We start from the raw sequence: 72089 nt of genomic DNA, 5'->3' as shown, positions 1-72089 counted from the left end.
ATCTATGGAATCCCTGAGAGAATTAATAACCAATGAATAGAATATCATCTCTCTCCTATGTTCCAATAAGGAGTTATGGTCATTATATTCTTGGTCCAGTTCCTACTCACAGGAGGTCATAAAAACTCTGTGTCCTGCTAGGCCACGCCCATTGCATTCCTGTGGGAGGGGGGGTGTGCAGTTACCTGATGCCCTCAAATCACTAATAAATAGTCAGCTCTTCTGACTAAACTTTGGATTTACTTTGGAGGACCAATTGGAAGTTATCCCGTTTGTTTCCCCTTGCCTCCAGGACCAGGAATTCTATATCTTTGGAGTTAAGTATAGGTTTTCCATGTTTTCCCTTTTATTTTACAACTGTTTGTAATTGTATTATTGAATGTATGTCTCTTTTTGTAACATCTTTTTATATATTGCACTGTTACCTTTTATAATATTAAAGAGAATTTAATAAGATTTGTGTCTTTGGTGCTCTAAACGAACCTAGCCTGAAAGAGTATAACTGTGAGCCTTAACCCTCTGCATGCTGAAGTACTTGTTGAATCAGTAGGAACTAACTGACTATAGTGAGAGAGTGTTTAATGCATTGGTGTATTGTGAGTTATTACCTGTTAGAGAGAACAGGGGAATAGTCACATTAGGTTTCTATCGCCTGTGAATGATAGATGGTGGCAGCGAATGAGTTTTGCGAGTGTTGGTTGGTGCTTGGGGTGCTTTTGTGTTAAGGTGGCCATAGACTCCAAGATCCGCTCGTTTGGCGACATCGCCAAACGAGCGGATCTTTCCCCGATATGTCACTAAACTGCCTGGCTATATCGGGGGTAATTCGAACGTTCGGCCGTATGGCCGAACGATCGAATTACGATGCGCCAAACGGCTCCGACGGGTCGGTCGGGTAAAAATCCAACCTTCCCGATCGATATCGTGGCCAGATATCGATCGGGAAGACCCGTCGGAAGCCCCCATACACGGGCAGATAAGCTGTCAAATCGGTCCAAACGACCGACATCGGCAGCTTTATCTGCCCGTGTATGGTCACCATTAGTCTAACCTGTGTGCAAGGTGGGTGAGAGACAGAGTGAGTGACCCCTGATAGCCACACCGGTCACGTGCGGTTGGAAATACTGTGTCCGTGACAGGTAGGCAATGCACAGGTAGGAGAGTTCAGAATAAACAGCCAGGCAAGGGTCAGGATACAGAGTTCAGAATAGTCAGGCAAAGCAAGGGTCAATAACCAGAAGATCAACAGGATACACACAGGAAAAGCACCAGGAACAACCTAAATTGAACCTAACAACGGGCAATGTGTTTAATTACAAACATCCCTTTAAATAATGCAAATCTTGCGCCATTGCTGATTCAAAATCAGCAAATACTGCAGTCCTGACCGCTTGAGGATATGGGTATCATATCTTTTGCTGTCACAGACAACTTAAATATTTAGGGAGTGATAGCTTTTCTGATTTCTAGATACATTCTCTACTGAAAACAAAATGTATAGTTATATGTAAAATATATGGCACCATATACCATGGAACACCAATTTCCAGCAAATACTACTTCTCTAGAAAATTTATATAATTTCCAGAGACTGCATGTAATTCATGCAGGATTTGACTCCTTGAAAATGTCAGCTGTGTAACCCAGCATACATGCCTCCATCTTTCTGAAAAAACAGAATTTTTACCATACCAGAGGCAGCATGGCTTTGAGACTTAGGGGCAGATTTATCAAAGGTTGAGGTGAATTTTCGAATGAAAAAAAAAATTGAATTTTAAACTATTTTTGTGTACTTCGACTAGGGAATAGTCCAAATTCGATTTGAATTTGAAAAAAAATTGAATATCGAAATTTATCATGTACTGTCTCTTTAAAAATTTGAATTCAACCATTCGCCATCTAAAACCAGCTGAATTGCTGTTTTAGCCCTCGGGGGACCTCCTATAACCTATTTGGAGTCAAATTTGGAGTCAGTTAGGATCAAATGAACTATTCCTTCGACTCAAACTATTTGAAATCGGCCGAATGCGGACCTATTCGATCGAAAACTGACCTATTTGACCAAAAAAAAATTCGACTCAATTTCGGTTGGTCTTTTTGAATTAGAATTTCGAAGTTTTTTTCAATTCGAAATTCGCCCCTTATGTTCAAGCTATTTATATACAGCAGTGCTGTACAAGTGGCGGCCTGCAGCCCCCCTTGTGTGGCCTTCAGTTAAAATCTAGCTGCTTTGATTGTTTACCTTTGTGTAAAGCTGGCCATAGATGCAAAGATCCGATCGTACGAATCATCGTACGATCGGACTTTCCCATCTCCTGACCCGCCACTAACCATTCAGATCAAAGTCTTACCAGTCAGATTAGTTAAAGAACAGATCAGCAATGTTCTGCCCCTGACAGCAATCATACGATTTCTATGTCCAACCAAAGCTAGTGACAGTCTCCCACTGAAAATCGTACGATCGGCAATACACGCAGAGATATTATCGGCAGCCGACAGAAATTTTCTAACCTGTCCGATCGTCCAAACGACGAAAAATGTCGGGACTCTCCACACACAGTCCGAAAATCGTACGAATCCTCGATTCGTACGATCAGATCTTTGCGTCTATGGCCATTTTAAATTTCAAAAGGTATCAAAACTGAGATCAGCTGGCCCCTGCTTTGTTCACACCTCATATTCAGCCTGTAAAAGCCCTGCATTATTCACATTTGTAATCCCATGTATTGTTCTCAACTGTAAAACCCTGTATTTTCCACACCTGTAAGACCCTGTATTGCTCACACCCAGACTGTCAGTGCCCACATTGTTCACACCTCATTACAGACTGTAGGCGCAACACTGGCGTATGTACTGTTCATTTTAAAGTGGACTTGATAGGCTTCGCTGTCTCCTACCCTGCTCTGCCTGTGACTGCTCTACACTTCCTGTGCATGTCATACTCTGCCTGTGGGAGGTGAACCTGGTGGGGCTGCTGTACTATCCACAGGGGGAGGTGGTGGCATATGTCTTAACATGACATAAACTTTTTCACATATCAGTGATGAGTGATGTCTCTGCAGTGAGCACCAACCATTTGATTTAACCAGCATTAATGTGGATATTATCTTCACATTTCTTATGATAACATGGATGTGGTTTAAAGTGGACCTGTCACCCATACATAAAAAACTGTATAATAAAAGTCTTTTTCAAATTACACATGAAATCCAAATACATTTTTTACTAAAGCTTTCATAGCTGTTGTAAACTTTTTAAAAATCTCAGCTTTCAATCAAATATTGGCTGTCCCTCCTCTATGCCTTAGGCATAGAGACAAAACAAAGCAATTACTTTCACTTTCCATTCAGCACTACTCTCCCCACATGCCCTCTCTCTCTCTCTGCACCATTTAATTGTGTAGCCAGTGCATGGGGATGGATATCAGGTCCCCCATTCTGGGGCACAAACAAGATTCTGAGATGATGCAAAGTTTGTCTTAATAACAGTGTCCACAAAATGGCCCCTGCCTGCTTGCTGTAATTATGAGTTGCAATGAGAATTTTCCAAACACTTTAGGCAAGTGTAGCTGGGAGATCCTCTGCAATTTTATTAAAGTCACGTGATGCAACGTTTCAGGGGCGTGCCCCTTCGTCAGACATACATCAGTTGAAAAAAGACACACATCCATCAAGTTCAACCTCTTTTCTTTTTTTATATCTGCCTAACTGCCAATTGATCCAGAGGAAGGCAAAAAAAACCATCTGAAGCCTCACCAATTTGCCTCAGAGGGGAAAAAAATTCCTTCCTGACTTCAAAATAGCAATCGGACTAGTCCCTGGATCAACTTGTACTGTGAGCTATCTCCCATAACCCTGTATTCCCTCACTTGCTAAAAAGCTATCCAACCCCTTCTTAAAGCTATCTAATGTATCAGCCTGTACAACAGATTCAGGGAGAGAATTCCACATCTTCACAGCTCTCACTGTAAAAAACCCCTTCTGAATATTTAGGTGGAACCTCTTTTCTTCTAATCGGAATGGGTGACCTTGTGTCAGCTGGAAAGACCTGCTGGTAAATAAAGCATTAGAGAGATTATTATATGATCCCCTTATATATTTATACATAGTTATCATATCACCCCTTAAGCACCTATTCTCCAGCAATTTGGCCAGTCTTTCCTCATAGCTAAGATTTTCCATATCTTTCAACAGCTTAGTTGCCCTTCTCTGTACCCTCTCTAATACAATAATGTCCTGTTTGAGTGATGGAGACTAAAACTGAACGGCATATTCTAGATGGGGCCTTACAAGTGCTCTATACAGTGGAAGAATGACCCCCTCCTCCCTTGACTCTATGTCCCTTTTAATACAGGTCAAGACCTTATTTGCCCTTGATGCTGCTGACTGGCATTGCTTGCTACAGCCAAGTTTATCATCTACAAGGACTCCAAGGTCCTTTTCCATAATGGATTTGCCTAGTGCAGTCCCATTAATGGTATAAGTGGCTTGGATATTTTTACATCCCAGGTGCATGACTTTACATTTATCAACATTGAATCTCATTTGCCACTTAGCTGCCCAGATTGCCAGTTTGTCAAGATCGTTTTGCAAGGATGCCACATCCTGGATGGAATTAATTGGGCTGGATAGTTTTGTGTCATCTGCAACCACTGAAATGCGAAATTGAACAGCACCATCGACTCTTGAAGTATTTAAAAAGCCTTTATTTATGCTTTTGTGGGCATAGCGGTGATGCACACAAAAGCATAAATAAAGGCTTTTTAAATACTTCAAGAGTCGATGGTGCTGTTCAATTTCGCATTACACTGTTTGCCAATGGGAAATGGCCATTGCAGAACGTGCACCATCCCCAAAGAGTATCGAGAATCGATGTGCTGACTACTCTTTCGCCACATCTGCAAACACTAATACATTACTAACAACCCCTAAGTCATTAATGAACAAGTTAAATAAAATTGGACCTAATACCGAGCCCTGGGGGACCCCACTAAGAACCTTACTCCAAGTAGAGAATGTACCATTAACAACCATCCTCTGTACCCGATCCTGTAGCCAAGTTTTCTATGTGCGAACTATTTCATTAAGCCCAACAGACCTTAGTTTAGAAAGCAGTCGTTTGTGGGGCACAGTATCAAACGCTTTGGCAAAGCCATGCTGATTGCTGCTCATAATGCCATTCACTAGGACAAAATTTTGAATGTGATCCCTTAACAAGCCTTCAAATAATTTGCCCACCACAGATGTCTAGTTTACTGGCCTATAATTGCCAGGCTGAGATCGTAATCCCTTTTTAAATATTGGAATAACATCAGCTTTTCTCCAATCCATAGGCACCATACCAGAAGAAAGTGAATCTGAGAAAATCAGAAATAGGAGTGTATAAGGTAGTGAAGCCAGTATTGGCAGTTAAGGGCTTAATCTGCAGACCTTTCGGTCTTGAGGCTTGCTACATTTGTATAAGTAAACACTTTCAACATCACTTAGTGGCCTGAGAGTTGTTATGCAAAGGTATTTAGCTTGCTGGATAATTGGATAAGACATTCAGTGAGGCCAGTACTGTGAAAAGGGAGACCTACAAGCAAGATTGGTTCAGTAATCTGAGCAAGCCTAGATACACTACAGGGTCAGCACATCTGGATGGATTTCCAAGAGCTGGAACTGAGGTCTGTTACAAGCAGTTTGTCCAGGTTTTCAACTGTTTCAAGCATCAGTGTGGCAGCTGCTAGAGCACGTGCTAAAGCTGAAGCTGCACGAGCCAGGGCTGCATTTTCAAGGCAGAGATTGCATTAAGAATAGAAAAGGCCCATCTACAAGCCCTGCTGGATGCACTAGAGAAAGAAAGAGAGGCAGAGGCTGCATTGGCTGAAGCAGCAGCAATGGAAGTTGCAGGTGCAAACCTAGACTAGATTGCAGAGATTGAACTTGGGACTCAGTTAATGCCTGTGCAGAGCCTACATAAATGTACCAAAGAGTATAAAGATAAGCATACACAGTCTGACAATAACAAATACTTATCCAGGAAAGTATGCTTAAATAACCCTGCACCTAATACACATTCCTCCAACAAGCAGCAGAAGTAGGCAATCAGGCGTGCAGCCATCCTACAGATACTGCTACACATGATAAAGAAACTTCACCAGAGCATCCTTCTTTTTATAACTCTTTATTTGTGACATTTTTAATATATATTCACAAATGAATAAAACTTAAAAAAATACATTAAAAAAAGTAGATAAAAAGAAAAGGCTGCAGAAAATAATACAAATCATAAGCAAAGGAAATCTGTACAAAGTTTGATCACAGTCATGTCAAGGACTAAAGTCTGAACATTGTTATATGAAGGGCATTAGAATAACTACAGCTATTCAGTAAGAAACTTCTCCCAAAGTGACCATATGGATGTATGAAGATCAAGTTTATCTTCCATAAGGGCTAAGTTATGCATAGATTGGATACATTTAAGTCTATTGACAACGTGTACTATAGAAAGGGAAAGCGCTAACCAATTCAGGGCTATAACACAACATGTAGCAGCTAGTATCTGAGAAACAAGCTTACGTAAATGTGGAGCTAACTTAGGGTAGGGCAGTGATAATAGTGCTGTTTCCATAGATGGTTCAATGGTCACCCCTATAATCTTAGAAGTCATATGATACACCTCCGTCCATAATGCTGACACAATGGGGCAATGCCACCAGTCGTACACCAGTCGTACATCCTCTAAAACATATAGGAGGAAAAGTTGGATTAATAGCATGTTTGCGATGTAAGATACCAATGAAACAACACTTTGGGGCACATTTACTTAGCTCGAGTGAAGGATTAGAATAAAAAATACTTTGAATTTCGAAGTTTTTTTTTGGCTACTTCGACCATCGAATTGGCTACTACGACTTCGAATCGAACGAGAAATTGTTCGACTATTCGACCATTCGATAGTCGATGTACTGTCTCTTTAAAAAAAACTTCGACCACCTACTTTGCCACCTAAAACCTACCGAGCAGCAATGTTAGCCTATGGGGAAGGTCCCCATAGGCTTTCCTAGCTTTTTTTGATCGAAGGAAAATGGTTTGATCGATGAATTAAAATCCTTTGAATCGTTCGATTCGAAGGATTTAATCGTTTTTTCCTACGATCGAACTAACGAATTGCGGTACATCCTTCGACTTCGATATTCGAAGTCAAAGGATTTTACTTCGACGGTCGAACATCAAGGGTTAATTAACCCTCGATATTCGACCAATAGTAAATGTGCCCTTAGGTAAGCAGTTTCTTTAACTCCCACATTAGGGGAAAGTTTTCTAATAGAATTTCATATTTTAGACCAAGTCTCAATCAAAATAGGGGATCCTAAATCTGTCTCCCAGGCTATCATGTACTTATGTGACACTGGAGAAGGATCCTCTATAAGCTGGGAATAAAGTAGTGAAATTACATTCCTGGTTCAGAGTGGATTCCTACAATAATATTCATACATTGAACCTTCCAATTTGGCTCGATATGGAGCTTGGAAATCATGAAATGGGAGAGTTGATTGTATCGAAACTGTTCAGTGTCCGGAAAAGCATATAGATCACGTAATTGGGGGAACGATTTAAAACCTTGTAAGGATAATAGGTCATATAAAATACAAAGTTCATTGGCAGTCCATCTATGAAAGGATGTATGAGAAAGCCCAGGAAGAAAAGCCTGGGTTCCCCATTAATGGTTGCATATAACTGCGAAATTTATGAGGGATAAATGTTTGTTTCAGAGTTTTCCATAACTGTAAATGAAATTTAATTATGGGATTTGTAATTTTATATTTCTGAATCCTCTCTGTATCAGCCCATAACACAGAGGCGACCCTCAATGGGTGAATACTAGAATTCTCAAAGTCGACCCACTTAGAATGACCTGATGGCAAATGCCATTGTGTCAATTGAGCCAGCCATGCGGCTTTGTAGTAGTGTATCAAATGAGGAACTTTTAACCCTCCCTGGTTGTAAGATCTATATATAGTATGTTTTTATTTATTCTATGTGACTTATTATTCCTAATAAAGTTCCAAACTTTTCTCTGAAATCAGGTAGGTAAGGTCTGTGGTATTTGCTGGTATAGGTAAAGCTCGAAAAGCATATAGAAGCTTAGGGAGAAGCATCATCTGACTTGCAGCAATGCACCCTAGCCATGTGATAGAATCTTTGGACCAATTCTCCAGTAACCTATGCAAAGTATTTATGAGCAGGGGCAAATTGTATAAGGTATAAAAGGAATTAGTGATTTTGACCCCAAGGTAGTCTACTGAATGTTTTCTCCAGTGAGAAGGGAAATTCAGTTCCAGGAGTTTTAATTGTTGTTGGGATATTAAGGTGAAGTGCTTCAGTTTTAGAGATACTCACTTAAAGGCCTGAAAGCTTATGAAACTTATCCAGAGTTTTGAATAGATTAGGGAGACTAGTCAAAGGCTTTGTAATAGTGAGGTTGATGTCGTCAGCATACATACTCAATTTGTAAGTTTGGCAAGACTTGACATAGCCTGAGATGTTATTATCTTTTCAAATTAACATGGCCAAGGGCTCAATGGCTAAGGAAAAGAGAAGTGGGGACAAGGGGCATTCTTGGCGAGTACCCCGTGCAATTGGAATAGGTAAAGATTGTCTACCTACGATTTTTTAGTAAGCTGTTGGATGTCTATATAAAACTCAGAGAGCTTCCAAGGAATGTCCTGTGATATTGTATTTCAGGAGTATTTGAAATAGGTATGGCCAGGAAAGGAAATCAAATGCTTTATGTATGTCTAGTAAAAGTGTTAACAATGGAGTTTTCGTAATATTGGCATCTTCAATTATATTGATAAGTCTATCTGTATCTGTTAAGTAATCTGTAGTTTGTCTAACTGGTATAAACCCAGTTTGATCAGGATGGATCAATTGAGGGAGGTAAGTTTTAAGGTGTCCCGCCAATATTTTAAAGAAAATCTGAATATCTACATTGAGAACTGAAATGGGACGATAATTTTGGACATCAGAAAGATCTTTATGAGACTTTGGGAGAAGAGAAAGATTAGCGAATAATATTTCTTGAGGCAGGGAATGACCTAATAGCATCTCATTGAAAAGTGTCAGTAGATGATGTATCAAAAGGCTCTGGAATTTTTTATAGTATGAAGGAGGAAAACCATCTGGGCCTGGAACTGTTCCTTAATAGTCGAATGGCAATTTCAATTTCTTCTATGGTAATAGGAGCATTAAGGGTCGTGTTGTCATCTAGGGATAATTTGGGGAATTTAACTTGTGATAGCAACACATCTTTGTCTAAGTGAGGGTGTTGAGGGCTAAAGGAATAAAGCTTTGTATAAAACTCATGGAACTGAGCAATTATGTCACAGGGAGCATTTAAAACCTTACCATCTGCCGCTTTTATAGACAGTATGAAATGGAAACCTTGAGTCTGTCGATCGGGTTTGACGATCGGGTTTGTCCTTTAAATGAAAAAAGGTATGTTGTGTACATCTAAGAGATTAATCAGCTTTTTGGTATAACAGAGTGGTGAGATTTTAGCGAGCTTGCATTAAAGCTTCTACGGTTTGTGGATTAGGGTTGTTTATGAATCCAATTTTGATTAGTCACTTCTTGTTCCAAATTCAATATTTGGTTACGAAAAACCTTATTTTTATGTGCTGCAATATTATTAATCACTCCACGAATGGTAGCTCCAGTGAGCAGCCCAAAGTGTGCACATAGACAGTGACTCATCTAGATTGTCTATCCAATAATTTTCAATAGCATCTGTGATCTTACTACATAATGGGGCATCTGACAATATAGACTCATTCAAGCGCCACAAATGTTTACCTGGGAGGTGGTCAGGGATATGTAATGAAACAAAAACTGAAGCATGATCTGACCATGCTATAGGCACAATGTTAGCTTCTGTAACATTGGAGATAACTGATTGAGAAACATAAACATAGTCATAGTCAATCCAAGAGTGAGAATTATGTGGTGCTGAATAAAAAGTGAAATATTTTGTTCTAGGCTGTTAAACAGCGCCATACATCAATTAAAAAAAGATCACAGATACTTTGTTTTAGATAGTTAGATGCAGATGTAGAGGTTGAAATAATTGGGCCTTGTCTATCTTGACTGGGATGCATCAAGTTATAGTCTCCTATGAGTATTAATGTCCCCTGTGCATTTTTTGATAGAAGAGAAAAAACCCTTGGAAAAACCAATGGAGGGCGCATAAATATTCATAATTGTGATCGGCTTTCCCAATAAGGTACCCTGCAATAACAAATATCTACTTTCAGGATCAGAAATGATTACTTCAGGAACAAATACAACATGGGGATGGAACGCTACAGCCACCCCCTCGTCTATTTTTCTCATAGGTATTAGCAAAAATTTGCAGATAAGATTTGTGCAAATACGGTGTAGGGCCTCTCGTAGCCCAATGCGTCTCCTGTAGGGCAACTATATCCGCTTGAGATCTTAAATAAAATGAGGCATCTACTTTTCGTTTAGTAGGGGTAGTAGTTATACACAATAATGTAATACAAGTGCTATAGAATATTATCCACTGTAACATAATAAAATTAAATAAGAGATATGGTATGCTTGATAAAAAATGCTTGATAAAAAAAAAAAAAAAACATTATTAGACCAAACTGAGTAACTGGAATCCGACAACATTTCTCTGAGTTATTTTATTGACCATATAACTGAGATATTCAGCCATTGCTTGTCCAAGTTCTTGGGTCCTGTGATCAAACAGTACAGTAGGAATAAAATTAAAAATATCCAAAAACAACCGAAAAAAAAGGACAACAAAAAAACAAAAAAGTAAAAAAATCAAAACAATGATATGAAAAAACTTAAGGAATCGTAACCAAATTACGATTACAATTTCGGTCCACATTTGGACCTTTTTCAAGGATGATGATCCTTGAAAAAGGTCCAAATGTGGACCGAAACATCGGTTTGATACCATGACAATAAAAAATATTACATTTTAAAAGGGAGTGCTGGTCTACTGATAATTTATATATATATATATATATATATAATACACAAAAGCCATGAATATCTTGTAAATTATATCCTTATAAACGGTGAGTTCTGATGTCATCAGTTATAAACGGTGAGTTCTGATGTCATTTCTGTCACATGACTTACTGAAACTTGTGTATTATAATAAATAAAGTACCCCCAGTTGCAAAATATGAGGATATTAGAAGTTACCTCGGAGTTCCATGACCTGTATAAAAACACTCGGCCTTCGGCCTCGTGTTTTTATATGGTCATGAAACTCCTCGGTAACTTATAATATCCTTATATTTTACAAGAGAGGGTACTTTATTCACTATATATATATATATATATATATATATATATATACTTCTTTTTATTGAGTTTAACAGCAATGCATCAATAAAAGAGATATTGAGGGAAAGAGGGATAAAAGAGATCAAAGGGAAAGAGAGAAAAAAGGAAGGAAAAGTAGACAAAGAGAAGGTAAAACAGAGAAGAGAGGAGAGGGGAGGAGTCGAACCTGCAGTATGGTAAAATACTATACATCAATAGATATACTCTAGACTTTAAAAGACATGAGGGCTATTGGTTTCAGAGTTAAGTACCCAGATCATCCAAATGTCTATGAATTTGTCCGTAACATATATATATTTACCCATTTATGATTCTACAGAATAAGTTCTTTCTAATAATGGGTAGTTTTCTAGGGTAAATCTACTGTTAGTGGAATGTTTGGCCTTGAAATCAATAGTATGCAGTTTTGTGGAGCGGTGCTTTGGAAATTTGGTAGTGTACTGCTTGTAGATTTTGATCTATACAAGTGAAAAATCTCCACAAAACTAAATATATTTGGTATTGCCGCGGTCAGGAGACATAGACCTTTCCAAATCGGCTGGGTTCTCGTACATAAAATAAATGATGTTTCTAATATATGTGATTGTTCTTTGTGAAACATGATTTTTTTCATTTTATTAGACACTTAGAAGCCTATTTTTTTTACAGAAGTGAAAAGCTCAGGTTGTCCTCAAAAAAACAATATATTGTTTTACTGGGTAAACTAAAAGACCCCCCCCAGGAAAGCCCCTAAAGTGAAAGAGTACAAAATGTCTAAAAACAATATATTGTTTTACTGGGTAAACTAAAAGACCCCCCCAGGAAAGGCCCTTAAAGTGAAAGAGTACAAAATGTCTAAAAACTGCTTGGCAGTTGTTGTTCGCATTTAGGACAAAACGTCTGGCATGGAAAGGGTTAAAGCCACAACAGCCAGGCTTTCATGTGGGAGGCAACTTGCTAAAGATGCCAATTCTAAGACCATAAAAGCTTCTGCAAGCATACACAATACTTGACCATTCCTTTACCTCCACGGGTCTATCCCTATGGCAGACCTGTCCTGTTTTAACCAAACACCTTGAAACTTACCACAAACACAGTGACTAACCTGAAAGTGGAAATTACACTTAGGGGCCCATTTACTTAGCTCGAATGAAGGAATAGAATAAAAAACTTCGAATTTCGAATGTTTTTTTGGCTACTTCTACCATCGAATTGGCTACTTCGACAACAGCCAGGCTTTCATGTGGGAGGCAACTTGCTAAAGATGCCAATTCTAGGACCATAAAAGCTTCTGCAAGTATACACAATACTTGACCATTCCTTTACCTCCATGGGTCTATCCCTATGGCAGGCCTGTCCTGTTTTAACCAAACACCTTGAAACTTACCACAAACACAGTGACTAACCTGAAAGTGGAAATTGCACTTAGGTGCCAATTTACTTAGCTGGAGTGAAGGAATAGAATAAAAAAACTTCGAATTTCGAATGTTTTTTTTTTGGCTACTTCGACCATCGAATTGGCTACTTCGACCTTCGACTACGACTTTGACTTCGAATCGAACGATTCGAACTAAAAATCGTTCAACTATTCGACCATTCGATAGTCGAAGTACTGTCTCTTTAAAAAAAACTTCGACCCCCTACTTCGCCACCTAAAACCTACCGAAGTGCAATGTTAGCCTATGGGGAAGGTTCCCATAGGCTTTCTAATGTTTTTTGGTCGAAGAAAAATCGTTCGATCGATGGATTAAAATCCAAATCGATCAAACGAATTCCGCTAAATCGAAGTCGAAGGATTTAACTTCGACAGTCGAATATCGGGGGTTAATTAACCCTCGATATTCGACCCTATGTAAATCTGCCCCTTAAAATTTGTATGTGGTAATATATCCTTAAAGAGATAATGACACCAGAAATTGAACCTTTTTTTACATCTACCAAAAAATTTACTTTTAATGCATCTTATAATTTTGCCATAAAGTATTTGCCTAATGCTTTTTCATTACCTACCTGACTCCCTGTGATCGCCTATCAGGGCTGCCATATTTGTGCAGCAGGAGTCCGTTAGCATTAGAAGCTTTAACTGACAGGTTGAGATGGGACAGTCAGGTTGGCAAAACAGTCAGGTTTAGGAACTTCAACTAAGAATTACTTACAAAAACAAACCTCTCTGCAAAAAACATGACCTATAGATAACTTTTAATATACATCCATATTTTAAAAAGTAGTTTTTTAGTGTCAGTATCACTTTAATAGGGAACCAGTTGTCCAGGAAACTTCAATTCCAAGTCACACCCTTACCGAAATTATACATATAAAAGTGTTTATTGGGAATGGAAGGGGGCTGTATGTTGAAACTCGTTCAACTGGAATGGGGCAAGTTGGGGGGTTTATCTCAGCATCTGGTCAGTTGGGAGGTGAGCTGTGGAGGCAAATTCAATAAACAAGAGTATGGATGGAGCACATCAAACGCAGTCTCTGCCGCAAAACATTCTTTATTGCATCACAACATGTTTCGGACCCCAAGGATCCTTGGGGTCCGAAACATGTTGTGATGCAATAAAGAATGTTTTGCGGCAGAGACTGCGTTTGATGTGCTCCATCCATACCCTTGTTTATTGAATTTGCCTTTGGGCTTCCTGGTGTGGCCTGACTGGAGAGTGAGCACGACTGCACAGGTGAAGGTGTTTGAACAAACCCGCTGAGAGTTACAGCTGTGGAGGCAAGTATCACAAACCAGGATAAAAGGAGTGAAGAAAAAAAAAGCAGTCGGAAGCCTGGAGAAGAGAGCAGCCTGGGAGAAGAGACAGAGCATTTAAAATACAATGAACATCTACACTGCTTTAGGTCCACTCTGACGTATGAAATTAGAATGGTGTTCAAGACCCTTCATCTTGCTACACACTAAAGCAGTGTGTGTGCTGGATAGACACGGTCACAGGTCACGGTCTTGTCTATTTGTTTTTCTTCTGCCTATTTTCTCTCTCTCTCCCCCCCCCCCTTTTCCTGTTAGGTGCCCTGGGAGTTGGCACACATGTTCTGGCATAATTTGGTTTATTATGCCAAATTTAAAAATAAAAGTGTTTCCCCTTTTCATAATCCAAGCTGGCTTTTGCTGATACAGTCTGGCCTTAGCCTAAAAGGGTGTCTGTGAAGACCGGTCTCCTGGCAGGGCTTTTCTGCTAACTAGAGTGCAATCTTTCAAGAAGTTCCCCAGGATCCCTGCTACACAGATCATGAAACCCGATTTTCTTCACTTTAAATGACAGCCTTTGTATGTAGAACAGCACCAGACTAGTCTGGTGCTGTTCTACATACAAAGGCTGTCGTGATATCAGTGGAAAGTGACCACTGAGGAACGTGCACCAAGTCTCTACAGGAGAGATAATCGTTGTGCTGACTACTTTTCCAAGATTCACTTTAAATGAGACATATTGGGCCAGATTCAATTCAGTGAGAACATTTTTTATCATGTGCAAACTCATGGACGAGATGCAATTCAATTCAGGAAATCTCACTGTTTATCATTAGGGATGGGCGAATTTTTTCGCCTTGTTTTGCCTCAAAAATGACGCCCATAGACTTGTATGGCATCATGCGTCAAAAAAAAAGAAGCGTCAAAACAATTTTTGCCGCGCAACATTCAGGTGGCTGCAAATTTTTGCAGAAACGAACAGGCCAAATTCGCCCATCCCTATTTATCATATGGAAAAACAAACAAACTGAATTTGGAGAAAAGTTCTTCTCCTCAAATTGTATCTTATCCATGAGTTTTCATGTGATAACACAAAAAAACACCAGCACAACATGGATAATTCTAGCAGGATTTAACCTTGCTCGTTTATTTGCGGATGCAACGTTTCGGGGCGTGATCCCTTTCTCATGCTTGAGAAAGGGGTCACGCCCCGAAACGTTGCATCCGCAAATAAACGAGCAAGGTTAAATCCTGCTAGAATTATCCATGTTGTGCTGGTGTGTCTTGTGTCTACGCTGTTTTTGAGGTCGTCCAATTCCTCTAACATCTAGCACCTGGAATTCGTGTGACTTCGGACGGCCAGGGTGTGCGAGTGTAAGTTCTTCTTTTTTTCATGTGATAAACCATGAGATAACTTTTTCTCACTCAACTGAATCTGGCACATTGTGTGAAAAACAAGAATGTGCCAGTGCATTATATATATATATATATATATATATATATATATATATATATATATATATATATATATATATATATATATATATAATTGCTTGGTGAGGGCAGCACTCCGCCTTTGTAGCATTCCTTGGGTGCACGGTAATATATATTATAAGCAAAAAGAAGACCAGCAACACCGAGATCTCTTGTGATATAGTCAATTTATGTTGTGAAATCACATGCAAGCCGACGTGACGTTTCGGTCCACACAGGGACCTTTATCAAGGATAAAGGTCCCTGTGTGGACCGAAACGTCACGTCGGCTTGCATGTGATTTCACAACATAAATTGTGCTGTCTTTCTACACTTAAAAGACAAGGGACACTCCTTTGAAGACAGCAAGGTCCAAATCTTGGATAAAGAAGACCGCTGGTTTGAACGAGGCGTGAAAGAGGCGATTCATGTCAAGGTGGAGAGACCATCTCTGAACAGAGGTGGGGGCCTTCGACACCACCTGTCTGCTACATACAATGCTGTTCTAACATCTGTACCCCGGCGGATTCAGAACACTTCACACATCCATTCATGCAACTCTCACAAGTAACACCTGTATCTAGGAGTTGCACGACACATTGGATAATCCTATCACAACTACACAGAATCAACACCTCTGTGAGTTTCTTCAGATGTCACCTCTTTGAAGAGTTACAATGTGCCATTGTAAATGGATTAGTGGAAGAGTTTATATGCCGAGATCTTCCCACACCAGTCAGTTGAACTGAAGAAGCTGCTCGGATGAGTAGTGAAACGTCTTCATTGATTACTCAGCAAGTCCAGTTGTTTTTAGATTGACCTATACTAGATATACTATGACCTGGATGAATGAAAATCTTCATGGTCAAACATAAATTGACTATATCACAAGAGATCTCGGTGTTGCTGGTCTTCTTTTTGCATATATATATATATATATATATATATATATATATATATATATATATATATATATATATATATATATATACTAATGTTCAGGAGCTAGGCTGACCTGATAGGGAACTGAAAAAATCTCGATAATGGACAGCACCTCTTTGTGCGAATAAAAAGCCTTTATTGTTACATGGCTTACGACCAACGATACAGTAACGTTTCGAGCCACATCCTGGCTCTTTGTCAAACTAACTGATACATTTATCAGACTTCCTTTTAAAGCACTCCAAATAGCGCCCTCTGGTGTATTTAAGATAGATACAAAGCATGCTTTTCTTGTATGACTGCAGGGTTGTGATTGGCTATGCCATTCCTACTGTGCTTCTGGGAGGGACCATTATGACATGCCCACTCCTCATTTGGAACACAGACAGGGATGGGAGCTGCAATAATGATGCAATTTTTGAAGATATTCGTTTTTAGCCCAAAGTAAAACCAGCACCATATATTATTCAATATATGATTATTTTTGTATTAAAAACTTGGGTACCTGACCATGGGAAAGGCCTGACAAGTTTTGGGCTACAACCTCTCAATATCAGGCTTTGATTAAGGGTTTTTAACTTTAAACAAATCAGGCCTTTATGTCGACTGCATGATAAGTCATTTTTTGTCTCCCCAGCTTGCCCGCATATAGGAACGGGGGTGAGTCTGATGCTTTATCTTTTATTGCATAGAACGTATTACAGTTAAAATATTATGTACAAATAAGGTTTAAAAATACATTTACAAAAACTCTTAAAAGAAATGTTAATTTTCTACTGTGCGCCAGAGAACGAAAGACATATTGCCTAACCCGTTTGCTCAGCACTATATCGTTAAAGATGGTGAAAAGTGCATAAGGCATCAGGCTGTGAATGGCTTAAAGGAATTGTTCAGTGTAAAAATAAAAACTGGGTAAATAGATAGGCTGTGCAAAATAAAAAATGTTTCTAATATATTTAGTTAGGCAAAAATGTAATGTATAAAGGCTGGAGTGATTTGACGTATAACATGTCAGTCTGAACACTACTTCCTGCTTTTCAGCTCTCTTGGTTTCCACTGACTGGTTACCGTGGCTACCAGGCAGGAACCAATCAGAGACTTGAGGGGAAGCCACATGGGTCATATCTGTTGCTTTTCAATCTGAGCTGAATGCTGAGGATCAATTACAAACTCACTGAACAGAAATGTACCATGTGGCCCCCCTTCAAGTCGCTGACTAACTCAGAGTTATAGAGCTGAAAAGCAGGAAGTTGTATTCTGGCTGTTTTATGAGACATCTGTTCACTCCAGCCTTTATACATTACATTTTTGGCTAACTAACTATATTAGAAACATTTTTTATTTTGCACAGCCTATCTATTTACACAGTTTTTATTTTTACACTGAACTATTCCTTTAAGCCCCTCCAGGCCGATACCAGTAGCATTCCAACTGTTGCACTACCGGCTCCAACCAGCTCTTTATCAAAGACATTTTAGCAGCACCCAATCGCAGGAGAGGCTTCGAAGTGCAGTCTTCAGTGGCTGTCACGGGATAGGCTGCAAAGGCTGTCTTTCATTGTGACAGATACAACACACAAACGAGTTCTCAGAGCAACAGCTACTTTTACGCTACAACTAAAAGTGTAAGTTATCTGGCTTGCACCAATATCTGCGTGACTAAACTGTGTTAATTTACGAATGTATCTCTGCTGCACTGTAACTTGCGTTATTGATTGTGATTTTACTAAAGTAACCCCTAACTTAAGCTAAAACACGAGTCCAATAACCAACAAAGCACACCATGCACTGTAAGCAACTAGATCGATCAGGTAAACCTATAGGTCCGCCCGCCCCTTCACTGTCAACCATCTCACGCACGCACGTGTATCCTCGCGCACGCGTACGCATCATGTCACCCTTACCGCCCCAGCTCGACCGCCTGCCCCACCTCTTCACCGCTATTCGTCAATGCTCACTGCCTGGCTGACTTTAACTCATAGGAGTACATAGGAAGCACCTTGGCCCCGTAGAGGGGAACCGCTGGAGATGATACACGCTGCGTGATAGTGAAGCCTTGGGCCTGAAAACGAAAAATGGAGGAGTATAGCTGTTGACCCAGTGTCCGCTAGTCCAGCGATGGCAGCAGTTCAACAGAGTGAGATACAGAGTTGGGTAGAGGGAGGTCTAGGGGTTGGCCGGGTGTTTTGATGGGTGGGATACATCAGGTGTCAGGGAGGCAGTGCTGACGCTCCACTCCGCCCTGAGAGGAGGGAATGGAGTGTACGGGAGAGGTGCCAGGAGTGTGTTTAAGAAATAGTCGCTCTGAAGGAGGACGGGGTTCGTGGCCGCTGCTGCTCTTAGCGACCTCTGGCAACCACCTGCCGTGAGTCTTCCATGTCGCTACGATTTTCTTTGCTTCAGAATCTAGCCTCTCCGTTGCTGAGCTTCTTCCATTTGAACTGAGTTAATGACTCCCCCTATAAGTAGCACGGGTTTATGGGACTGGCAGTCTGGCGGGTGACACCCCCGCCTCTGGGCCTGTCAGACACTTGTCAGGTGTTCTACTAGCGAGCTGTGCGCCCTACAGTTGGGTTACTCGGTGGGCGTTTAGTAAATGCTTCGTGTCACTTGCTACTTTAATACTGGTCCGGTCTATTTGTGGAGCTTAGCTGGGGCACCCAGAAGTTTGCGATCAGAGGCCTTGTCTTTAAAACATAGTTGGAGTCAGCCTGCGGCCCTCCTGCTATTTTAGAGCTTCAGCTACAAGTTTCAGTAGGAAGTGGTTCTGTAGTTCAGCAAAAGCAACTGGAACGCTTGTTGGTCATCCAGTAATGGCGATGTCCTACATTTATGCAGCCTACAAACTGGAAATATATGTGATATTAATGCACATGGAATGTGTGGGTGCAATTTTTTGTTGTTTGCAGCACCACAGTTATAGGTATGGAAATATATCCTTTTTATATGTAAAACAATCTGTTTCTAAACATACATAATATATCACATGTTCTTGTGTCAGTTCCATTGTGTAACATAACCTTTAAAAGGTAAAAAATTTACTCTTGATTCTTCAGCTATACAATATGCAACTTTAACATAGAATGGGGGACAGAGACACAGGCAAGATCTGTATCATGCCCATTTTGCTGTAATCTCTTCCTTTTAGAGGAAGGGGATGGGGGTTCACCCACCTTCCAGCTGCTATTTCCTTGTTTGCTGAGTTACAGACACACAACCACATTCAAAGAAGTTGCTTTTGTTAGGTTTGTTGTTTTTAATAAAAGAAAATTATAACATGAGTGGTATTTTTGTCTATGTTTTAGATATTGTCCCTTAAACCTAGCTCCTTTTAATATTGCATTTTTACACATGCAAATGGTAGCCACTTGTAATATTTATATCAAAGGATCCCTTTTACACATGCAGCGCTGCTTAATTTTAATTGGTTTTAGTTAAGGTGTTTTGGCATAGTGTTGCATAAATATTGCTTTTTATCTTATATGTTCAGGTGTAATTTACTTCTAATTGAGCATATTTGAACCACATGGGCAGGGGGTGAAGTCCCAATTCTGTCGTGCATATGGTAGCCGCTCGTGTTACTAAATTTCATTTTAAACAAGCAGAAAACCAACATTGACAGCCTTAAATCACACATTAAACAAATGCTGTTTTTTTTTTTGTATATGACAAATTCAGTGCTTATAAGAAGCGCATACACATGCCTATCAACTGCATGAGGTTGCAGGGATATTTCATCAGCTGTTTGTAAGATCCATTTCTTGTGCATTGTGGCATGGAATAGTGTGAGCACAGATTTGCCATATGTGCTGACTTAGATATCACAATTTGTTTGCAGCATTTGCCTTATTTGTAATTTAATAGCTAAAATATTTTTCATGTTAGAATTTGTTCAAAATGTAGCTAAATGACAGTATCTATGGGGGGGGGGGTTATTCTATAAATTACACAGATGTTATTGAATTAATTTTGATGTAGTTTATTATTGTTGACATTAAACATGGACCTAGAATAGCCACTACATGCGTGGGTTGTCCAGCCCACTTTGAGTTTGCTTTGCTATGAGCAAAGTGATATAATTAATGAAGTCTTTCATCAGACACATGTTATATGTTTGAAGTATCTGCATGTCTTAAAAGCAGGGTGTCGTGGAAGTGCACACCGTCTATTCAAAACTGTCAGGGATAGTGTGAAGTTGTTAGACAATTCCATAATTATAATAGCCCATATGCTAAGTTTTTACGTGAAGAAAGTTTAGAGAATGAAAACTTTGAAGCTTTTTGTTTATACTAACAGAAGAGAAAAGTTCTCCCAAGAAAAAGCTGGTGGCAGAAGTGTAGAGGAGTAGCATATGGCATTAAAAGGAGCACAGCTGGAGGTAGCATTTCCATCTGAACATGATGTCAGAGCAGCTGACAGCTTGCCATCCCTCAGCCTTTTATTCTAACACACAGGGAGTTAGTGTGTTGCGAGCTGTGTTGGAAGAAGGTATCTCATTCCTCTCTAACATCATCTCCACTTTGCATCTGTTAGTCTGTGTGTATATGTGTGTGTGTGTATGTGCATGTGTTTGTTTTTATTTTCTTATCTGCGCTGATTTAAAAGAACTGAAGCCTGCACTACTCAGAGGGAAAGACTTAATCAGGTTTAAGTATACAAAAGGTACGACATTTTAGAAGATGCAATATTATCATTTCCTTTTATAAAGTAGTCACATATTCTGTCTTTTACAGCAGGCATATTTATTCAGTTTGTGGTTACAAATAACCTAGAACCTTATTTATTGTATATGAAAACATCTGTTTTTTGCACCACACAAATGTAATGCAAAACTTAGTCATGAGACCAGAGCCTGACATATTTTAATGTTTGTATTTAGATTGGCTTTGCTCTGTTATGAGCAATTCTGCAATCCTTTGCAGAGGATGTTTATTTGAATTTCACAGTTTGTTTTTGTTAATGTGTTTTAATCCTTGTCTTTACATTTTTGTGTGAATTTTAATTACTTGTTCATTATTTGTATGCCTGTATTTTTTTTTTTTTTTTTCAATTCTTCTTTTGTTTCTTTAGTAGTAAAAATATTGCTTTGGACTAGTTGATGTGCAAAGAAACTAATTTAGAACTTGTAGATTTGAGCTGCCTGAATTGGCCAGACAGCTGTAATCGCACTCCTCTATTCTTAATCTCTTTATCTGGGCAGCAGCTGCCATATGGCCACCGTCCGCTGGATCAGATGTTTATAAGCTTCCTTCTTCGTCCCTCTGTCCTTTCAGCCTCCTAATTTGATCACAGCTACCTTATGAGCTGCCCTCCAATCTTTATTTTTAGCCCTCTTAAGGATTAGGATTGATGCGGGTTATAAGGCACTTAAAGTGATTGTATTTGCAAATCTTCTGCGTATTCTTTGTCATGTTTTGTAGAAATTGTTTCAAGAGCAGAATAAAGTAGTTTTGGAGAGCTCTAGTGATATTTTTCCGATGTGATATTTAGAACACATTCTGCTCAAAATGTCTTATCCAAAAGTTTAGCAAAACAATTAAGTTTAATAAAGCTTGTACTTTTGAAGTAATTATACTTCCAAACAACTATAGATTTATGTAAATGTAATACACATAGGATATATAATCTTAAACTATCCTCTGAATATTCTATTTTCTGAAATGTTTTAAAAAACTATGAGATCACTTTCTAATATTAAAGACCCTGCAGCTTGACATTAAGACCTAGTTTGATTCACAAGTACAATTAGAACAGATATTAATATATAAACAGTAACTTTTTTATCAATATATTCTAATTTAATTAATTGTTTTACTTTTGTCTGCTAATGATTATTGAAGGGACAATGTTATAGGTTATGAGTTTTATTTTTAAATGTATGTGTATTTATTTTATAGGTTATGAGGACAGTATGGAGTTTCCAGAACACAGCAGACACTTGCTACAGTGTTTGAGTGAACAGAGGCATCAAGGTTTCCTTTGCGACTGCACTGTTCTTGTAGGAGATGCCCATTTTCGAGCACACAGAGCTGTCCTGGCTTCATGCAGCATGTATTTCCACCTCTTTTACAAGGATCAGTTAGATAAAAGAGACATTGTTCATTTGAACAGCGACATTGTTACAGCCCCAGCCTTTGCTCTCCTGCTTGAATTCATGTATGAAGGGATACTCCAGTTTAAAGGTCTACCCATTGAGGATGTGCTTGCAGCTGCCAGCTATCTCCACATGTATGACATTGTGAAAGTCTGCAAAAAGAAACTTAAAGAGAAAGCTACCACAGACAGTACTAAAAAGGAAGAAGACACCTCGAGTTTTTCAGACAAAGTAGAGTGTCTTTCAGATGGTAGTAGTCACATGGCAGGTGATCTGCCCAGTGATGAAGATGATGTAGAAGATGAAAAAATAAATATTCTTCCTGGTAAAACTGACTTGGCAACTGAATCTAGGAACATGTGGATAAGATTGCCCACAGAATCTGCAAGCATTCCCCGGACTGTCGGAGAGGCTGAAACACACACAACAGCAGCTGGAAAAACAGCAGTCAGCCCCTGCAGCTCAACAGGATCTTTGTCCCATAGATCTGCCATCTCGATGGGAGACTCGGCAGATGTGGACTGTGTGCTGGACCTCTCTGTGAAGTCCAGTCTTTCAGGAACTGAAACAATGAATAACTCCTACCTTTCATCACAGGAGATCTTAAGAAATAGTTTAGTTCAGGTAAAAGTCGAAAAAGAAGCTACCTGTGATAAGAATGATATTGATACTACTGAGTATGATATTGAGCGGAACACTGTGAAGGAAAGTGTGAGCTCTAATATTAGGGCATCATATGAGCCAGTCCATCTGGCTCCAATAAGGGAAGATTCAGTCTTACGGGAGTTAGATCATGATGACAAAGCAAGCGATGATGATATGATAACTCTAGAGAATGAGAGGGTTCAGATGGAAGCAAACACGGACAACAGTTTGCTCCCATATGTGCCAAACATAATAAGCCCTACTGGGCAAATCTTTATGTGCCCTCTTTGCAACAAAGTTTTTCCCAGCCCACATATCCTGCAAATTCATTTAAGCACACACTTTCGAGAGCAGGAGGGTATTCGCAGCAAGCCTGCCAATGATGTTCATGTTCCTACCTGCTCATTATGTGGTAAGACCTTTTCTTGCATGTACACACTTAAGCGACATGAAAGGACTCATTCTGGAGAAAAGCCTTATACTTGCACTCAGTGTGGAAAAAGCTTCCAGTACTCCCACAACCTGAGTCGGCATGCTGTTGTTCATACACGGGAGAAGCCACATGCCTGTAAGTGGTGTGAAAGGAGGTTCACACAGTCTGGAGACCTTTATAGGCACATTAGAAAATTTCATTGTGAATTGGTGAACTCTTTATCTGTTAAAAGTGAAACACTGGGTTTACCTGCAGTTAGAGATTGGACATTAGAAGACAGCTCTCAAGAACTGTGGAAATAGAGATATATATATATATATATATATATATAAGTTGAAGTGTCTCTGCGTCCAGTCCCTGTGTCCGTGGGTTTGCGCTACTGCGCATGTGCCCCACGGACCGTCTCTGGCGCTACTGCGCATGTGCCCCACGGACCGTGTCTGCCGAATTTTCTACATATGTTCTAGTGCCCGTTGATTTAACGGGCTTAATGTCTAGTATATATATAATATCCTGATTTACAATATTTAAGTGTGTGGGCTAAAAGCATTTAAGTTTCCCTCAGACATTTCTTATATGTTTTATATGAGTTTGGCTCTTTTGAGGAAATTGTAATACGTTAATCAGATAAAAAAATAAAATAAAATACAAATTTATTTTGCATATATTTTGCACATGTTTTGATTTTTAAATTTCCTAAAATATGCCATAGATTTTGGTTTTGTTTGTTTAATGCTTTATGGGATAAAACCCTTCTGCTTTTTTTGTTGTTTTCCTAAGAACCTGATCAGCTAAAGGAAACTATAATGCTTCTAGATCCTTTTATTTTTAATGTTGTATGTTCTCCCCTTTAAAACAAAGTAAAACGTATTTGGTGACACTTGCAGAAGTTGAATTCATCCCCATATCATTAAACATATATTCTGTGTTAAGTGGGAGTTTGTTCATGATTTTATATGGTAAAAAAAATGTCCAGAAAAGTGTTGAGCTTAATTTAAATAGTTTATATTTCCTGTAATATATTTACATTGAGAGGTTGGCAAACAATGCTCTTAAAGTCATTGAAAAGTAATTAATACTACAGAAATGCATGAATTATTGGTACATTTTACTGCATTGTATATCCACGGTATGTTAGATGAAACTAATTATTTAAGTGTACACTTGCTATAATAACTGGCGTTAAAGCAAAAACAAATGCACTGTTTTAATTATTTTTTTCTTTTGCATTTTTTCTTTGTTTGTTACTGTTTTTATACTTCTCCAAAATCAGATTTTTCACAGTAATTATTATTAAGCTAAACTTCAGACTTCTGACATATGCAACAGTAAATATACGTGTAAACCAGCAGGCTGAAAACTTGCATGTTTGGTATGTTTTCTTTTGGATAGATAAGCATTGGTGTGTGTGATAAATAAGCATTTTACCACCTATTTAAGAAAAAATTAAGACAAGAATGGTGATTCAAATCTTCTCCCCATTCTTATTTATTTTTTATTTAACATTTGAAATTTTTTTATGTTACGTAGGCAAAAGGGAAATAAAAAGGCCAAGATGGCTTATTGTCATAAATAAGGTCCGGTAGAGAGAGTTACTTGCAGTGTGTATCCAAGCGGCAGTGACTAATAACTGAGAGTTATGTGTTGGTTAACACATAGGGGAAAGCTTTGCACAGTGTTTGTTCTCCTGTGTTGCACTTACAGAATGCCTGTGACCATTATTTGCATATTTAGAAAACTTTTTTCTTTTTTTTCTTTTTTTTCATTTTAATAAATCTCATTTCAGACTCCTTAAGTACTGTAAACATAGCTTAATGTTGTGTTTAACATTATAAGTGGGACTAACCCACTTTGTCTGCTGGGGTTTGTTATATTTGGTTTGAAAATTTATGAGATATCATAGATAAAAACCAAACAAAAAAAACTGTGAAAATGGATTATGTTGCATTGTTTAGTTACTTGAAGTTTTTTGTTAAATATTTTAAAAAAATATAGGAAAGACAACCAGTGACTGGATAAACTAAGAATTTTGTTAAACATATTTTTGAGTTTGCTTTAGTATTACGTTGTTTAAAAAAAAATCTTTAGATATCTAGCTTCGACAATCATTGTATGTTTTATTTTCAAGAAATGTGGGGGGTAAATTATAATGCTGTTTAGTTTTGTACTATTGGTGTGTGCGGTGAGTTTTTAAACTGTGTGAAAATTGCAATAAATTATATGAACTTTAAATTAAAAGTGTTCTCACAGAATGTGCTTATATGTCTTTAATGTACTATAGCTTTTTTTGAATAACCATTTTCCTAATTCATTACCAGCTCATCATTTTTTAAGAATGTTACCTTTTTGTGTTTGGTCTTTTCAGAATTCAATCCCTTTAACGTAACATGGATGCAGAGCCACATTTTAGCAGCCTACAACTTTGTAGAGAGAGAATATATGAACTAAAAAAACAAATGATTTTTTTTCCTATAATCTACAACTGAGCATTCTTTATATAAGATCCTTTTTAGCCCATAAAATAGAGAATGAGTTTGGTATCAGCTGACTAAATTTAATTTTGCATATTTTGTCTTCAAGTTCTGTTATCCTAAGAAAATAAACAAAATGTGTGAGGTTAATCAAACAAAAATTGAAGGATATGTTTTTGTTTGTTAAATTAAAAAGACAGATGATCTTGGCACTGCTCTCTACAAGGTTGATATTTGACTTAAAAATGGTGTTTTATGCATGAATAAATGTATCATATAACGTTTATTAATTTACATTTTTGTGTCTTGGCATCTAATTGGTAATCTTGTGAGCTCCCTAGTACCTATTGCCTAGTATTTTCTCATGTTCCACTCTATAAATGTCTACTGTTAATCTGTGCTTGTGTTTTCAACATTTTTATATATCACACTGTATCTTTATTTTTCCTAATATACATGTATGCAAATGTATATAATTTGTTTTTAAAATTGAATTCTATAAAGCAATTATTTGATATTTGTGTAACCACATAATAGCCTAATATTCTCACAAACTATTTACCCAGACGTCACTAAAGGGCAGATGTATTAAGGGTCGAATATTAAGGGTTAATTAACCCTCGATATTCGACTGGGGAATTAAAATCCTTAGAATATCGAAGTCGAAGGATTTTGCGTAAATCCTTCGAATCGAAGGATTTTAATCCATCGATCGAAGGATTATCCTTCGACCAAAAAAAGATAGCCAAGCCTATGGGGACCTTCCCCATAGGCTAACATTGACTTCTATAGCTTTTAGGTGGCGAACTAGGGGGTCGAAGTTTTTACTTAAAGAGGCAGTACTTCGACTATCGAATGGTCGAATAGTCGAACGATTTTTAGTACGACTCATTTGATTCGAAGTTGTAGTCGATGGTCGAAGTAGCCAAAAAAAACACTTCGAAATTCGAAGTATTTTTTCTTCTATTGCTTCACTCGAACTTAATGAATGGGCCCCTTAGTCTAATTCATTTTAAAATATTTTATGAATATGTTTTATATTTGTTTACTAAAAGATTATAGTTAACTTTTTTAGATTAATGCCGAACAGAGGAATCCAACTGTCTCATCGAATTTAGATATTAACACCATTAGTGGTAACAAAGAAAGCCTTCTATTTCTGTAGAATTAACGTTGCTATTCCAATGAGGTCAAACTATTCATGCTGGTCTAGTAGCTGCAGTTGGACAGAACTTAAATCTGTTATGATTGCTTCAGAAACTGTAAACCAATGCATGAATTGTACTTAGGTTTGTATCATTTGCATGTGTTGCATGCATGAGGTGCTTTTGATATATTTATCCTACTTCTTAATAATGTTGCTTAAGGCCATGTCCCACCAGTAATGCAACGGAAGTCTTTGCCGTCTTATGATGGAATTGTGTGCCCTTACAGATCTATCAGTGGATTTCTAAACGAAATACGACTTTCAAATAAAACTATGTGACTTAAGGATAAATCTGTATAAGTAATAAGTAATGTATAGTTGAAATAATTTATATTTTGTATCACATAATTGTGGATCAGATCGTTTTTCATCATCTTCCACCATGCAACCATATTTATTTGCAGTAGTGCTTATCATACATTAGCATGTCTAATTATGATAAGTGTTAACCCATTTTTAAAAAGGCTTTCAAAAATGTGAACTTTGAACTCGTGATGTGGATAACGTTTCGAAACTAGAATAGAGTCTTGTTTTAAAGTGATTGGAAAGTGAAAGTGATTTGCTATTAGACATATTAGTTGTTGTTTCTGTGCCTGTTTCAGGTTTGTATTTCAACAGTACTTTCAACTGCTTTTGGTTGAACTACACCTATGAATTTGTAATTTAATAGCAACTCTGTTGATTTCTTTAAAGGTCAAATGAACCCCAAAATAAAAAAAATCGAAGCCTAATAATTCTAAGCAACTTTCCAAAATACTGTATTTAAAAAGTTCAGTGGTATTTGTAAAACAATTTCTATTGAAAGTAACATTTGCTTAACCTCTAGTTATTACTTTTTAAACAATTCTGTAAAAGTTTTAGTTCCCCAACAAAGACCGTTCTGTTAGATCAGCTGGCTTGATTTACATTGTAACATGAGTCTCAGCCACCAGGGCAGAGAATAGAAAGGGACAAGCAAACACTGCTTTCGGTAGCATTACATATATAAATAACTTCATAAATATGAATATAAATATTCAATATTGTATTGAATATTTATTGCAAAGTTGCTTAGAATTATGTTATTAGACAAAATATTTTTGGGTTGACATACCCTTTAAGAATTACTTTTATTCTCTGTGAACATTTCTACATTTTTATATTAGAACAGACTCTGATTATATTGCTTTTAGAATCAATTATACAATCGTTCCTCAATCACAGTTCATTGACTATTTTTCTACACACTTTTTAAATTTTTAATTTTTAAATATGGTTTTCTTCTAAATGTTAGGCTTCCCAATTATATTTACTTCATGATTACCTAGTTTGTTTGTAAATTCTTTAAAATTAGATCCAGCTTCTGCTAAATTAAAAGCTAATCATAACATAAAAAGCACTTTCCTATAAAATAAGTACCGGAGGGTATGAAACGCATAAGGCAGAGAGCCATGGAGTCTGTATGTATGTATGTATGTATGTATGTATTATTAATTTTATGTTTTGAATAAATTGTTTCTATTATTTATAACTTTTCAAAATTGCATCTAATAATTTCTAAAAGTATGTTATATCTGTCTGTACAGGTTCAGAATGCTCAGAACCTGGGGTTTTCTGGATAAGGGATCTTTCCATAATTTGGATCTTCATACCTTAAAGTGATACTGACACTAAAAAAATTACTTTTTAATATGAATGTACATTAAAAGTTACCTATAGGTCATGCTGAGAAGTTTTGCTGTGAGGTTTGTTTTTGTAAGTAATTTTTAAAGTTCCTAAACCTGATTTGATCATAGATCTTCCTCAATCCTCTGTTACTTACATCATATTTTTTAGTGGAAAAAGCTTCTAAGTCTAAAAAACGCTGGTGTCTTTTCCTTTTTTCAGAGTGATAGCCTGCAAAAGTCTTAATTTTTTTTTGGGTAACCTTGTTCTCCCATACATTTTCTAACATATGGAACATTAACTATACATGTGTAAGGCATTACAACAACTCTATTTTCTTTATTAAGGTTCCCTGCACTTGTGTAATGTTTTTGCTGTAACATATATGTGCATTCAACTTCAAATCTCCCACCGTATGCAAATTAACCTGAGCGAAAGACCTCTAGTGAATTTGTGCTAGGTAGAAATTAATGCTATTGCATCCTCTTTCAATTGCCGAAGTAAGTCTAGTGAAATGTCGCCAGCATTCAGCACCTATGACGAAACTCTGCATTCCAGTGAATTAGCGTTGTCTGAGCGAAGTTTTCCCCTGGCAAAGTGTATTGATGTCTGCGAATCGGTCGCTGGCGAATTTTCGCCCTTGAGTAAATCTGCCCCTATGGGAGATGGCATTTCTGCAATTCTGAGCTTTCTGATGATCCCATACCTGTAGAACACATCCATAGAAACATTCAATGGCTTTATTATTTTCACTACAGAATACCCTATATTTCATTCATGTTTCCTTTTAAAATATGAATTGTTGAATGATGAAACATGGTTGTATTTACAGTATACATAATCATATCTATTATATCATTTAATATATATTTGAATCTTTTGCCAACCAAAAAAAACAACTTGGACAAATTAACTTCATAAATTAGATCCACATTTTGCTTTTTATTAGCAATGACCCTCATCTACTTCCCTAAAGTCCTTTTTATAAGGACCTGTCACCTTAAATATCCCCCCCCACACCAGAGGTGTGGGTTAATTAAGCCCTTTAAAAGACCACAAAAGGTGAAATAATGTGAGATGCCAAATATATTAGTTACCCTCTGATGAATTCAGTCACTCTTTTCTTTCACTGCACTTGCACAGGTGCAGTAAAATGTTTAACATACTGCCATTGTAAATCAGCCAAGGGATACCTGGGAAAGGTAAGTAAGATGGTGGCGCTGCTGGAATGCTTTTCTACCTGGGCTCGGTGCATTTTATTCCTGAAAGGATTTATAAAGGGGGAGAATGATTACTCAGATATTGACTGGAGCAACAGTACTGCCAGATCAGTTAATGGGAACAAGTTTATAATCATGTTGCATGACAATTTTATGACACAGGTTGTTGAGGAGCCAGCCATAAAATATGCTATTCTGGATATAGTGATCTCAAATGACCCAGCACTTATAGCAAATGTGCAAGTCATTGAACCCCTGGGTATAAGTGACCATAATGTTATATCATTTATTGTCTGGTGTAAAAAACAAACATACATTGGGGGCAACAAAAACCATGAATTTCAGAAAAGCTAATTTTAGTGCCTTGAGGGTTGCCCTTCAGAGCATAGATTGTGGCATTAAGTTTTCAGCTAAAAACACAGAACAGAAATGGTTGTCATTTAAAATTATATTAAATCATTACTGTTCTCAATTTATTCCCTTAAGGAGTAAATGTAGAAGCTCTAAGAATCACCCTATATGGCTTAATATAGAAGTAAATAAGTTAATTGGAAAGAAGATAAAGGCATTTAAAAACTACAAGTCTGTTGGGACAAAAGCTGCATTTAATGAATATAGACATTATAATCAATGTTGTAAATCAGCAATCCGGAAGGCAAAGAAAGGAAATGAAGAGTGCATTGCGGCGGAGGCTAAGACTAACCCCAAAATTTATTTTTAAATAAATTAATAGTAAAAAGATGCAGGCTGAGAGTGTTGCTTCATTAAAAAAGGGTACCAGTATGGTTGTAACCGATACAGAAAAGGCAACTGTGCTAAATCAGTTCATTTCTTCATTGTATACAATAGAGGAGTCTGAGTTCCAGGCATTGCATCATAGCTGATGTAATTCTTATATTTAAAAAGGGATTACGTTCTTAACCTGGCAATTATAGGCCAGTAAGATTGACAGCTGTAGTGGGCAAATTATCTGAAGGCTTGTTAAGGGATCACATTCAAAATATTGTCCTAGTGAATGGCATTATGAGCAGCAATCAGCATGGCTTTATGAAAGATAGTTCATGTCAGACAAATTTTATTGCTTTCTGTGATGAGGTAATAAGGATGCTGGACAGTGGAGGGGATGGGCAGTAGATGTGATCTATTTGGATTTTGCCAAAGCATTTGATACTGTGCCCCACAAACGACTGCTTTCTAAACTAAGATCTGTTGGGCTTAATGAAGTCGTTTGCACATGGATAGGAAACTTGCTACATGATCGGGTAGAGAGGGTGGTTGTTAATGGTACATTCTCTACTTGGAGTAAGGTTCTTAGTGGGGTCCCTCAGGGCTCGGTATTGGGTCCACTTTTATTTAACTTGTTTATTAATGACTTAGGGGAGGGTATTGTAAGTAATGTATCCGTTTTTGCAGATCACACAAAACTATAAAGCCCAATAAATTCCATCCAGGATGTAGCATCCTTGCAACAGGATCTTGACAAACTGGCAATCTGGGCAGCTAAATGGCAAATGGGATTCAATGTTGATAAATCTAAAGTCATGCACCTGGGATGTAAAAATATCCAAGCCACTTATACCCTTAATGGGACTGCACTGGGCAAATCCATTATTGAAAAGGACCTTGGAGTACTTGTAGATGATAAACTTGGCTGTAGTAAGCAATGCCAGTCAGGGTCTTGAGCTGTATTGAAGGGGCATTGATTCAAGGCAGAAAGTCATTCTTCCACTTTATAGAGCACTGGTAAGGCCCCATCTAGAATATGCCGTACAGTTTTGGTTTCCATCACTCAAACATGACATTATTGTATTAGAGAGGGTACAGAGAATGGCAACTAAGCTGGTAAAAGGTATGGAAAATCTAAGCTATGAAGAAAGACTGGCCGAATTGGGGATGTTCACGTTGGAGAAGAGGTGCTTACGGGGTGATTTGATAACTATGTATAATAAGGGGATCATATCTCTCTAATGCTTTTTATTTACCAGTAGGTCTTTCCAGCTGACATGAGGTCATCCATTCCATTTAGAAGAAAAGAGGTACCGCCTAAATATTCGGAAGGGGTTTTTAACAGTGAGAGCTGTGAAGATGTGGAATTCTCTCCCTGAATCAATTGTACTGGCTGATACATTAGATAGCTTTAAATAGGGGTTGGATGGATTTTTAGTAAGTGAGGGAATACAGGATTGTGGAAGATAACTCATAGTACAAGGTGATCCAGGGACTAATCCGATTGCCATTTTGGAGTCAGGAAGGAATTCTTTCCCCCTCGTGAGGCAAACTGGAGAGGCTTCAGATGGGGTTTTTTGCCTTCCTCTGGGTCAACTGACAGGCAGGTTAAAAAAAGTTAAAAGGTTGAACTTAATGGACGTGTCTTTTTTCAACCTAACTTACTATGTTACTTCTGCGGAAAATATCTTGCTGGCCCTCATTCTGACAGCCCACCATGGCTTACTACAGCAAAATATGAACTTGTTCACTCTCCTTGATCAAAGATGCACCTGTCTTAGTCTTGGTTTCTAAACATACATAGCCTGCATCTTTTTTAAGCCCACATAGTTTTGCATAAATTTTCCCAAAATTTGGCCTGATCTCACCTCAATGATGATCCTTGATATCCTGCATAAGCACTTCTGCATAGTTTTGTTTAATCAACAAATGGATACGTTGCTTTTATGGTGTACAGAACCTGGTGGCAAATCTCATGCAAGAGAAGTTGAAAGCATGGCTAGGTGCTACAATTTGTTACCCTACAAAACATTTTGGGGGCGGTCTCCTTTTGCCAGGCATACAGACCAACCCTCTGATGCGAACGTGAATCCAAAATCCACACTACCAGGGAGAGTTTTCTATGTGCTATGGATGGTTAATTTGTAATAATTTGCATATAATTGTTTTTTTTACTTGTTTAGCTTTTCACTCAGTAGCTGTTCAGTTTTGAGGTGTAGCAGCAAATCCAGTTCTCATTAGTAACCAGACAAATAGAAAAATAAGTTGAGAAAATAACAGAAACAATAGAATTGTATCCTCGTGGAGCAATCGTTTTTTGGCTGCCAGGGTCAGTGGCCACAATTTGAAAGCTTAAAACAGGCAGGAGAGGAAGGCAAATAATTTAAAAACGGATTAATTGGCCTATACATATTAGAAACAAAACCATTAACTTATACAACTAGGGCTTACAGTACTACAAAATACAATAACATTGACTATTAAACTATTTACAAATAATACATTTCTGTATCATACTAAAATTTAATTCAAAGGTAAGCCACCCTTTAAAATGGTTTGTATGAGGCATAATGGGGCTTCATACATATCTGGCCATGCCCCTAGTCTGCCCAATCTTGCACTGATCTTAATGCACCCTAGTCCTTATCTATCCAAACTCTACTCCTTTAGCATAAAGTCTTGACCCTTTATTGGTAGTTTGGGCCTTGTGCTTTGACCTGGCCCCTGCCTGTTGCTTTTCTGATAGCAGCCCTAACAGAAAGTGTTTTGCATGTCTAACTGCAGGAGGACTTGCCAATTACTTTCTCCAATAACTTTATGCAGAGATTGGAAGCAATTCATCCACACACAACCAAGATGGTTATTTTGGCAATAGGCATGGGAGCTACTGCTTTAATTTATAAGATCTATGAAGGAAGCACACTCTTTAAAAAGCATATAGTGACCCAATGTGGAAAATAAGAGAACATGAAGAAACTGCTAATTAAATGGTTGTCAATATGGCTATAGTTTATAACAATTTACAGACTAGTTCAAGAATACATTACAAATGCATGTATAAAAATACAATACATGCATATGTGCACATTTCATCAGAGCCGGCTGGATGTGTACATTGATATCAGAAGCACCTGTGGGTGCAAGTGACTTTGTGAATGTCATCAATGTGTGCTCAATTTTGATTTTGAGATTTATATTGAACAACCAGAGGGATTTGAGATCAAAACTGAAACAGATGATAGGTTAGTTCTTAAACTGAATCAATCATTGTATGGTCTGAAACAATCAGGTAGAAACTGTACAGAATTCAGTAGACCATTGTGTATACATAAGACAGTCTGGAAATGAGAGAGTAATACTATTGATATGGGTTGAGGATCTTATTATTGTTGCCAGTAATGAAACACTACTCAATGATGTGAAAGGAATGCTCACTACAAGGTTCAAAATGAAAGATCTTGGGAAGCTCAATTATTCTAGCTATTAATTCTGAACAAACTGGTGAAATTATAAAAATGAATCAAAATAAAGATATTTCAAAGATACTTTGATATATTTGGTATGTCAGATTGTAAACCGAGATTGACTCCTTGCGAGCAAAAACTGGAATTTAATGACAACAGTGATCCTACAGATACTAAAAGGTATCGGCGACGGGAGCGTGGCCAAGCAAGCGATGTAGACGGACGTGCTAAGCTGAGCTCCGTCTGAACCAACTATTGACCAGTCATTTTGAGCGGAACCACAGGCCACCAACTACATCTGTGTGGGTCAGTAACTCACCCGATCACAAGCCATGGGTGGTACAAAGAAATCTGCAGATTCGGGAGCCAGTAAAATCGATAAATTCGTTAAGGCTCAGGGCCAAGATGGCGGACGACAGCATGAGCGTGCGGCCCAGGAAATTGGCGCGGCTAGTAATAAACCAGCAGAAGACGAGCCATCGCTACAGGTCATCCTTGCAGAATTGCGCCAAACCAGGCAATCGTTGGAGACCAAGGTGGACATGAAGGTAGATGAAATTAAGGTCACCATTTCCCTCCTCCGCCAAGACATGCAGGCCTTGTGGGAGCGTACTACCGAAATGGAACGCAGAGTGGGGGGTTTGGAGGACACCGTTAATCCTATGCCTACCGCCCTTAAAGAGCTCAAGAAGCAGCTGGAAGAGCAAAGGGCAAGAGCAGATGATCTAGAGGGCAGGCAGAGGCGAAATAACGTTAGAATTGCTGGTCTGCCGGAGGGCCGTGAAGGGCGCGAACCCGAAAAATATCTGGAAAACCTGCTGCGCACTACCTGGGGGCCCGAGCAATTCTCCCCTATACTGGTAGTAGAACGCGCGCACCGAGTACCCACTAAAGCACTTCCACCTGGGGCCCCACCACGAATTTTCATCGCAAAGCTACTCAACTATCGGGACCGGGATACTGTCCTGAGACTGGCAAGAACCAAAGCACCGATCATCGTTGATGATGCCACTTTGCAGTTCTACCCGGATTACACTATAGAAGTTCAGCGGCAGAGGGCAAAATTCACGGAAGTGAGGAAACTCCTTCACGCTAAAAACATCCAATACTCTACCATCTTTCCAGCCAAGCTGCGTATTGTTGACCACAACACGACAAGATTCTTCACTAACCCCGGGGAGGCCATGGACTGGCTGGAATCCAGGAATCCGTGACAATGTGAGTACTGATCAGTCAAGATGGCACTATGTTTGAGCCCGTGCTGTTTTATGGGCATTCTGTTTGAGCGTTTATGCTCCCCCCCCCCCGGCTGGGGGCATAGGCATACAGCCAAGGGTGGCTGTGGTGGCCGCGGATACTAGGACCAATCTAGAGGTGCAAATAGAGGAGGCCGAGCAGCAATATAGAACGGACCCCACTCCCGGTAACAAGCGAATACTTAAATTAGCCCAACAAAACTTGGAACTTATGTTAACTAACCTAACGAATAAACAACTAATGCACAGAACGCAATATATATTCGAAAGTGGGGAAAAATGTAGCAAGACTCTTGCATTCCTGGTTAAAAATGACCAACCACACATTACGATAGCACAAATCAAAATGCCTTCAGGAGAAATAATCACTGATCCCCTGAGTGTTGCCAGTGCCTTCTCTGACTATTATCAAACCCTGTATTCAACAGTTAAAGACACTACTGCTCAACAAACCAACACCTTCCTGGATACTATCCATTTCCCCTCTATGACTAATCAGCAAAAAAATTACTTAGATAACCCACTGACACAATTAGAGATTGCGGAGGCCATAACACAGCTGACCCCTCACAAAAGCCCCGGTCCAGATGGCCTTCCAGTTGACTGGTACAAACAGGCTATCAAGGCAGTAGTCCCGAAATTGGAACAAACTTACAACACCGCATATGCACTGGAAGAACTACCGCCATCCTTTTACGAGGCCCAGATAGTGGTCATACCCAAGCCTGGCAGGGACCCACAGTTATGTAGCTCGTATAGACCTATTTCGCTTTTGAATGCTGATGCAAAAATCCTGGCCAAGATACTGGCCACCAGACTTTTCAAGGTGATCTCGGACATCATACACCCAGATCAGGCTGGGTTCATGCCCGGGAAAACAACGACAGGGAACATTAGACGCTTATTCACAAACTTACAACTCAGACACGAGAATGCAGGCTCCAGGATTCTGGTGTCCCTAGATGCCAAAAGGCGTTTGATACTGTTGAGTGGGAATTTCTGTGGGCGGTCCTGCAAAGGTTTGGATTTGGGGTGAATTTTGTAAAATGGATCCGTTTGTTATACAAGAAACCCACAGCTTATGTGTTTGTCAATGGGGTGAACTCACCAAGAGTGAAGCTGGGGAGGGGAACCAGGCAGGGATGCCCTTTGTCCCCCCTCCTGTTTGCGCTATGTATTGAACCTCTTGCACTCTTAATTAGGCAAGCTACTCAAATAACGGGGCTACGTTACAAGACCATAGAGGAGAAAATATCGTTGTATGCCGACGATGTGGTACTTTATCTTGAGAATGCAGGCCCCTCTCTTACTAACGCACTACAGGTAATAACGGAATATGGGAGACACGCTGGTATAACAATAAATAAGGATAAATCGGCCCTGCTCCCCATAGACCTGATCCCAGAAAGTGATAGATTGCAGATGACTGATCTTCAGTGGGTTAGTAAACTGAAGTACCTAGGGATAGAGGTGGAAGTGGATATGACCAAGTATGTGGCTAATAACTTAGAGCCGGTAATCAGGAAATTGCAACTAGCTACCACACAATGGGCCAATCTACCATTGACACTCTGGGGGAGAACCAATGTTATCAAGATGATATATTTACCCAAATTTCTGTACATCCTCCTGAACTGCCCCGTGTACATTGACAATAAGGTATTTCGTAGAATTGATGCTATAATCAGGCCTTTCTTATGGTCGAATAAGGCCCCTAGGATTGCACTGCACACCCTCACGTTGCCTAAAGATATGGGCAGTCTGGCGCTCCCGAATCTGCAACAGTACTATGTGGCCTCGCAGATCTCCTACCTTCATGCTTGGTTTAATCCAGACACGAATAGTCCTTTACTGATCCTTCAAGCCTTAGCGGCAGGATCCTGGGAATCCCTTTGTAACGACCCATACAGGTTAGGGGTAAATATGTTAGCTCAACCTCTCACTATAACTACCCCAATTAAAATATGGCAGCTGGAGATGAAGCACATGGGGAAAAAGACAGCCTATATCAGTATTAAACAACCACTTTGGGGTAATAATAGCCTATCCCACTTTCGGCATTTTCCAGATTTCTTATACTGGCCACAACACGGTATTAAATATCTGGAACAGCTACAAGTGAATGATACCTTCCCCACTCTCCTTCAACTACAACAAACTATGTCACCACCCCGACTCCTGCAATATCGGTATTTACAGTTAAGGCATGCCTTCAGGGAACAATTTGGCACTTTATCTTTGCCCTCACACTCCAACAAAATTGAGGAGCAGGCTTGGAATGCTTCCCCTACAAAAGTGGTGTCCAGACTCTATAAGGCTCTTATGGGTAGTCAGGACTCAAAATATCCAGCACTATTTCTAAAGTGGCAGGCGGATATACCTAATTTAACTGACGACAACTGGGAAGAGGTTACTGAGGACCCATACTGTCATTTGGTTTCGGGGAGAGATAAACGTATTCAATGCAAACTCCTCCACAGAGTGTATATTACGCCTCAGAGATTACATCAAATAGGGAGAAGGGAAAATGATACTTGTCATAGATGCAATCAGACTCCTGCTCACTGGATACATATGTGGTGGGATTGTCCACTTATTAAAAAGTACTGGGATAAGATAGCTAGGTACATGGTTAATGATCTGGGACTACCACCGACGACAGACCCACAGCAGGTATTACTGGATGCCGTTGGTGATCTCCCAAATACAAGTAAGGGCACTCGTACTTTGATTAAAATTTTGCACCATTATGGCAGGAAAACAATTCTTATGCATTGGATGGGTGGGGGTAACCCCACCATGAAAAAGTGGCGGAGACAGGTGAATGCAGTACTTCCGTTGTATAAGCTAACATTTGAAAAAAGGGGTAACATGACTAAATTTACGAAAATTTGGGAGCCATGGTTAACACAGGAAGGATTGGACATAGACTAATCTCATCTAGAGAACTAGGGAAGAGTAATGGGAAACGGTACCCCCCCCTATGTTTTGTCTCCTATGTGATTGTTATTACATATTGTGCTGTAATTTTAAGTACAATTTCACTGTTGATGTATGTGATTGTTTGTGCGAAAACAATAACAATTATTTTTGAAAAAAAAAGGTATCGGCGACGGTTAGTATTTCTTTGCAGCTGCGGCTTTCCTTCGCATCGGAAAGCCGCAGCTCATCTGCCAGCTCCCTTAGGCAACGAGCAGGGGGGCTGGATCGGTGCCACATGTTGCCGATGACCCCCACGCCGACCCCAAAGCAGCAGGTAATGCTTACCACGTGGGGGTCATCGGCGAGGCTGCTACTGACTGGTTAGCTGTGGCTTTCTTCGGTTATGGAAAGCCGCAGCTCAGTAGGCAGTCCCCCTAGGCAACGAGCAGTAGCCTCAAATTTGTGCCCTGCGGACCTGATTACCCCCATGCGAACCCCAATGCAGCAGTTACTGCTGACCACGTGGGGGTCATTTGTGAGGCTGCTACTGTTTAGTTGCGGCTTTCTTCCGGTGTGGAAAGCCACAGCTCAGTAGGCGGCCCCCCTAGGCAACGAGCAGTGGGCTGGTATTTTTTTCCCATGGGGCTGATGACCCCCACGCAGACCCACCAAGTACCTCTGATGACGTGGGGGTCATCGGTGACGCTGCTCTCCCTTTACTGCGGCTTTCTTCCGGGTAGGAAAGCCGCAGATCAGCAGCCACCCCCTCATGCAACGAGCAGTGTTCTAGAATATTCTGTCACCTCCTGGGCAACCCCAGACGTCGTCATCTGCTGTTGGGGTATATAAGAACACCTCCCAGCTCCTCCTCCTCTTCTCTGTTGGTCCTGGATGCCATTTGGAGCCATCCTGCTGTCTGCTGCGATCCTCCTGTGATCCTTGCCTTTGAGATCTTCTGCACCTGCCCCAGGTAACACATTTTCACACTCACTTACACACTCACACCCTTACGCACCTTTATCTAATTTGTCTTTCTTATTTTAGTTTTCCCTTTTTTTCACTTACTGTACTTTGACTTACCTTTAGGGATGTAGCGAACTGTTCTGCGGCGAACTTGTTCGCGCGAACATCGGCTGTTCGCGTCCGCCGCAAGTTCGCGAACGTCGCGCGACGTTCGCCAATAGGCGTTCGCGTCAAAATCATTCGACCATTCGATTCCTTCGATCGCTAAAATCGAAGGATTTTCGTTCGAATCGAACGATCGAAGCCATTGGATTGAATGAAATCATTCGATCGAATGGCTTCAATCGTTCCATTCGAACGAAAATCGTTCGATCGAACGATAAAAATCCTTCGATCGTTCGAATCGAACGATTTTCGGATGTTCGAAGTTCGCGAACAGTTCGCGAACTGTTCGCATTTTTTGCCGGTGTTCGCGAACAGCGTTCGCGAACACATAAACGGCAGTTCGCTACATCCCTACTTACCTTCACTTACTTGCGCACACACACACTCACACCTTTGCGCACACACGCTCACACCTTTCGCACGCACACACACACACACACTTGTATTGCTGTTTATTATATTTTATTTTACACGGTGTGATTACATTTTTGTATTTTTCTTTTATTGGCTTATTTCATTTTCAGTGATTTTTATTGCTTTTTTTATCTTTTGTGTTGCTGCCTATTACTGTTGTTTTTATTGATTTTCAGTGATTTATTGCATTTCAGTGTTGTTTTGCCGTTTTATTGATCTAGCTTGTTTTTGCTGGTACTTTGTATTTTTTTTTTTTTTTTTAAATGTTTTTATTAAATTTTTTATAACAAACCAAAAAAAAGAAACAAAAGAAAATACAAAGGAATTCGGAAGTACAAAAGAGAGTGACAATCAAGTCCAATAATAGCAGTGACAAGTATATACCTTCAACAGCTGGATTACAGGGCTCCTTGCAATGAATTGGTACAAGACAAAGTAGATTATTAAGAAAAACACAACATCATTTCCCTCTTCTAGAACTTAAGCAGATGAACAGAATTATTATATTAGTAAGAGCTGGTTTATGCAGTGACTCCTGGGGGGCATTCGTGAATCCTGTTCCCCTGAACGTGGGATACTTTGAATATAACGGTCGGTGTCTTGAACAATGGTGTTATTGAGTAATAGTGCCGTATCATACCACTTAGTGTGTCTAAATGCATAGATCGTTAAATGTTTAGTATGAGTTGGGAGTGATTGGATATAGGCCATCCATACCGAGAAAAATTTGTCAGTCAGTTGTTCTTTATTCGTGGTGGATTCCAGCCAATCCATGTGGAATATATAATGAAATTTTTGTTTAACCAGAGATAGGGGGGGGGTGCAGACGGGGAGAGCCAGTGGTGCAATATGGCCTTCCGAGTTGCAGCCACCAACCGCTCCATTAGCTGCCGGTCAGAGCGCGAGATTTTCAATTGCGGAGGGGGTACCCCAAAGATTGCCCAAACTAATGTAAGTTTATGCGTATGCTGAGTAAGAGATTTCCAGTATATCTGAACGTCCCCCCATAGTTTTTGAATGTTAGGGCAGAACCAAAGGCAGTGCACAAGGTCCGCCCGAGATTGATGACATCTCAAGCATTTATCCGAATGCAAAGTGCCCATGTGGTGCTGTCTGAGTGGAGTGAGATATGAGCCATGAAGTATCTTCTTGATATTTGCTAACAGAGATAGCCTGCATGGATTTCGTGTGATATATGAGTATTTGAGCGGCCTCTGTTTGTGAAGTTACAGAGGTCCATCTGAGTAGAAAAGTGTCCTGTGTGTCAATCGATATCGTGGTCCGAATAAAACGATAAATCTGAGAGGTGGTTCTAACTGTATTATATCTAGGCCATAGTAGATTTAATGGGTTATCTTTATCTGTCGCGGAAAGATGTCGTAATATTTTTGTGGCATAATGAACAATTTGGAGTAGCAGCATGTGGTCATCTGCCAAAAATGGAAATTTCAGGAGGAGTTTATCTTTAGGTAGCACCGTGAAAGCATCACCAACAATATCTTTAACAATTTTCAAATTTTGGTTTTGCCATTCCACTAGGGCAGGGTTCCCCAACCTTTAGAACCCGTGAGCAACGTGCAGAAGTAAAAGGAGTTGGGGAGCAACACTAGCATGAAAAATGTTCCTGGGGTGCCAAATAAGGGCTGTGATTGGTCATTTAGTAGCCCCTATGTGGACTGTCAACCTACATTGAGGCTCTGTTTGGCAGTACATCTGGTTTTTATGCAACCAAAACTTGCCTCCAAGCCTTGAATTCAAAAATAAGCACCTGCTTTGAGACCACTGGGAGCAACATCCAAGGTGTTGGAGAGCAACATGTTGCTCACGAGCTACTGGTTGGGGATCTCTGCACTAGGGTTTTATTGCGAAGTCCCATCGGAATGGAATAACAAGGAGTCAGTTTAAATCTACGTCTAATTGAACCCCACGTTTTATAAGTATCTATGAACAAAGGATGTTCCCGCATGTCCTGTGGAATATCCTTCAGTGGGGAATGTAGGAGAAAGTTGAGGGATACACCTCCCGTTAGAAGTTGGTCAAGTTCCGTGGAGGCATACATGTTTCTATTATATATCCAATCCCCAGCATAGCGAAGTAATGCCGCCTCATTATATTCCCGAATATTAGGGAAGTTAACCCCACCCAAGGCTTTGGTCTGCTGCAGTTTAAACAAACTTATCCTCGGACATTTCCGCTTCCAAATAAAAGTACGGAACATTTTAAGCAATCGTTTGTAGTCGGATGGTTTTATATTATATGGTAACATTTGCAGTAGGTAAAGTAATTTAGGGAACAAGATCATTTTGATTAAATGAATTCTCCCCAAAAAGGTTAGGTTTAGCGGGTCCCATTTGATCAGATCTTGTTGAATAAGATCTATGGTGTGTCTAATGTTGAGTGGATAAATCTCGATATGTTTTTTTGCCAATTTGATACCCAAGTAGGTAATGTAGGATTGTGCCTTCTTAAAGGGAAATTCAGCATTTCCAATTGATGTAACCCCTGGGCCACCAAGTTCCAGTGCTTCAGATTTGTTGAGGTTTATCCGAAAGCCTGTGAAAGAGCCAAAAATCTGAATGGTATTCAGAATTGTAGGCAGTTCCAAATGGGGCTGATGGATAAACAACAGAATATCATCCGCAAAGGCTGTTATTTTAAGTCTAAAATGTCCGAGTGGTATGCCTGTAAACGATTCATTGAGAAGTAGATGTTTAATTAGAGGGTCTAGAGCAATGTTGAATAATAAAGGCGAGAGAGGGCAACCCTGTCTAGTCCCCTGTTGAATTTCGAACGATTCAGAATTATAGCCATTAACCGTTATAAAGGTTTGAGGAGCATCATATAGAATTTTAAATAGATTGAGCATATGGATTCCAAAATGTTGGAACTTTAAAAGTCTACGGATATGTGCATGAGAGATTCGATCGAAGGCCTTGTCAGCGTCCAAGTTTAACAACAATCCTTGCTTTCCTTTTTCTAGGTTACACTGATATATTGTGGCCATAGCCTGCCTGATAGCCTGAACCGGGTACCTATTCCTGAGGAAGCCCATCTGATTAGAGGTAAGTATGAGGGGAAGAATGGTTTGCAATCTATTAGCCATAATCTTAGTCAAAATTTTGAGATCTTGATTTAATAACGAGATCGGACTATAGGAAGAAGGCTCCGTGGGATCCTTACCATCTTTGTGTAGGAGAATAATCCTGGCGTCAGCCGCTTTATCCCATAATGGGTCACCTAGCAAGACATTGTTGTACAAGGAGGTAAGTAAAGAGGTCGTCTCCGGTAGTAACATTTTATAAAATTCCGCCCCTAATCCATCCGGACCCGGAGATTTCCCATTTTTAAGTTTTGCAATAGTCGCTTGGACTTCTGTTTCAGTTACAGGTGCGTCTAAAATTTCCCTATCTTGGACCATAAGTTTGTTCAGACGGGCTTCCTGAAGAAACTTGAGACCGGGCTCAGGAGAGTCAGGGGTTTTTAGATAAAGTGATTTAAAATGTTTCATCATCAATAAGGTAATATCAGATGTATCCCTTGCCCACCCGGTGGGTGATTTAAGTTTCTGAATAAAGGTCGTCCCTTGTTGTCTCTTAACTATATTAGCCAATAGTTTCCCAGATCTATTTCCCCAGCGATAAAATCTGTTAGCCGTGTGACTCAATCTATGTTGCATTCTTTCTGTCAATAAAATGTTGAAAAGAGCCTTGGTTTCAGTGTACTTTTTTTTAGCAGGAGCGGAGTTAGAGAGTTTAAAGGATTTGTAAGAGTGGGTGAGTTCAGTCTGTAGCAACATATATCTTTCATCAAATGACTTTTTCCTTTTAATTAGATAAGCTATGATATGCCCCCGTAACACTGGTTTAGCAGCAGCCCACAAAAGATTTTTATCGTCCCAATGTATCAAATTGTCATCAATGTAGTTAGCCCAATGTTGTTTGAGATAGGTTCTAAAATCATCATTCTGATACAGATATGCTGGAAATCTCCAATTATGAGAGAAGGGTTGTGGATGAAACAATTTCAATATCATTCTCATGGGTGCATGATCGGAGATGGCAATAGTGCCGATATTAGCATCTTCAATTGATGCAAGAAGATGGGGGGAGAGAAAGAAATAATCAATCCTGGAATGAGAGTTGTGGACGGCGGAATAAAATATGTAATCTCTAGTGTCCGGATGCAGATATCTGTAAGCATCTTTTAATAAAAAATGGTTACAGAGGGTGTGAAGTGGTTTAATGCGTCTCAGAGTGTGAATGAGAGATGTACCTGACTTATCCATATATGGGTCACTCACTGTATTCATATCGCCACCAAGGATTATATTCGAGGCCCCCCAAGAGTCCAACCGCTGAAGCAATTCTGTAAAAAAGGAATGATTTTCATTATTCGGAGCATAAGTATTCACAAGGGTGTAATTTGTCCCCTGAACATCTAAGTCCATAATCAGATATCGTCCTAATTTGTCTTTATAAGTTTTTCCCCTCCTACTATTCAAAGAAGCATTTATCACAATTGCCACCCCTCTTGATTTTGACGAGTAAGAAGCAGCTGTTATTGAGCCAATCCACCTATCTTTCATTGATACTGTATCCTGCCTACGCCAATGCGTCTCTTGAAGAAACACTATATGTGCCTTCTCCCTCCTAATATGATCCATCACCTTACGTCTCTTAATAGGCGTATTCAAACCTCCAACATTCCAAGAAATAATTTTTAGGCTGTCAAGAATATTGTCAGAGGTTGGTCAAATCATCATTACCAGGTGCCATTTAAGTTATCCTATACCCGTAGGAGAGATAGCAGGTAAGTTGAGACTAACAGAGTGCCCAGTCTGGCTGTCCCAGCGAGCAGACCAGGGTCTGGGACCTAATGAAAATAGAGGGAAATGTGTCGTTTGCATAAGTATAGTAGATTCCAAATTCCAAAACATAAAAGAAAAAACATAAAAACAAACATATTTACATAACATAGAGTGAAGCGACAGTATGAGTAGCTGTCGCTAATATACCACACCAGTGATCTTACTATGTACTTGAGTAAGACACTTAGGTTAGCTCAATAAGAAAAAGAAAAAAGGGCAACTGCATATAGAGGAGTCATCAATTAAGTAAACTGTAGAAACAGCCCACAGACTAAGAAGACAATATTAATTAACCCAGTAGCAAAAAAATAAACAGTCAACTTATCACAGTCCAGGCCATGGTCACTACGGCCAAGGATCCGTTAGACCCCTCGAAGAAGTTAGCCAACCGAAGGACACCTCAGTCCCAAGTTCCACAGAGCCGGAATGTCATGAGATCAATGTCAGAAGAGTCATAAATCCGGGGATATCAGGGTCAGCCAAACGTGACATATAAAAGCCCAAAAGATGAAGTAAATTAAGATCTGAGTTCCGGAACAAATCAGCCCTCTGGGTTGGAGTGATGGGCGTTGATGTATTCCAGTGCTTTGTCCGGATCTTCGAAGAACATTGGTTTTCCATCGGCTTTATTAAAAATTTTCAGTTTGGCTGGGTAGAGCAAAGAAAATTTGTGTCCAGAGGAATAAAGGGACTTACATACGGGTGAGAATTCACGCCGTTTTGCTGAAACTGAAGCTGAATAGTCCTGAAAGAGAGAGATTTTATGGCCATTGAACTGTAAATCCTTCGTTTTCCGGTAAGCCTCGAGGACTTTACTTTTGTCAGCAAAGTTAAGAATACGAAGAATGACCTGTCTCGGTCTAGTCGCCCCCTCTTTCAAAGGTGGGCCGATTCTATGATAGCGTTCGATTTGGAACGAAGGTGGAGAAAGGGGCAGATGGAGCTCACGGGGTAGCCAGTCATTTAATAGATCATCCAGATCCTTGCCTTTCACGATTTCCGGAACCCCGATAAGTCTCAGATTGTTACGCCTACTCCGATTCTCAAGATCCTCCACTTTGTCTGCCAGAATGATGATTTCTTTTTGCTGCATGTCGATAGTGTTTTGAGCCTTATCCAGGTCATCTTCCAAAGATGATATGCGGTCCTCCGCCTCAGTTAATCTTTGGGTATGTTGTGTCACTTGTTGCAAAACTTCAGTTAAAGAGTCCTTTATCGGGGCAAGTTTTTGGTCCAGCAGAGGACCCAGTATTTGTATCAGATCATCCGCAGTAGCGGGGGTACCCATCTGAGAATTTTGCGAGTCAGATTCCATCTCCATCTGTTCAGCAGTTTTCTTTGTATCTTTTGGCTTAGCTCTGTTCGGTCTTTGCGGTTTGGTAGAGGATTGGCCAAGATACTTATCCATGTCCCAATTAGAGATGAGGGAGAATGCAGAGATAGAGTACCAAGTCAAAGTCCCAATTTTCGTCCAAAATGGGAATTAATAGAGCGTTACGTTGGTGATGTGACACAGTCACTTTTAAGGTAAGATCACGGGTGTGTGATTTGTAGATGTTCACATGGTTTCTATATAATCCAGAAAGGGGTGTCCAGAAACGCCTTGTCTGGTCTTTATGCTGGGAGCAAATATAGCAGATCAATAATCAGTAATAATATAGATGGTATCACCTTCACAGTGTCCCCATGTATGAAATAGGCTGACCAATGAAGCCTGCTTGATAGAAAATGCCCTTCTGATGGAACGAGAAAGATCGTGGCAATATTGAGGCCTGGGTGTGGCAATTCCACTAGGCCTGCTGGCCCTGTTCGTGTAGTAAAGGCCTGCGATGGTAAGGGGGTAATGCCACTGAACCAAGGGGAGCCGTGCCTACTACAATAACGCTGGTGAGATGTAGGGGAACGGAGCCCGGCAAAATAAATACAGGCCTCAGTAAGGCCCCACCACGTGACCCGCATGCAGTGACTGCGCACCGCAAAGAAATGGCGGCCTTCCCGGGGCACCGCTACTTGAGCGATTCACTTATTGTCCGGTAATATGACTCAGAGTTATGGGGAGACAGCTCATCCGCCAGATTCACCCAAGCAGCTGACGAGTCCTGCTGTGCTGCGCAGGTAAAGTTTTCAGACCACCGCGCGTGATGGTGTAGCAGTGGCGGCTTCCAGGGATGCAAATGAGGGGGAGCCGAGTGGTAAGTTGAATTCCTCTTTTCCCCTCAGGTTATCCTCAGCGTCCGACAGCTTTTAGCTCAAGTTGGCGATTGAGGTAATCAGCTATAGCAGAGTAAAACGCCATGAAGTGAGGAGCTCAAATTAAAAAGCGGCCATCTTATGGGCCCGCCCCCCGGAAGTCCGGTACTTTGTATTTTGAGTTTTGTATTTCTGCTGATTTATTGTTCTTTATTGATTTTCAGTGTTTTTGTTACATTTGTGTATTTTTTAGAAAGATCCAGGTAGTTTGAGAGTTTAAGGGCTTGGACCTATAGTTGTTGGGGTTTTTTTTTTTTGATTTGTTTATCTTTTCTTAAATTTTTTTTTCTCAAGTCTCTGCCTTGCCTATGTTGCAGTAGTTTTGCATAGTGTGATCCAGCTAACTTTTTTATGGCAGTGAAATCACTTAATCACTTAATAATTAATTTTCTGTTTGTCACTGTCCCTGATTGTTGTTTGGATTAGGGGATCTTTTTTGTTGGCAACATGGCAAAAAGATATTTTTCTGTTGAAGAGGCGGCTGCCCTATGCATGGCCTCCAGCTCAGAGGAGTTTAGTGACTCCGATTCTGAATATGTGCCCCCTGAATCAGACAGTGACTCCTCGACTCACCAGGTAGTAGTAGCACAGTTACTGCCCTTGAGGAGCCCATGGAGTTGGATCAGGATTTAAAAAGAGGTTGAGGATAAGGAAGAGAGTGATAGGGTTGATGTTGCAACTGGAGGAGAGCCTGCGTGGGGGCCTCCTGGTAATTTTACCCCTGAAATCTCCCCATTTACTGCAGTTTCAGGTGTAAAGGTGGACACCAGTAATTTTGAGCCAATATATTTTTTCCATTTATTTTTGACTGAGGCCATCCTACAGGAAATGGTCCAGTACACAAATGTGTATGCCGAGCAATATCTTGCCCAAAATCCCCTCCCTAGATATGCTCAAGCTCAGACATGGCATCCCACTGATATTGCTGAAATTAAGAGGTTTGTGGGACTCACTCTAGCTATGGGTCTCATAAAAGTAAATTCCCTGAAGTCCTATTGGGATACCACTACAATTGTGCTATCCATTCCAATGTTTTCTGCCACAATGCCTAGAAACCGGTATCAGCTACTGCTCCGGCTTCTGCATTTCAATGACAATTCTAGGGCTATACTCCCTAATGATCCTTCCCATTACAGGCTGCATAAATTAATAATAGACAGCCTGTCTGAGCGCTTCGCAGAAGTGTACACCCCCTCCCAAAACATTTGTATTGACAAGTCCCTTCTCCTCTTCAAAGGGCGCCTACACTTCCATCAGTACATCCCAAGCAAGCGTGCCCGCTATGGGATCAAATTTTATAAACTTTGCGAAAGCAGCTCGGAGTACACCAACCCTGGTTTTCCCCTTGACCTCACTGTAAGTAGCAAAATTGTGTGGGAGCTCATCACTCAACTATTGGGCCGAGGTTACCACTTATATGTGGATAACTTTTACATCAGCATCCTCCTATTCAAGACCCTACATTGTTTAGAGACCCCAGCCTGTGGCACCATAAACCGTAACCGGAAAGGATTGCCTATGTAGTCTATAAAGCAGCAGTACCAAGCCCCTGCTCTGTTGTTTGGTGGTGTAGAGGAGGCAGTGCCTGAGATGCGTACCAGTGACAAAGTGGCCCAATTGGTGGGGAAGCATTTTATAGACACGCTTCCACCAACTCCTAGAAAACCAATAGCCCAAAAAGCCTGCAAGGTGTGCCGCAAAAGGGGTATCAGACGAGATACACGGTACTATTGCACAAAGTGCCCTCGCAACCCCGGGTTATTTTTCAAACCATGTTTTGAAATATACCACACTCGGCTGCACTACTGAAAATGTTGTAGATTGTTGGTGGAGATTGCTGTGTACTGATTGGCTTTATTATAAGAATTGGCATCCCGCTTTGTACAAAATTTATATTTAGGGCATTCCTAGCATTTTATGTTGTGGTTAATTTGGTATTTTGTTTTCCCTAAACTGTTCCTATGGTTAGAGGTACCACTAGGGGGTGTAGCCAAGTGACGTGTTAGGTGAAGGTCAAGGGCGCCTAAAAATTTATGGTGCGTGATGACTCTGAGATAATTTTATCTTGCCTGCTGATGATGTCTTTTCTCTGATGCCACAAAACATTTTTTTTACTGACACCTCATTAGCTCCCCTCTTAGTGCAGTTGATCAGTATATCGTAAATTACGGGGCAACATTCTGTTAGGTCTCCCTAGAATTTTGATTAGTATGGGCTTCAGTTGTAAGGCTAATTGTAGTCTTTGTCTTTATTGTGGATAAGTAGTTAGTACAGTACTGAATGCATGGTTGAGATGGTTGGAGAGAAACAGGGCACTTGATTGAACTGAAAACTCATCAGTTTTCAGTGCAGATTCTTTACTTCTGGGCAATATATATTTTGTTCTTGTGTAGATTTTTTTTTTTTGCAGAATCATGTTTTTTTGACCTCTTTATCTAATGGTTCAAGCTTTAGGGCAGAGACACACGTGGAGATTCGGGGGCATTATTCGCCCAGAGCCAGCTAGATTCTAAGTCGCCAGCGGAATGGCTCTCGGAGTGCTTCATTTTCCAAGTCGCCCAAAGTTTTCTTTGTGAGGCGACTTTGGAAAACGAAGCTACGGAGTGCCGTCCCGCTGGTGATTTCGATTCTAGCCGGCACTGGGCGACTAATCTCCCCGGATCTCCATGTGTGTCTCTGCCTTATTGGCATCTCAAAACGCTTACCTTTCAGTTACAGTAGGCACCTGTGTTTCAGTATGAATATATAGTGGCAAATGTTTTTTTTATAATTGTGCAGATTTTCTAGTTCTAGTTTTCTAGGTGTTCTAATAGTAAAATAAATAAATAAAGAATAAAAAAAAAGCAGCCTTGCCAAAGGACATTGAAGAGTACAGATGAAACAGAAGATGCTCCACTAAACAGATAATGGTAAGTAGAATATTCAGTAACTATTCAGTAGGTTTTTGTTCCTTGTCTTTGGGGTTTTGTATAAATCTACTTTTGAGTTTTTTTTTTCTTCATTTCAAGACAAACTATAACATTTTACAAAGAACTGCGTCCGATTCTGTTCAAGGAATATATAGTTTGTGGGGGGTATTTCACAGGTAAGGGGGGTGTTAAGACTGAAAAACTGCAAGGTGGGCACTTAGAGCACAGCCTCAAATTTAGCTATTGCCCGTTTTAGGGTGTTTGGTGGCTGTGTCTTTAGGTGTACCCATACATGTTGGTTATTGTTTTGTTCAGGAGAAGTTGCACATTGATACTTAACAGGTTGTTTTAGTTGCCATGGCAATTTGTGGAGAAATCTAACCTTGGAACTTTTTTTCTTTTATTTCAGTCAAAACCACAAATTTCTACTGAGAACTGCACCTACAGATCTGCGGGTAGCAAAGGAAGGATGGTGCCACTGAATAGCTGCAGGTGTGCACTTTCAAGGAATATATAGTTTGTGGGGGTTTTTCACAGGTAAGGGGGTGTTTAGACTGAAAAACTGCAAGGTGGGCACTTTGAGCGCAGCTTCAAAATTTAGCTATTGCCCCTGTTTTAGGATGTTTGGTGGCTGTGTCTTTAGGTGCGCCCATACATGTAGGGTATTGTTTTGTTTGGGAGAAGTTGCACATTGACACTTAGCAGGTGTTTTTTTGTTGTTATGGCAATTATGGGGAAAATCTAACTTTGGAACTTTTTTGTAGGCCAAACCGCTAAATTCTACGGAGAACTGCGCCCACAGATCTGCATGCAGGAAAGCAAGGATAGCGCTGCTGAATAGCTGCAGGTGTGCACTTTTAAGGAATATATAGTTTGTGGGGGGTATTTCATAGGTAAGGGGTGTTTAGACTGAAGAACTGCAAGGTGTGCACTTAGAGCGCAGCCCCAAACTTTCCAGCTAAAATTTCCCTTATGTATTGCCCCTGTTTTGGGATGTTTGGAGGCCGTGTCTTTTGGTGCACCCATACATGCAGGGTATCGTTTTGTTCAGAAGTCACAGATTGATATTTAGCAGGTTTTTTTTTTATTTGTCATGGCAATTTTGGGGAGAAATCTAACTTTGGAACTTTTTTTTTCTTTGTTTCAGGCCAAACCGCAAACTTCTACGGAGAACTGTGCCCACAGATCTGCATGCAGGAAAGCAAGGATGGCGCTGCTGAATAGCTGCAGGTGTGCACTTTCAAGGAATATATCGTTTGTGGGGGTATTTCACAGGTAAGGGGTGTTTAGACTGAAGAACTGCAAGGTGTGCACTTAGAGCGCAGCCCCGAACTTTCCACCTAAAATTTCCCTTATGTTATGCCCCTGTTTTTGGGTGTTTCGAGGCCATGTCTTTAGGTGCACCCATACATGCAGGGTATCGTTTTACTCAGGACAACCTTTTCTTTCTTATTGGGTTCATCTGAATATTTTCAGTGGAGTAATTCTGTCAAATTCATTCCTAACTTTGTGACTGTAATGGTGTTTCAGAAAAAAAAAATCCACAAAAATATTGCTGCGTTTTAGGGTGATCTGTATGATGGCAGCTACATTTAGAGCAAAAATGACACCACAGCTAAAAACCTAGAGGAATGCGGTTTCTAAAAAAACCTAACTCATGGGGGTACGTCACTTCTATCATTAGATATGCCACATTAACCTATAGATGCTGTTATCTGTTGTGTTTCAATGTAAAATTGTACAAAATGCTGTTTTATTATTGGGGTGTGTTGTGGACAAGAATAGTGGGATACCAATACATATCTGGTATTGTTTGATTCAGCAGAGTCAGGGCTTTTACAAACAGTAAAAAAAAATTCAGTATATGTAATTCTTCTTTGAAAAAAAACACAAAATAAAAACATTTTATTCTATATTTTACTTTTTTTTTACATATTTCACTCAAAATTTTCATTATATCTCCAGAAAAAGTACAAAATTTTGTTTGTGTTCAAGCCCAATTCATTAGAAAAACAATATGTAAAGTGTCTTATTTCACGTAGCTTTTCTTGTCAAAAATCCTCAGTAAAAGTAATGAGTGCAAAATGTCTAAAAACTGCATGGCAGTAGATGTTCGCATTAGGACAAATCAGCTGGCAGGGAAAGGGTTAAACTGTCAAAGCCAAATTAACAACATTGGACTATTGCCAAATATGTGATGAGATCCCCTTTTCACTCCTACCCTCTTATGCACATATACAGCTGCAAGATATTGGCGCTGTGTAAAATCTTCCTATTTAACTATGGCTAAAGTTAATTTGATTTCTTGGAATGTTAGAGGCCTTAATGATAAAATCAAGAGGGCCCTTTTATTCAATTCATTAAACAATGGTCCCCGGTAGGGATGTAGCGAACTGTTCTGCTGCGAACTAGTTCGTGCGAACTTCGACCGTTCGCGTCCGCCGAATGTTCGCGAACGTTTGGGAACGTTCGCATTTTGAGTTCGCGTTCGATCGTTCGACCATTCGACCATTCGAATTCCTTCGACCGCTAAAAATCGAACGATTTCCATTCGTTCGAACGATTGTAAGCATTCGATCGAATGAAAAGCATTCGATCGAATGGCTTCGATCGTTCGATTCGAATGAAAATCCTTCGATCGAATGATTAAAATCCTTCGATCGTTCGAATCGAACGATTTTAGCGGGTGTTCGAAGTTCGCGAACTGTCCGCGAACGTTCGCATTTTTTGCCGGTGTTCGCGAACGGCGTTCGCGAACACCAAATCGGCAGTTCGCTACATCCCTGGTCCCCGGCGATTGTATGCCTCCAAGAAACTCACTTAACGGGCCAAAAGGTCCTAGCGCTAAAGAGGGCATGGGTCGCTCAGGCGTACCATGCCACCTTTTCCACTCACGCGAGAGGGGTCTCTATCTTAGTTAATAAAGGCCTTCACTTTGTACTCCATGATATTCATGTGGACCACTATGGTAGATATCTTATTATGCATTGTACTATTTACTCCTTTGAGTTTATACTGGTTAACCTGTATGTACCTCCTGCCTTCACAATAGAATTGATGGATAATGTAATGCAGAAAGTGGCAGCGCTCCCAGCGGTGCCTCAGTGCTGGGTGGGCGATTTCAATAGTGGTGTGATCCCTGTGTTACATGAGCTCAATTCAACAGACACTAAACCAACCAAATTAAAAGCCTGGACGGATTCAATGGGTCTTCAGGATGTCTGGAGGGCCAGGCACCCCGGAACTTAAGTTTTTTTTCTTGTCTTCTACTTCACACCAGACACTTTCAAGAATAGACATGGCCCTGACGTCCCCAGAGATGGCTACTAAAATTAGCCACATTCAATATGGAGCTAGGTCAATCTCTGACCATTTCCCCATAATCATTACTATACAACCCTATATGTGTGCAGGAACTAGAAGGTGGAGGCTCAGCACTTTGTGGCTGACCCAGAAAGAGGTGGCGGACAAGGTACAAGAGACAGCAGAGACATACTGGGCTGAAAACCAGGGCTCTGCCTCCCCTTCAATGCTATGGGATGCGTTTAAGGTAGTATCGAGTGGTACCCTGATTCAATCCATAAATGGAGTGAGAAATAGAGCTCAACGGGAGGTTCAACAGGCGACCTCAGACCTGGAGGAAGCGGAAATAGCATATATAGAGGCCCCCTCCCCTGAATTACATTACAATTTAATGCAGGCTCACACTAAACTGAAATGTAAAATGACAGCTATTACCCAGAACTACAGTATATGCCTCCCAGAGAGGGTTTGAACAAGGTGATAAGTCCGGCAAAATGTTAGCCTATGTATCTAGAGTTACTGCCCCACAGACGATCATACATAGGGTGTTATCTGCTACAGGGAGTCCGGCTACAGATCCGCGTGAAATAGCAGATGTATTCGCTGACTACTGTGCAAATCTATATTGCTCACAGGTGACTTACACTGATGCCCAGCTAACAGAATTTTTACTAGATATTCTTCTGCCTAAATTGCACCCATCACATGTAGCAATGCTTGACAGTCCCATTACAACAGAAGAAATTCGTGAAGCGATTGCTTCTATGACTCCAGCCAAGGCCCCTGGACCAGATGTGCTACCCATTGGATGGTACCGAACCTTGGGGGAAAAAACACCGGGCACAATTTGCGAAATCCTAAATCAGGCCAATCAAGAAAGTAGACTCCCACACTCCTTTGCTAATGCACTCTTTGTTCTGATCCATAAAGAGGGGAAAGACCCAGCACAATGTGGTTCATACCGTCCCATCTCCCTGATAAATATGGACGCCAAAATTTTGGCAAAGGTACTAGCGGTCAGGTTGCAACAGGTTATTACACAGCTAATTCAGCTTGACCAAACAGGTTTTATGCCCAAAAGGTTAATCTAAGAAGTCTTTACTACAATATGCAGGTCCCTCACGACAATTTGGGATCCAGGGTGGTGGTCTCCTTGGATTCCGAAAAAGCATTCAATTCAAGTGAATGGCCATACTTATGTGCAGTAATGGAATCCTTTGGTTTTGGCAAGCAATTTATTAAGTGGATTAGGCTGCTATATAGCAATCCCACAGCTCAAGTATTAGTGAATGACTTCATTACCTCATCCTTTCTTCTTGGCAAGGGGACGCGCCAGGGCTGCCCCTTGTCGCCTCTCCTGTTTGCCCTAGCGATAGAGCCATTGGCTACTCAATTTCGTATATCCCTAACCTGACTGGTTTGAAATATGGCTGGATAGAGGAGAGGATTTCACTTTATGCGGACAATGTACTAATTTACCTGGCGGATCCCAGCCCATCCCTGACCGAAGCGTTAAACATCTTTGCCCAATATACGATATACGCTGGTCTCCGCATCAACTGAACTAAATCCGTGATTCCCTCTGGACCCAGACTTAGACCCCCAGCTGGCAGCTGACCCACGCCTTAAGTGGGTTACTACCTTTAAATATTTGGGAATCAATATCCATCTAGATACCAATCAGTTTGTACCCCTGAATATAGCTCCCATTAACCAACAACTAACCACTGTGCTGCAGGCTTGGGGTAATCTTCCTTTAACACTCTGGGGCAGAATAAACATTGTAAAGATGGTCTATTTACCCAAGTATTTGTACCTATTTCATAACTCCCCGACAGTAATATCCAAACAAACCTGTAAAGGCATACAGGCTCTGATTACTCCCTTTCTATGGCATAATAAAGCTCCAAGAATTTCAACAGTCAAATTAATGTCTACATATACTAATGGAGGTCTGAGTCGACCTAACTTTTACGATTACTATATAGCTGGCCAAATTAGCTACATTAACTGGTGGTTAACACAGGATTTGAGTAATCCAAATGTACCTCTGCAAGCCTGAATCGTGGGATCCCTGGAAGCCCTTAGTAATTATATTGTCAGGAAACCAAGGGACTCACCCTCATTACCCCCTTGCATGAAAGCCCCTCATGCGGCTTGGATAGTTGCTCTGAGAGCCATCCCTTATTATTTCCCCACGATTACCTCTCTGGAGGAACTCACACCTTCAACACTTTTTTCCATCTGAGGCCATGTGGTTCTGGGCCCAGAAAAATGTAAAATACCTAGGGGACATAATAAACAATGGGAGGTTCATAGATATGATCATACTAAGAGACAAGATGGGATTTCCGGACCTTCTTATTTTCAGCTGAGGCACATGTTTATGGCACAATTTGGGTCCGGGGAGTTGGAGATGGGGGAACCAACCCTTCTGGTCCAACTGAGGAAAGAGGACCCTTTTAAAATGGTCTCACTGCTCTGTACATGCCTACAATCCACCAACTCCCCCCGTTCCAGTCGCTTTATAGACAATTGCAGGTGGATATCCCCAGTTTGAGCGAGGATCAATGGGAGGAAGCAACAGACTGGCTCTACCAGTTTCTCATAAGTACGAGAGAGAGACTTATTCAGTACAAATTTTTAATGAGGATTTACCTGACCCCTAATAGACTCCATAAAATGGGGAAAATACCCCTTCCAGTGTGTAATGATAAGGTAGCCTTTATTGTAGTCACATATATACTATATCTAATATATGCCTGTATAACACTTTAAGCTAAGTCTCTTTCTTGAATAATATTCTATAATATTCTAGGTCAGCATGACATGAGTAGAAAGTCCCCAAACTTCCATCATGCTTATCATGATTAACAAACATCACCTAGTTAATCATACCCCAATCAAGGACTAAACCCATGAGACAGAACTAGGTGAACGGTCATGTCATATTTGTTATTTCTATACCTAAATACTCTTCTCTAATTGGTTATGGTGGGAAACCACCCTAACCCACCTTAATGTATAATCATTAACTAATTCTGTATGTACTCCACCTATAAATAAACAGGTCTGTCCACCAATATGGTAGAACAGAACAAATAAGACTCCTGGTCTGCGTCTGTTCTCTTGCATGCAATCATCCTGCAGCTGACATCCCTTCTTGTACTTATGGATGACCCTAACAGATGGCACCACCAGATTTGGGACTGGACGTGATCCAAGAGACCACCACAAGTGACTGTGACCCTAGCAATGAAACCTCCAAAGCCGGCAGGTGAGCCCATTGATGCTTGCCCAAAAGAGATTTCCTTGAAAGGTGTTAAAATGTCACACGAGTGGTCTTGAACATCACAAGCTCCAGACCACGGACCTCAGCTGCAGGAATTAAGTATACGTATACCTAAATGTGTTTGTTTTGCTTTATGTTTCATGCTATGATCATAGAGTGTTAAGCATTGAATGATATTTTACTGTACAGTTTATATAAGTAATTAAGTCGCTGTGTAAGATTTAATGGTGCCAGGAGGTACAAGCTAGAACGTGTTACAACTGAAAATATATTGTGCCTTAAAAGTTACCACTGTATTCTATATTTAAGTGATTCTCTGTCTCTCTGTTTTTCTAAATCACTCATATCTCTCTCTTGCCCGTACTATATTTACATAGTGTTATCTCTTATTGATTAGACGTGTTTACTCTGAACTTTGGTTTTAAATTAGGCTGCTTTTCTGAATCAAAGTTTGTACGCAGGACCTGGTTTTTACCGCTCCTGAAATATAATCACAAGTATAACATAAAGTTTAACAAACAAATAAACAGTGATTGTTAAGAAAACTGTAAGTTTCCACCTAACACTACACTATCTTAATAGAGAGTTACTAGCCCTCTATCTACTTTTTCAATCTTTAATCAGTGGTAATAATATATGCGTAGAATAAGATTGTTTGGGGAACGTGAAACAGTGAAAGCACATAGCACAGATTTAGAGAAGGTTACTGTTGCCTGAGAAGATACGACCTAGTAGTCTGAACACCGTTCCGAGAAGGAGCAACGTTCAGTAGGGTCGTGGGGGATTGTTAGGAAATTGGTCGGCCGGCCTCGTTTAGATGGGCAATTGGTTGCCTCATCGGGGACACCCCATTCCGGAGGTGGTGTCTGATCCCCCTGGGCATACAGCAATAGAATGGATGGAGCAGAATCATGGGAATTGGGTTACGGTGCCCTTTAAGGACATCTATAAAAGAACAGGATTACCCGAGACAGGCAGATTAGATACGGACCTTTGGGAGACTCTAATCAGCACCCATGATCAGTGGCTCAAGAAGAAGGGTTTAGAAAGTCAGGCAAAAACATGGTTAACAGAAAGTAGAAAAAAGCCAAAAAGGATTGTTGAATGTTTTTATAACGGCACATATAGATATGCTAGTAAGGGAAAGCTTCCTGCCTCCTGGCCAGATGGAAGCATATTAGATGATACTGTACTGTTAGGACAGGTATATGTCTTTTCATTTGATTACAGGTATGAGCAGTCCTTCAGCTCCATCTACTGGACACTTGTAGATATTTCCTGGTGTTAGTTATTTGTTTAATAAAGTTAGTTATTGACCTCTGATGTCATAACTCCAGGTCACAGGAAGTAGGTGTTTCCAGCCTGTGCAGTTCATCTCATGTGCTTTCAGCTTTCTCCATGCTAAACAGGCCCTATGCAGCATTGTTGGTGAGTGTATACAGTTCTATTTGTTTAATATACTCAGCTTTTGCATCTTAGATAGAGAGGTTTGTTTCTGTTTGGTAACAGATTTATTACATCTGTATAATGTATATGCATGTGTACTGTATGTATATTGTTTTACCAGTCCAGCCTCTTATACCTCTTTATTTGTATGTATTTCAGTTTTACCCTTTCATCTTTAAATACCCATTAAACAAGTTAACAACTTACACAGTGTGGTGCTTTGAAGAAGGGTTATCTGCCTGTCAATCTTACTTCAGACAGTGAGCAGGACAGAACAGTAGACAACATCACGCATAGCTGATGCAATACAGCACAGTAAAACAACAGCTGGTATCAAGAGGCCCACACGCAGAGTGGATTAGCAAATACCACAGAGATACAGTACAGCTTCAGTTAACACAGTACCACGTGCTAACTCTTATCAAGATTAGACGGCAAAATGTCCGAACGATCAATCAAGACCAGATCTAGGGTGTCACATTCATCCAGACTCTCAAACCGCTCCCAGGTGTCTGACGCTGCGCTTTTCCGTGCAGAAGCTGCCGCTGCACTAGCTCAACTCACATTTACTGGGAAGGAAACTGAGCTAAAATTAGAGAAGACACGCTTAGAGGCTATGATGGAGGCAGACAAGGCTCGTCTGGCAGCTGAGAAAGAGGCAGAGAAGGCAAGGTTAGAAGTGGAGGCAAAGCTTCAAATGGCACGCTTAGAAGCTTCAATAGAGATTCTTAATTTACGTAAGACGGTGGCAATTGCGAATGCCAAGGCAGATGCATTAGATGCAGTTCTCGACACTACAGAACAAGCAAGTCAGAAATTCACTATGCAGCCTGATGTAAAACCAGAAACTGCTATGCAACGTACTAAAGAATATGTGCTGAAACATTCACAGGAGTACAGTCCATCAATGCCAAGCCTAGAAAAGCTTAGTGAATACAGAGACAGTGATGTTATCCCATCATTTGAGCAAAATCATAGTATACCTCTCCAGAACATTCCTTTGCAATGTGACTACAATGTGCCCGTAGTTACCTCTACCCCACCACCAGATGGTGCTCTGTTACAAGAACAAAAGGATTTCAAACAATTGTATCCTGTTGATGTGAAAACTCCTGCAGCCAGATACTATAATGACATTCAGAGGACTTTACCTGTTACTAATAAATACAGCTATCCTCCTGTTACACAACCAGTGGTTCCTGATAGAGGCAGTCATTCTCCAGAGGGAGCATACCAGTACACACCAGATGTGAAGCCAGCGCTTCCTATTAAGCCTGATTCAGACCAACTTTCTGGCAATCGGCAGATGTCAGACTTAGTGAGATTTATGGCACGCAGAGAAATGATAACATCAGGCCTTGTTCAGTTTGATGAGAAGCCAGAAAACTACAGGGCTTGGAAGGCGTCATTCAAAAATGCTATAGAGGATCTACACCTTTCATACAAAGAAGAAACAGATCTCCTAGTGAAGTGGCTAGGTCCAGAGTCCAGCAGACAAGTGAAAGGCATTCGGGCAGTATATGTCAATGATTCTTGTAAAGGACTACAGATGTCATGGCAAAGGTTGAACGAAGATTATGGAGCTCCAGAGAAGATAGAAAAATCCCTGTGGGACAGGATTGACAACTTTGGGAATATCTTTGAAAGAGAGTGCAGCAAGAAACTTAGAGAATTCAGTGATCTGGTAATAGAACTGTTGGCAGCAAAAATGAAGGTTGCTTTCTAGGACTAAATAATCTTGATTCCGCTAGAGGAATAGAAGACCTTGTAAAAAAGCTGCCAGATTCTCTAAAAAGGAAATGGGCATCACATGGGACCAAGTACAAGGAAATACATAATGTACTATTCCCACCATTCTCTTATTTCGTGCAATTTATCTCTCAACAGGCAAAGATGTACAATGACCCAGGGTTTGCTCAGACGTTCCAGACCTTTGGTGACAACAAGCCAGAGAAATACCGCTACAAGAACACCCCTCAGAGAAGTTCCATCAGGGTGCACAAGACTGAAGTATCTCAAGCTACAGGAAACTCTTCAGCTTTTACTGATGCCAAGACCATGGACTTGACTAAAGGATGTCCGATTCATCACAAACCTCATCCTCTGTACAAATGCCGAGGCTTCAGAGGTAAGTCCCTTGATGAGAGAAAGACTTTCTTAAAACAAAACAATATTTGTTACCGTTGCTGTGCCTCAAATGCTCACCTTGCGAAAGACTGTGACAAATCAGTTAGCTGCACTGAGTGCAACAGTGACAGACATGTGTCTGCTCTTCATCCTGGTCCTGCACCATGGTCAGTCAGGCCTCTAGAAAGGAGTGATCATGGCGGGGAGGGAAAGGACAACAGTGCAGAGGCTACAGTAACTGCAACATGTACTGAAGTGTGTGGAGGAGATCTTCGAGACAGATCATGCTCTAAAATCTGCTTAGTCAGTGTCTATCCTACAGGACAAAAGGACAGGGCAATCAAACTTTATGCTATTCTAGATGACCAAAGTAATAGGTCCCTGGTCAGGTCAGAGTTCTTTGAAATCTTCGGTTCAAAAGGCCAGCAGTTTCCATATTCTCTCAGAACCTGTGCAGGGGTGATTAACACTTCAGGAAGAAGAACGCAAGGGTTTGAACTACAGTCTCTTGATGGCAAAGTCACAATCCCATTACCCACACTCATTGAATGTAATGAGATACCAAACGACAGGACGGAGATCCCAACCCCAGAGGTGGCTCTTCATCACAAACATCTAAAGTCACTTGCTAGTGAGATACCCAAGCTTGATCCATCAGCATCTATTCTTATGCTGTTAGGAAGAGACATAATTAGGGTCCATAAAGTGAGGCAACAGATCAACGGACCACATAACGCTCCCTATGCACACAGATTAGACACAGGATGGGTCATAGTGGGCAATGTATGCCTGAAAGGAGTCCATAGACCAGACTTAGTACACTGTCTTTACACCAGAACCTCAGAAGAGAGCTGCAGATCCCTCTTTCCACCTTGTCCATACTTCTACAATGTGAGGGAAAACTATGACATGAATGTATGGGTAACTATGCAATCCTCAGTGTCTACGTACAAATCCTCTTGCAAAGAGTTTGAGGATTATGTAAGCCACAGTATCTTTCAGAGAACTACAGAAGATGAGACGGTTGCTCCTTCTCTGGAAGATCTTGCCTTTATGAAAACAATGAAGGAGGGTTTCTACAGAGCAGAAGACAGTAGCTGGGTAGCTCCTCTACCCTTCAAACCAGAAAGAAAGCAGCTACCAAATAACAAAGAACAAGTCTTGCAACGTTTCAGGTCCCTACAGAGGTCTCTTAAAGTAAAACCTGAGATGAGACAGCATTTCTTTGCATTTATGGGAAAGGTAATCCAAAATGGCCACGCAGAGATAGCTGCACCAGTAACCATTCAAGGGAAAGTACTTCTTCGTGATCTCACCTCTGAGACTCAAGATTGGGATGCACCCCAGCCTGAAGGTAAGAGACTGTCATGGGAAGATTGGAAAGAGTCCCTTCACCAGTTGAAGCACATACAGGTAACTAGACCCTATGTATCTGTTTCTTGTTCTAATGCTCAATACAAAGAACTTTGTGTGTTTTCAGATGCTTCCACGCAAGCAATTGCAGCAGTGGCCTACTTAAAGGTGATAGATTCTGAAAGTCAGGTCCACATAGGTTTTGTGCTAGGAAAAGCTAAGTTAGCCCCATGTCCAGAACTTACAGTCCCACGACTCGAACTCTGTGCAGCAGTCCTCGCAGTGGATATAGCTGCATTCATAACAAAAGAAATTGACACCAATATAGACTCTGTCAGCTACTTCACAGACAGCAGAATAGTTTTAGGCTACATTTGCAATGAGAAAGAAGATTTTATGTCTTTGTTAGCAACAGAGTTCAGCGAATAAGAAGATCCTCTCTCCCTGAACAATGGCACTATGTGTCAACAGAGAGCAATCCAGCTGATCTGGCCACAAGATCTGTATCAGCAGCACACCTGAAAGATACTATGTGGTTCACAGGTCCACCCTTCTTGAGTCATTCTCACCACTTGAAACTAGAGACTGAAACCTTTACATTAGTGGATCCGGCTCAAGATACAGAGATTCGTCCACAAGTTACAACTTTGAGTACAACATCCAAAGGTAAAGAACTAGGGTCTGAACGTTTTTGCAGGTTCTCTAGTTGGAATACTTTGACGAGAGCATTAGCACGCCTCATTCATGTAGCACATCTGTTCAAACAAAAAAGAGAAAGCCAACTAGATCATTGTAAGGGCTGGCACCTTTGCAAAGAACTAAACTTGGTGCATGACTTTAAGAAAGCTAGAACAGTCATCATACAGAATGTTCAAAAAGAGACTTTTGCAAAAGAAATACAGAGCATTTTAGAAAAGGAAGGCATGCCAAATGATAGTCCTCTCAGAGCATTGGACCCTTTCATAGATGAAAATGGACTACTGAGAGTAGGTGGTCGCTTGAGAAATGCAGACCTAGGACCAGAAGAAAGGAATCCAATTATTGTGCCTGGTCATCACTACATTGCTACCCTCATTGTTCGTCACTATCACATCCAGTCGCAACACCAAGGGCGCCACATTACAGAAGGAGCCGTCCGCTCAGCAGGATACTGGATAACAGGAGGAAAGAGATGTGTGAGTAGTCTCATCTTTAAATGTGTCATATGCAAGAAGCTCAGAAATACTTGCGAAACACAAAAAATGGCAGATTTGCCACCTGATAGACTGAGAACAGATCCACCATTCACTCACATTGGCCTTGATGTATTTGGGCCATGGACAGTCTGCTCAAGACGTACACGAGGAGGCTCTGCCGACAGCAAAAGATGGGCAGTTCTTTTTACTTGTCTAAATATCAGAGCCATTCATATTGAAGTGATAGAATCCATGGACACTTCAAGCTTTATAAATTCTTTCAGAAGGTTTTTTGCTATACGTGGTCAAGTCAAAACTATCAGATCTGATCGTGGTACCAACTTCGTTGGAGCATGCCGTGAACTTGGAATCTCTTCCAACCTTAACTATGAAGAGATAGAAAGTTTCCTTTCCAAACAAGAGGTGTGTTGGATCTTTAATCCTCCTCATGCCTCCCACATGGGAGGTGTGTGGGAAAGAATGATAGGAGTTGCAAGAAGAATATTAGACTCCATGCTTCTACAGTTACCTTCAAAACTCTCTCATGAGGTTCTCATTACTCTAATGGCAGAAGTGACTGCAATAGTGAACTCAAGGCCTCTGACCCCAGTCTCATCAGATCCTGAGGACCCACAAATACTCACTCCAGCTACACTGTTGACTCAGAAGTTTGCATCTCATCCTGTACCTTCTGGGAACTTTGATGGTAAAGATCTCTATAAAAGACAATGGAGACAGGTTCAAAGCCTAGCCAAGGTCTTCTGGGACCGGTGGCGCAAACAGTATCTATCTACCCTGCAGGTAAGAAGGAAATGGCAATCAGATAGACCTAACATCAACGCAGGAGATCTTGTCCTTCTAAAAGATCAACATACCAAGAGGAATGAATGGCCTATGGGTCGTGTAACAAAGACTTTCCCTGATAAAGATGGCAAAGTTCGCAAAGTGGAAATAAAGATTGCCAGAGATGGGAGTTCTACATTATTCTTCAGACCAGTGACAGAGCTCATCCTTCTTCTTCAGGCTGAAGACCCTGCTCCCTGATTGGACTAGAATAATTGTGGTGATCTTACAGACACCAGGCGGGGAGTGTACTGTTAGGACAGGTATATGTCTTTTCATTTGATTACAGGTATGAGCAGTCCTTCAGCTCCATCTACTGGACACTTGTAGATATTTCCTGGTGTTAGTTATTTGTTTAATAAAGTTAGTTATTGACCTCTGATGTCATAACTCCAGGTCACAGGAAGTAGGTGTTTCCAGCCTGTGCAGTTCATCTCATGTGCTTTCAGCTTTCTCCATGCTAAACAGGCCCTATGCAGCATTGTTGGTGAGTGTATACAGTTCTATTTGTTTAATATACTCAGCTTTTGCATCTTAGATAGAGAGGTTTGTTTCTGTTTGGTAACAGATTTATTACATCTGTATAATGTATATGCATGTGTACTGTATGTATATTGTTTTACCAGTCCAGCCTCTTATACCTCTTTATTTGTATGTATTTCAGTTTTACCCTTTCATCTTTAAATACCCATTAAACAAGTTAACAACTTACACAGTGTGGTGCTTTGAAGAAGGGTTATCTGCCTGTCAATCTTACTTCAGACAGTGAGCAGGACAGAACAGTAGACAACATCACGCATAGCTGATGCAATACAGCACAGATACTGATGCTGATAACGGAATTGCTCTAACTGCTCTATTTTCTAATTTAAAAGAACAAAAGAAAGCCACCCTAACAGGTGATGAGCAGCGAGGGGCACAGGCAGCATTACAAATAGATAAGTTAAAACATGACATTAAGGAGTACATGGAAAAATATCCTAGTCTTAAAAAGTTTATTTCTGTATGGACCCAGGAATATAATCAAGTAAGTAAAGATTCACAGCTCTTGTTAGCTGATAAAGTGGGAGCAAGTACTAAGGGGTCCAAGGAGTATCAAAAATGGTATTATATTTATAAGAAGATATTGGCACACATTAAATTGTTTGATAAGTCAGGAATTGACACAAATACACCAATACAAGCACATACTATGTCTCTTTACCCCTCTCTCACTAATATAGGTAAAGACACGTTACCCTCTGCCCCTTCAATGGATGTGGTAAGTAGAGATGTCGCGAACTGTTCGCCGGCGAACTTGTTCGCGCGAACATCGGGTGTTCGCGCTCGCCGGAAGTTCGCGAACGTCGCGCGACGTTCGCCATTTTGGGTTCGCCATTGTTGGCGCTTTTTTTTGCCCTCTCACCCAGACCAGCAGGTACATGGCAGCCAATCAGGAAGCTCTCCCCTGGACCACTCCCCTTCCCTATAAAAACCGAAGCCCTGCAGCGTTTTTTCACTCTGCCTGTGTGTGCTGAAGAGATAGTGTAGGGAGAGAGCTGCTGCCTGTTAGTGATTTCAGGGACAGTTGAAAGTTTGCTGGCTAGTAATCGTTTTGATACTGCTCTGTTATTGGAGGGACAGAAGTCTGCAGGGGTTTGAGGGACATTTAAGCTTAGGTAGCTTTGCTGGCTAGTAATCTACCTTCTACTGCAGTGCTCTGTATGTAGCTGCAGTGGGCAGCTGTCCTGCTTCTGATCTCATCTGCTGACTGCTGCAATAACAGTAGTCCTTGTAAGGACTGCTTTTATTTATTTTTTTGTTGTTTTACTACTACTACTACTACTACTACTATAAGAGCCCAGTGCTATTAGTCTAGCAGTGTTGGGGAGTGGGACTGGTGTGCTAATCTGCTGCTCCTAGTAGTTCAGCAGCACCAACTTTAATTTTTTTTTTTAATATTCATTTTTTTTTATTTTACTTTTTTTTATTTTACTACCGCTGTAGTAGTGTATAAGTTGACCTTTTAGGCATTATTTGCCCTGTAGGCATTATTTGCACACTGTTTTCTTCAACCCGCCATCGAGCTGTGTGACCTTGTTCACATTCTGTCTAAATATCCATAATATTACCGTCTCCAGAAAAAACACCGGAGTCACTTTTTTCAAGCAGCCATAATATATTTTACGTAATCCGTATCCACCGCTGTAGTAGTGTATACGTTGGCCTTGTAGGCATTATTTGCACACTGTTTTCTTCAACCCGCCATCGAGCTGTGTGACCTTGTTCACATTCTGTCTAAATATCCATAATATTACCGTCTCCAGAAAAAACACCGGAGTCACTTTTTTCAAGCAGCCATAATATATTTTACGTAATCCGTATCCACCGCTGTAGTAGTGTATACGTTGGCCTTGTAGGCATTATTTGCACACTGTTTTCTTCAACCCGCCATCGAGCTGTGTGACCTTGTTCACATTCTGTCTAAATATCCATAATATTACCGTCTCCAGAAAAACACCGGAGTCACTTTTTTCAAGCAGCATTCATATATTTTACGTAATCCGTATCCACCGCTGTAGTAGTGTATACGTTGGCCTTGTAGGCATTATTTGCACACTGTTTTCTTCAACCCGCCATCGAGCTGTGTGACCTTGTTCACATTCTGTCTAAATATCCATAATATTACCGTCTCCAGAAAAAACACCGGAGTCACTTTTTTCAAGCAGCATTCATATATTTTACGTAATCCGTATCCACCGCTGTAGTAGTGTATACGTTGGCCTTGTAGGCATTATTTGCACACTGTTTTCTTCAACCCGCCATCGAGCTGTGTGACCTTGTTCACATTCTGTCTAAATATCCATAATATTACCGGTCTCCAGAAAAAACACCGGAGTCACTTTTTCAAGCAGCATTCATATATTTTACGTAATCCGTATCCACCGCTGTAGTAGTGTATACGTTGGCCTTGTAGGCATTATTTGCACACTGTTTTCTTCAACCCGCCATCGAGCTGTGTGACCTTGTTCACATTCTGTCTAAATATCCATAATATTACCGTCTCCAGAAAAAACACCGGAGTCACTTTTTTCAAGCAGCATTCATATATTTTACGTAATCCGTATCCACCGCTGTAGTAGTGTATACGTTGACCTTGTAGGCATTATTTGCACACTGTTTTCTTCAACCCGCCATCGAGCTGTGTGAGCTTGTTCACATTTTGTCTAAATATTGATAATATTATCGTCTCTAGAAAAACCACTTGAGTTACTTTTTTTCAAGCAGCATTCATATATTTTACGTAATCCGTATCCACCGCTGTAGTAGTGTATACGTTGGCCTTGTAGGCATTATTTGCACACTGTTTTCTTCAACCCGCCATCGAGCTGTGTGAGCTTGTTCACATTTTGTCTAAATATTGATAATATTATCGTCTCTAGAAAAACCACTTGAGTTACTTTTTTTCAAGCAGCATTCATATATTTTACGTAATCCGTATCCACCGCTGTAGTAGTGTATACGTTGACCTTGTAGGCATTATTTGCACACTGTTTTCTTCAACCCGCCATCGAGCTGTGTGAGCTTGTTCACATTTTGTCTAAATATTGATAATATTATCGTCTCTAGAAAAACCACTTGAGTTACTTTTTTTCAAGCAGCATTCATATATTTTACGTAATCCGTATCCACCGCTGTAGTAGTGTATACGTTGACCTTGTAGGCATTATTTGCACACTGTTTTCTTCAACCCGCCATCGAGCTGTGTGAGCTTGTTCACATTTGTCTAAATATTGATAATATTATCGTCTCTAGAAAAACCACTTGAGTTACTTTTTTTCAAGCAGCATTCATATATTTTACGTAATCCGTATCCACCGCTGTAGTAGTGTATACGTTGACCTTGTAGGCATTATTTGCACACTGTTTTCTTCAACCCGCCATCGAGCTGTGTGAGCTTGTTCACATTTTGTCTAAATATTGATAATATTATCGTCTCTAGAAAAACCACTTGAGTTACTTTTTTTCAAGCAGCATTCATATATTTTACGTAATCCGTATCCACCGCTGTAGTAGTGTATACGTTGACCTTGTAGGCATTATTTGCACAGTGTTTTCTTCAACCCGCCATCTAGCTGTGTGTATTATCGTTTCCAGAAAAACCAACTGAGTTTTTGTTGTTGTTGTTGTTTTTTTAAAAATAATGCCAGGCAAAGGCAGGCCGCCACGCAGAGGCCGTGCTAGGGGCCGTGCTGCTATGCAATCCTGTGGCCCTAGCAAATTGCCCAGTTTTAAAAAGCCAATGACCCTGAACTCCCAAAATGCTGAAGAGGTAGTTGACTGGCTTACACAGCACACCCCATCCTCTACCGTTTCTAACTTTACCACAACATCCTCCTCATCCTCCACTGCTATGGCCACCCCACGTAACACTTCCTCCACCACCGGTGCCCCTTCTTCACTGGGGTCAGAGGAGTTATTTTCCAATGAGTTTCTTGAACTGAGTAATGCGCAACCATTATTGCCAGAAGAAGATGAAGGAGATGAGGACCTTACACCAGATTTAATTCTGGCAGAGAACACGATAGAGATGGACATAATGAGTGATGAGGAGGAGGTCCCCGCTGCTGCTTCCTTCTGTGATGTGTCAGAAGAAATTGATGCATCTGAGGAGAATGATGATGAGGAGATTGATGTTTTGTGGGTGCCTAGTAGAAGAGAGCAAGAGGAGGGTAGTTCAGATGGAGAGACGGAGAGTCAGAGAGGCAGTAGGAGAATAAGACTTAGAAGAAGCAGGGAGGACAGCCCGCAGGGATCAGTAGGGCAACAACATGTATCGGCACCTGTGTTCAGCCGGCCAACGCACCCGCCATTGCCGCCAATACCGCCAACTCCGCCAACTTCTACTGTTACCGCCAGATCGCACACTTCCAAAAAGTCAGCAGTGTGGGATTTTTTTAATGTGTGTGCCTCTGACAAAAGCATTGTAATTTGCAATGAGTGCAGTCAGAAACTGAGCCTTGGTAAGCCCAACAGCCACATAGGTACAACTTCTATGCGAAGGCACATGAGCGGCAAGCACAAAGCACTTTGGGAGCAACACCTCAAAGGCAACAGGCAAACTAAAAGCCACACTCCTTCTGGTCCAGCATCTTACTGCTCTACCTCTGCTCTCCTTGACCCGTCTGAACCACCCTCCACTCCGCCTTCCACCTTGACCACCTGTTCCCATTCCCAGTCATCTGCCACCAGCCAAGTTTCTGTGAAGGCCATGTTTGAGCGTAAGAAGCCAATGTCTGACTGTCACCCCCCTTGCCCGGCGTCTGACAGCTGGCTTGTCTGCACTCTTAGCCCGCCAGCTTTTACCATACCAGCTGGTGGACTCTGAGGCCTTCCGCAAATTTGTAGCAATTGGGACAACCGCAGTGGAAGGTACCCAGCCGCAATTTTTTTCTAAAAAGGGAATACCACACCTGTACCAACATGTGCAGAGCCAAGTTACCGCATCTCTGTCACTTAGTGTTGGGCCAAAGGTCCATATGACTACTGACGCATGGTCCTCCAAGCATGGTCAGGGCAGGTATGTCACCTACACTGCCCACTGGGTGAACTTGGTAATGGCTGGGAAGCAGGGAATGGGTAGCTCAACAACAACAGTGGAGTTGGTGTCACCGCCACGGATTGCACGCGGTTCTGCCACCACCTCTACTCCTCCATCGCTCTCTACCTCGTCTTCTTCTTCTTCTTACTCTGCTGCTGGGTCCTCCTTCTCCTCCTCCACACCTGTGCACCCCCAGCTCCCCCTAGGCTATTCGACGTGCCAGGTACGCCGTTGTCACGCTGTCTTGGGGATGACGTGCCTGGAAAGCAAAAACCATACCGGATCTGTACTCCTGTCATCTCTGCAGTCACAGGCCGATCGGTGGCTGACCCCACACCAACTGCAGATCGGAAAAGTGGTGTGTGACAATGGAAGCAATCTGTTGGCAGCGTTGAGACTAGGCAATTTAACACATGTGCCCTGCATGGCACATGTGTTAAATTTAATAGTCCAACGTTTTGTCTCCAAGTACCCAGGATTCCAGGACGTTCTCACCCAGTCCAGAAAGGTGTCGGCCCATTTCAGGCGTTCCTACACAGCCATGGCACGCCTTGCTGACATTCAGCAGCGCTACAACATGCCAGTCAGGCATTTGATTTCTGACAGCCAGACTCGCTGGAATTCAACGCTCCTTATGTTGGAACGTCTGCTGCAACAACAAAGGGCCGTCAACGAGTACCTTTTTGAACTGGGTGGTAGGACTGGATCTGCACAGCTGGGGATTTTTTTCCCCCGTTACTGGGTGCTTATGCGCGATGCCTGCAGGCTCATGCGACCTTTTGAAGAGGTGACAAATATGGTCAGTCGCACCGAAGGCACCATCAGCGACATAATACCCTTCGCTTTATTCCTGGAGCGTGCCGTGCGACGAGTGACAGATGAGGCTGTAGACCAGCGTGACGAGGAGCTGGAAGCGCACGATTTCTGGTCGGAATCACCAGAACGAACCCAGGCACCTGCTGCAACGCAGGGAGAGGTGCCAGAAGTGGAGTCAGAGGAGGAAGGTGGCTTTGTGGAGGAGGAGGAGGAGGACCAACAGGAGCAGGCTTCCCAGGGGGCTAGTGGTGACCTTTTGGGGACCCCTGGTCTTGTACGTGGCTGGGGGGAGGAGACCGTGGATGATGCAGTCCTTGATAATGAGGAAGCGGAGATGGATAGCTCTGCATCCAACCTTGTGAGAATGGGGTCTTTCATGCTGTCATGCCTGTTGAAGGACCCCCGTATCAAGAGGCTTAAGGAGAAGGACCTGTACTGGGTCGCAACGCTACTAGACCCTTGGTACAAGCATAAAGTGTCAGAAATGTTACCAACATACCACAAGTCCGAAAAGATGCGGCATTTACAAACCAGCCTGCAAAACATGTTGTACAATGCTTTTAAGGGTGATGTCACTTCAGGAACTCATCAACATTCCAGGGGCAGAGGTGCCAGTAATCCTGCCACGAGCACACCTGCAAGGACAAAGCCCTTTGGCCAGTCTGTAACGTCAGACATGCAAATGTTTTTCTGTCCAAGGCAGCGCCACAACCCTTCTGGATCCACCCTCAAAGAACGCCTCGACCGGCAGGTAGCGGACTACCTGGCATTAACTGCAGATATCGACACTCTGAGGAGCGATGAACCCCTGGACTACTGGGTGCGCAGGCTTGATCTGTGGCCAGAGCTGTCACAATTTGCCATGAACCTCTTGTCTTGCCCAGCCTCAAGTGTGCTCTCAGAAAGGACCTTCAGTGCAGCAGGAGGGATTGTAACTGAGAAGAGAACTCGCCTAGGTCACAAAAGTGTCGATTACCTGACCTTTATTAAAATGAATGAGGGGTGGATCTCGGAGGGTTACTGCACGCCGGAAGACTTGTTCTGACTTCTATGCAGCTGTCCTTCTCTTCAAGCCTCATGACTCCACACACAGCTGTCCTTTAGCGTCCTCCTCCTCCCTCCGCCACCGTTACAAACTAGGGTGCAAACCCTACTGGTTTAATTTTTTCTGGCCTCTGTGCTTCAGTGGCTGCAACCAAAAAAACTGGGCAAACAATGTCTACAAGGTCAACGTATGGCAAAAAATGACTATTTTCAGCATTTATATGGCATATTTTTTCTGGCAACTGTGCTTCAGTGGCTGCAACCAAAAAAATGCATATTTTCTGCATTTATATGGCATAATTTTTCTGGCCTCTGTGCTTCAGTGGCTGCGTCCAAAAAAATGCATATTTTCTGCATTTATATGGCATAATTTTTCTGGCCTCTGTGCTTCAGTGGCTGCAACCAAAAAAATGCATATTTTCTGCATTTATATGGCATAATTTTTCTGGCCTCTGTGCTTCAGTGGCTGCAACCAAAAAAATTATATTTTCAGCATTTATATGGCATAATTTTTCTGTCAACTGTGCTTCAGTGGCTGCAACCAAAAAAATTTATATTTTCAGCATTTATATGGCATAATTTTTCTGGCCTCTGTGCTTCAGTGGCTGCAACCAAAAAAATTTATATTTTCAGCATTTATATGGCATAATTTTTCTGGCAACTGTGCTTCAGTGGCTGCGACCAAAAAAATGACTATTTTCAGCATTTATATGGCATATTTTTTCTGGCCTCTGTGCTTCAGTGGCTGCGGCCAAAAAAACTGGGCAAACAATGCCTACAAGGTCAACGACGTTGACCTTGTAGGCATTGTTTGCCCAGTTTTTTTGGCCGCAGCCACTGAAGCACAGAGGCCAGAAAAAATATGCCATATAAATGCTGAAAATAGTCATTTTTTGCCATACGTTGACTCAACGTATATGGCAAAAAATGACTATTTTCAGCATTTATATGGCATATTTTTTCTGGCAACTGTGCTTCAGTGGCTGCGACCAAAAAAAT

At 40.8% G+C, this 72089-nt stretch overlaps 3 protein-coding genes across 7 annotated transcripts; all 3 read left to right on the top strand.

Moving 5' to 3' along the window:
* The first annotated feature begins 17871 nt into the window (after positions 1–17871).
* Positions 17872–25884, top strand: zbtb18.L (zinc finger and BTB domain containing 18 L homeolog). Of its 5 annotated transcripts, none has more exons than XM_041562077.1 (2): positions 17872–18085; positions 22358–25884. In XM_041562077.1, exon 2 carries the CDS (start codon positions 22372–22374, stop codon positions 23932–23934), a length of 1563 nt encoding a protein of 520 aa, XP_041418011.1. In that variant the 5' UTR covers positions 17872–18085; positions 22358–22371; the 3' UTR covers positions 23935–25884.
* Positions 25885–57873: 31989 nt separating this feature from the next.
* LOC121393683 lies at positions 57874–59877 on the top strand. The gene is made up of 2 exons (XM_041562813.1): positions 57874–58133; positions 58311–59877. Exon 2 carries the CDS (start codon positions 58591–58593, stop codon positions 59875–59877), a length of 1287 nt encoding a protein of 428 aa, XP_041418747.1. The 5' UTR covers positions 57874–58133; positions 58311–58590.
* A 2144-nt stretch (positions 59878–62021) lies between these two features.
* LOC121393682 lies at positions 62022–64900 on the top strand. Its single transcript, XM_041562812.1, has 2 exons — positions 62022–64136; positions 64314–64900. The coding sequence occupies exon 1, from the start codon at positions 62162–62164 to the stop codon at positions 63848–63850; it is 1689 nt and encodes a 562-aa protein (XP_041418746.1). The 5' UTR covers positions 62022–62161; the 3' UTR covers positions 63851–64136; positions 64314–64900.
* The last annotated feature ends 7189 nt before the right edge of the window (positions 64901–72089 follow it).

This window comes from Xenopus laevis, chromosome 5L, assembly GCF_017654675.1.
Source record: "Xenopus laevis strain J_2021 chromosome 5L, Xenopus_laevis_v10.1, whole genome shotgun sequence".
Taxonomy (NCBI): domain Eukaryota; kingdom Metazoa; phylum Chordata; class Amphibia; order Anura; family Pipidae; genus Xenopus; species Xenopus laevis.
Note: the sequence above shows the minus strand (reverse complement) of the source record. Positions and strands in the feature narration are given on the sequence as shown.

Coding starts and splice junctions, on each gene's coding strand:
- zbtb18.L (XM_018261638.2), top strand. CDS start 20,858: ATGATGTCAGAGCAGCTGACAGCTTGCCATCCCTCAGCCTTTTATTCT. Junction 21,123..22,357: donor CAGGTTTAAGTATACAAAAG/GTACGACATTTT, acceptor TTTATTTTATAG/GTTATGAGGACAGTATGGAG.
- LOC121393683 (XM_041562813.1), top strand. CDS start 58,591: ATGTCCGAACGATCAATCAAGACCAGATCTAGGGTGTCACATTCATCC.
- LOC121393682 (XM_041562812.1), top strand. CDS start 62,162: ATGTGGTTCACAGGTCCACCCTTCTTGAGTCATTCTCACCACTTGAAA.